The sequence below is a fragment of the Mesoplodon mirus genome, assembly GCF_964341445.2.
Source record: "Mesoplodon mirus genome assembly, chromosome: 8".
In the NCBI taxonomy this organism is placed as follows: Eukaryota; Metazoa; Chordata; class Mammalia; order Artiodactyla; family Ziphiidae; genus Mesoplodon; species Mesoplodon mirus.
In genome coordinates, this window is record NC_138984.1 from 105905138 (window position 1) to 105977226 (window position 72089).

Consider the following 72089-nt stretch of genomic DNA (forward strand, 5'->3'; position numbering starts at 1 on the left):
ACAGGGAGACAGGAGTCCTGGGTTCTAGTTGGATTCTGCTGCCAACTATTGTCTGAACTTTGCTGAGGCACTTCATGTGACTGGTTTTTAGCTTCTTTATCAGTAAAAAAAAGACATTTTTATGCTGTTAAGTTTTTCCTTTGCTCTGCAGAAGAGTTTTCATTTTCTGTAGTTCCAAGTGTTTTTGCCTTGGTTACCTGGGCTTTTGCTGTCACAGCCAAAAAAATCATTGTCAAGACCAATGTAAAGACGCTTTTCCCCTATGTTTTCTTCTAGAGGTTTTACAGTTTCAGGTCTTATGTTTATGTCTTTAACCCATTTTTGAGTTGATTTTTGTGTATGGTGCAAGACAGGGGTCCAATTTCATTGTTTTGGATGTGCATACCCAGTTTTCCCAAAACCATTTGTTGAAGAGACTATTCTTTCCCCATTGTGTATTCTTGGTACCCTTGTTGAGAATCAGTTGACGGTATATATGTGGGTTTATTTCTGGGGGTTTTATTCTGTTCCATTGGTCTATGTGTCTATCTTACAACCTATGGAATGTGAGAAAATATTTGCAAACCATTTATCTGACAAGGGGTTAATATCCAAAATATATTTAAAAAAACGTCTACAACTCAATAACAAAATAACAAATAACCTGATTAAAAACTGGGCAAAGGACTCAAATAGACATTTTTCCAGTGAAGAGATCCATTCCACCAGGTATATGAAGAGGGGCTCAACATCACTAACTATCAATCAGGGAAATGCACATCAACCACAATAAGCTATCACCTCATATCTGTTCGAATGGCTATTACATAAAAAAAGAACAACAACAAAAGATAACAAGTATTGGTGAGGATGTGAAGAAAATGGAACCCTTGGACAGTGAGATTCCATTTCCAGTTGATGAGAATGTAAAATGGTGCAGCCACTGTGGAAAACAGTATGGAGTTTCCTCAAAAAATTAAAAATAGAACTACCATATAATGTAGAAATCGCATTTCTGGGTATACAGGCATACCTCATTTTATTGCACTTTATTGTGTTTTACAGTACTGGTTTTTTTTTTGGGGGGGGGTTTACTTTTTTTTTTTTTTGTGGTACGCGGGCCTCTCACTGCTGTGGCCTCTCCCGTTGCGGAGCACAGGCTCCAGATGCGCAGTCTCAGCGGCCATGGCTCACGGGCCCAGCTGCTCCGCAGCATGTGGGATCTTCCCGGACCGGGGTGCGAACCCGTGTCCCCTGCATCGGCAGGCAGACTCTCAACCACTGCGCCACCAGGGAAGCCCTGTTTTTTTTTTTTTTTTTTTTTTTTTTAATAAATTGAAGGTTTGTGGCAACCCTGTGTGGAACAAGTTTATGGGTTCCATTTTCTCAACAGCACTTGCTCACTTCATGTCTCTGTGCCACATTTTGGTAATTCTAGCAATATTTCAAACTTTTTCATTATTCTTATATTTGTCATGTGATCTGTGATCAGTGATTTTGATGTTGCTACTACAACTCAGATGATGATTAGCCTTTTTAAGCAAAAAGCACTTTCTAATTAAGGTATGTACTTTTTTTTAGATATAATGTTATGGCACACTTAATGGACTACAGTCTACCATAAACGTAACTTTTATATCCACATAACTTTTATATCCACTGGGAAGCCAAAAAATTCGTGTGACTCACTTTATTGTGATATTCACTTTAATGCAGTGGTCTGGAGCCAAACCAGCAATATCTCTGAGGTATGCCTGAATATCCAAGAAAATTGAAATCAGGATCTTGAAGAGATCTCTGCACTCCCGTGTTCATTGCAGTATTATTCACAATAGCCAAGACTTGGGAACAACACATGTGTTCATTGTCAGATGAATGGATAAAGATATTGTGGTCTACAGATACAATGGAATATTATTCAGCCTTAAAAAAGAGGGAAATTCTACCATTTGCAAAAAACAGATGAACCTGGAAGTGATTATGCTAATTGAAACAAGTCAGTCACAGAAGGACAAATACTGCATAATTCCACTTATGTATGGAATCTAAAATAGTCAAACTCATAGAGGCAGAGAATAGAATAGTGGTTGCCAGGGGCTGGAGGGAGGGGAAAATGGGAAGTTGCTATTCAATGGGTATAAAATTTTAATTATACACAATGAATAAGTTCTAAAGATCTGCTGTATAATGTAGTGCCTATTGTTAACAATATGGTGTTATACATTTAATTAAAAACTTAATAAGGCAGATCTCATAATGATTCTTACCACAAAAATTTAAAAAACGTGACACAAGAAAACTTTTGGAGGTGATGGATTCATTTATTACCATGATTGTGGTGATGGTATCACAAGTATATGCATACATCTAAGTTCATCAATGTGTACATTGAACAGGTACTTTTGGGTTTTTTTGGTGTAGGAATTATGCTTCAATAAAGCTGTTAAAAACAAACAAAAAAGACCTTGAAGCTTTCTGCTAGATACTAGGCATTATTGGTTACCTATCTAACAGCCATTAGCTTTTTTCCTCTTTGCCTGCCTTCTGCACAGAGGCTGAAAAAGTCAGGTCCTCTCTTTCCCAGCCTTCCTTGTATTGAGGGGTGGTCTTCTGACCCAGTCCTGGCCAGTGAGATATAAGAGAGAAGTCTGGAACACCTTGAAAAAGCTGTTTCTTCTCATTAAAAGGACAGAAGTTCGAGAAGAGAAGACACTTTTCCACCCACTCCCTTCCTTTCTGCTTGGATATGACTGAGTGAGGATGTGATTCCTGGAGCTATAGCAGCCATCTTGTGGTCATGAGGTGAGACAAGATGACATGAGAGAAGATAAGACATTGAGGTTGCATGACAAAGAGGTAGGATGAGCTGGGTCCTTAACGACACTATTGATCCAGCCCCAGCACCAAAATCTCAGTACCTCTTGTCACAGAGATTATTAAATGCCTTTATTGTTTGAGCTATTCTTAGGCAGGTACAACACTTGCAGTCAAACATATCCTGATACATTAACATCCTAGAATTCTGTAACATGTATTATCCATTTACAGATGGTAACTAAAGTCCCTGGGAACGATGGGTGTTCCTTCTGTTAGTGTCATTCTTTGCCTTGCCGCCTCTTCACCTGGCTGCCTCCTATACATCCTTCAGCACAGATACTCCTTCCTCCAAGAAGCCCCTGCCCCCACCCTGTACACTGGGAAGGCTGTCTTTGCGCTAGCCTTTTGTCCTTACCTATGTCGTGCATTGCAGTTACCTGGGGCATCTGAGCTTCTTTCTCATTGAGCTGTGAGTTCCTGCAGGGCAGAGGCCATCTCTTCTTCACACACACACATCTCTAACATCATCGAAAGCTAATGAGGTCTCCTAAGGCTGTGAGAGGCAAAACCTCATATCAAACTAGCTTAGAGAAAGGGGAGAATTGAACAAGGAGGGTTATTGTGCAAACTCAAATGAACCGTTGAATAGTCAAATGAGGCAGGTGGGGCAGAGATACCAAAAGGCCCCAGGAACACCTGGAATCAGGAGTTCAGCTAGCTCCAATATTCACTCCTTGTCTGTCTCTGTTTCTCCCTCTTTCTCTGTCATTTTTGCCTTCTCTCTGTGTGTTTACTTCATTACCTTTTGTTGCTCCCTCCACGGGGTAAGTGGAGGAGACACTGCCACTCAGTTTTTGGAAGGGGGTCGATGGGGGGCTTCCACAGGCCTGCCCAGTGCCCCTCTGGCCATCTCCCCTCCAGATGTTGTCCCCTCGGGGGTGGTGAAGGAACTCGTGTCTCCCAGGCTGAGCTCTGTTGGTCTCCCTTCCCGTGGCCACTGCAGGGACACGTCTAGGTAACTGCCTGTTGGGCTGAGCAGGTGGGCTCTGGAGGGCGTTCTGGAGGAGGCATGTGTTGGCAAGGGGCTGTCAGCAGTCTCTGAGCAACACCCCCGGGCCTGGGGGCGCATGCTCAGTTGGAGGCTGGCTGACTTTTTTCCCTTGGTCACAGAACATCTACCTGAGTGACAGCTGGTATCTGAGTGACAGCTCAGAGAGGATTCTGGTGTTTCCCTTCCCAACTACTCTTGGAGAATGAAGACCTCACTCTGTTAATCCCACCATTCAATTAGTGCAAAAAATAAATCAGATAGAAATCCCTGTGTCCCCACTGACAACTCAAGTCCTGCATTCAGGGCCCCCCCGTGGGTGGTAGGCGGCATGCCCTTTCAGTGACAGGGAAGAAAAGCTGGCTATATATCGGGATGGGAAGACCCTGGGAAACCCTCTCCAGTGGTTTTTAGAGAAAGCCCCTCAGGTAATCCAGCCTGGCACCAGTCCATGGACCTGGGGAACCCCTCTAGTCACCTACTCTCTGGAAGAGTGGGTCCTAAACAGGGTGCCACATGGGAATCACCCAGGGTTCTCAAAACCTAGCACTGGTCTCCAAGAGGAAGCTCTTGTTCTTCTATGGTTAGCCTCAAGGTATATGGCTGGCCTTTAAGTCAACCTCCTTTCCTGTTTCTTTCTCCTGGTCCTGGGGAGAATTAGTCCATAAATCTCATCGTAGATTAGGTTTTTCACATAAGTGGGATTATCATTTTGAACCTGGAGTTGCCATACAAACCAGAAGTGCTCATTGCCTTGGTGGAGGGGGTCACCAGCAAATCAGCTGGGAAGTGGGAAAGAGCGGGGATCTGTGGACAGGCTGAGATGGGCAGCGTGAGCTGGGCTGCTGTGGAGGGCTGTCCCATTCAGAAACTGCGGGAGTGGCCTTCTGCCACATTGCTCCGTCCCTCTCCCCAAGTGCAGAAGTGGCTGCCACCTTTCTCAGCAAACAAGCTGGGTCCCCTGCCCTGTATCAGGGACATGGCAGCATCTGCTGTGGGTGGTTTCCTTCGTGCTCTCTCCAGTGTTAGAATTCTGGGTGGGAGGAGGACTGAGGGGTAGGCTGCTCATGTCAAGATGAGGGTCAAGGCTGGAGGGGGAGAGATGCAAGAAAAGTCTAGTAGAAAGCCCATCTGGAGGGACTAAGAAGGATTTTAGAGGTAGGATGGACTCAGACAACATGAGGACATTCTATGTGGGGGTCATCCAGCATTCCCCCACCAACTCCGTTGTCTTGGACTTTGGAGGGAAGATAATCCATGCATCACCAGTCCTCTGTCAATTCTCTGCTATGGGAAAAGCTTTCTCTACCTTAGGCTCTGATGGACAGGCAGTAAATGAGACCTGACCACTACCCATTCATCCATCCATTCAGGCCATTTCACCTATTGACACTGGTCTTACCAGGCCACTCCAGGTGCTGGGGTCTCCACGATGAACAGGATTCCAGTCCTCAACTCTACATGTAGAGACAGACGAATCAACAGATGCTTACAATGCAGTGTGGGAGAGCAACAGTGGAGCATATACTGGGTACCAGGCTGAACTAAAGGATGAAGGATAGGGTGGGTATGAGGGAGGGTAAGCAGGACACATCTCCTTAAAAGAGGTGCCATTTGAGTTGAGCCTTGAAGATAAAGGTAAGAATAAGCAAGGAATGTTTTGGGCAGGGTAAAAAGCATGAGCTGGACTCTTGAGCCACTGCTGTTGAGTTTGAATCCTGGCTCCAGCACATTTTACTTGTGACTTTGGGTGAGTGACTCTTTCATGCTTCAGTTTCCCCATCTGCAAATGGGCATAATATTGATACCCAGCTTTTAGGGTTATGTAAGCATTACATGAGTCTGTAATGTGTTTGGTCACGTGGTTTGCTATGATGCTTACTAGTATTGGTCATGGAAAGGTGTGGCCAGTTTGGGGAACTGAAATAGTTCCAAAAGGCAACAGTGTGGGTTGGGACAGGGTCGCAGTGGGAGATGGGACTGGAGAATAAGCAATCTGCTGGAGCTGCTCTTTCTCCTATAGGGATGGGGAACCAGCAGAGTTTTCTTTGAAGAGCCTGATAGTCAGATTTATAAGCAAGACAACGACTTTCTCCTTAAGGAAATTGTGAACATGGGAGACAAAGACCAGCGACAATATAAGTGGGAAGTGATTGAGGTCCAAGGCAAGATCAGAGCTCATGTAGAGAATGAGACTTCACAGCAAGGGCATTGGAGCTGGGAGTCGAGACCACACTGAATTATTCAATTTAAGAATCTACTTGTTGGGCTGGCACATTCTGCTTTATGAATTGTTTTCACTTACCTGGTCTCAATAACTGCAGAGGAAGGCTACCCAGGGTAGGGTTGGTATCACTGTGGTACAGCTGTGAGAACAGGCATCCTAGTCCAAGGTCACTGGCTGGGCACTGAGAGAACTAGCACTAAAGGCAGGTGTCACCCTGGCCTCTGGCTCTATGCCTCTCACTGAAAAAGGGGACTGAGCCGGAGGGTGGGCAAGCCCTGTTGGGGAGAGCAGGCAGACAGCCACTGGAGAGAGTGCAGGGTGACCCTGGGACTGAAGCCATTCCTGGGTCACAGGGAATTTAAACTTGGAGGATTCTGGATTACAGTGTTTGTGCACAGGGAGTCGGTGGGGCCTGGGAGGGAAGCAGGAATCAACAGAGAGGGGTGAATTACAGAGATGGATTGGTCTAGTGATTGGGAAGAGAGAAATTGAGGAGGAGAAATCGAGTAACAGCTGTAAGAGAGACTCTAGTTCACCACAGCATTTTCTGCCCTGCTTCTGCTCTTCCTCTGTGGGAGAAATGAAGAGAGAGTGGAAGGGAAACTCCAGAGGGAGGTGTGGGCCATGTGTGCTCAGTGTGGCCTGCAGCCTGGGGCCAGGCACCAGTAGGTAACTGCAGAAATAGGGAGCAAATGCCTGGAACTGTAAAGTGATTTCACATAGTCATGGCATCCACACTTGTGGTCAGTGGACTCATCTCATTGAATGGAGTATTGGCCAGTTTGGGTACTGTTGGATTCTGTGCTAAGCCACTGTCTTAATCTGTTAGGACTGCTGTAAGAGAATATCATAGACTGAATGGCTTATAAGCAACAGAAATTTATTTCTTACAGTTCTGGGTGCTGGAAAATCAAGATCAAGGCACCAGCAGATTTGGTGTCTGGTGAGGGTCTGCTTCCTAGTTCATAGATGGCCATCTTTTCACTGTTTCCTTACATTGTGGAAGGGACAGGGGGTTCTCTGGAGTCTTTTTTATAAAGGCACTAATCCCATTCATGAGGGCTCCATCCTCATGACCTAATTACTTTCCAAAGGTCCCTTCTCCAAATACAATCATATTGAGCATTAGAATTTAACATGTGAATTTGGGGGCAGATGGAACACAAACATTCAGTCTCTAGCAGTTACCGAGTTGCACATGGCATGTGCTGCATGCTTGTCACACACCCAGTAGGGGCACAGTGGCCTTCATCATAGGTAGTTGGGAAGTTTTAGGGTCTGCAGTATGACCAGGGGCTGGGCTGAGACTGGTTGCTCTAATATGCTACTGGGAGAATTAGAACTGAGTGTGATGGGAAACCTTTGTGTGTGTTTTTATTTGGTATAATGAGGGATGACTGACTCTAAATTGGTAAGTCACAGATTGTAAACTGGCTGCCCACCAGCCAAATACGGCCCTTGGACATTTTTGCTTGTCCTGCACATGCTGGTTCCCACAGTGTTTGGTAAAATTTGAATCACATGTCAACTAAGCCATGGATGCTGGCTCTCTTGAAAAATCAGTTTACCTGGCAAACCTGGGCCACACTTCTGTTTGTCCCCAGTTGGCTGATGCTAAGCAGTGGCTGCTCCTCTAGTTGGGGCATGTGCCCCTCAACTCTCATCTCACCCTGCTCTGCTCAGACCTGGCCAGTTTCACTAATTTACACGGCCAGCCTGGCCTCTGTAGGCTTTTTGACGTGCCTGATTAAGTCAATTCAGTTTAATTCATCAAAAATTTAATCAGGTATCTATTATGTGACTGGTACAGGGTAATTATTACTTTTTAAAAATCAGGCACCTATCATGTTTTGTGGAGGGTAAAAAAAAGGTTTTTAAAACATGATCTCTCATGCAAAGAGAATGGCGACTTGGCAGGAGGCAGATTGTAGACATGAGATGCAGCAAGAGTCCCAAGCAAAGAGGCATATGGTTGGTGAGCAACAGATACTTCTAAGAAAGGAACAATTAATAGTACGAGTTCCTTACAGACATATAACACTGTACCTTTTCAAAGCCTTTCATGCACAATAGTTGCTTTGAAGAACGCTGGTGAGATAGGTGGGATAGGTAGGGCAAGAATTAGCTCTTCTTCTTTACTAAGGAAGGTACTGAGGCCAAGCGATAACTTGGCCAGGTCTGCCATTGAGGATGGAGTCTAAGCCAGGCCTCTGCATTCCAATCCAGTCCTCTTTCAAACCAAGCCAGGTGTCTGGGGGTAGATTCTACTGCCAAAAAGGAAAGCTCATGTGGTCTGAAGACTCTGGTTGAATGATTATTTCAATATGGAAGAATCATCCCGCCAAGAATAATTCATCAAAGAGTGAATCAGTTCAGAAATGGACGCACCCAGACCGTGTCATCACCTGGGGAATGAGTTCTTATCTTTCAATGCAGGTCATGCCTTGTGAAGTTTGAGAGAAGCCATTTGGCCTGGCCCATTTCCTGCAATGTGAGGTCGTAGGTGTATCTGATGATTTGGGCTGGAGTCTTTGCTGGAGACATCCCAGGTTCCTAAACCACAGAGAAATCCATGGACTGGATGCAGTGTCGGCTGAGTACCTAGGGCGATGCACAAGGACTCGGTGAGTCAAGTCTCCAAGGCAGCCATCTTCTCTCTTTTAGTCCCAGTTTTCCTACCCAGCTTCTGAGTAGCTCACTTTGCCTCTTGAGTCCAGCCTGAGAGATACCCACCAGACTGCTGCTTCCCTGTGGGGAGACAGGAGGGGATGTGAGAAGCACACTCCAGAGACATTTCTCCAGCTTAGAGGCAGAAAAGTCTAATAGTTATGCGGTCAAAATGCCAGAACTTGAAAGGAAAAGTGTAGAGGATGATCGACATAACAAAAGAGGTAATTTCTTAAGTGCTCACTACAAATGACTACAGCCAGTTACTTTGCTTGTGTGTGTGTGTGTGTGTGTGTGTGTGTGTGACCTCAATTCAATATCAAATAAATCCAAAGTTATCTGACTCCAAAACCCGTATTTCTCACTCACTACTCTCCAAACCCTGCTGTGTCCCCTGATTGACAATGGAGGGAATTTTGTCCCTTAATCTCTGCTCTTTTTCATCCAGGTGACATTTCATTGAAGAGGTGGGCATAAGTCATTGTCCAATAAACAGATACACATTGCATGCAGCAAATTACAATAATCAGATTGTAATATCGATCCATTTTACATCTGTAGTCCTTATGTTTGTGTTTGAAACGGCCTGTAGGATTGAAGATGAGCAGGAAAGGAAATAATTACATGTTATCTGAATAAAATCTGCAGCAAATTACCTATAAAACTATAACTATCCAAACAGGATGACATTTACTTTATAAGTTCATGACTCCCTTTCTTTAAAGTTTGCTAAAAAGAGAGCAAAGTAATTACAGTTCTTTCTGTGATTGATTAAACATGACATATATGCTAATATGAAAGTAACGCTTGTCCTTTGTTACTCCATCGTCTGGCTTACAGTAATTTGCAAGGTAGCAGATAGAATTATTTCAGAGCTGCTAGTCTGAACTTTTCTATTCTAAAAATAGATCTTGGGTCTCCTTTGCTTCAACCAAGAATTTATATTCCCTCTCTACGTTTCAACTTTCATATAGATGTGAAATGATGTTGCAGCTATTAGAGCCTCATTTTTTTCCCCTCTTGTACGTCAGAAAACACATGTTGCCACAACTGGTTCAGTAAAAACAAAAAACAAAACAGAACAAAACAAAAACCAATAACAAAAAACCCCCACCTGCTAAGATTTGCTTTAAAGCAATTATGTAGTTACTGGTCTGACAGATGGAGTGTTTTTTACCTTCTGAATAAAATAATATTAGACACGACTGAGAAAAAAACCCACAAAATTTAGAACATCAATGAAATATGCCACTTGTCAAGCTATAAGGAGGACTGTTCAATTTAAAGCAGCAATTACTTAAAAAATAGGTCAAGACCACATCCATCAAAATTAGCCTGTATTTTGAGATTATAATTACTAATGCAGCAATCAATTATTTTAAAATCCATATGAATGAAAGAATTAGAAACAAAATATAATAATGGCAGCACACATATATTGTGCTTACTGTGTGGTAAGGTGTATGAACTCGATTAATTCCTGCAACAGCCCTGTGAGCTAGATCCCATTATGAGCCCATTTTCCCAGATGAGGGCAAAGAAGCACCGAGAGGTAAAGAAACTTCCCCAAGCTCAAACAGTTATGAAGTTCTAGATATCCAGTTATTTTCAGGTCATTCTACTGGAATAGTCTATGGAAGGAAATAATCGAATTCTTTGGTTAAAGAAGATAAAGAATAGACTCTCGACAGGAAAGTGGTGAAGAAAGCCTTCCCCTGGAGCCCCGCCTCATCCTAGAACAGAATGGTCTGTGGGCCTCTGACCCCCTCTGGCTTTGGTAACCCCCATGGGCCCAGAGACCCCTGTGCCTGAGAAGAAGGTAGACATGGAGCAGCGGGCCAAAAGCTCTGGTGGTCCACTCAGTCTCCTGGCTCAGCCTTGGTCCCTGGGGCTTCTCTGGCTAAGCTGAAGTTTGGCTCCAATCCCCTCTCACCTTACTTTTCCGATTCTGTGCTGCCTTGGTCTCCCTGGCTCTGGAGAACTAGCTTATATGTTGTCTTCTTTAGAGAGACAGCATGCTCCATGCTTCAGACGTACTCAGAAGACACACCAGGGTCTGAGTCCTAGCTCTGACACTTAGTAGCCTCTGGGTGACTTTGAAACATTATTTCAGGGCTTCGTGTCTCAGTTTGCTCACCTGCAAAATGGGGCTTTTCAGGGTATGTGTGAAGATCACATGATGAATGTCAAGCGATGGATTCATGGCATGTGCTGGAGTGCTAGTCCTCCCTCCCTCGCTTCCTTTCTTCCTTCTTCTTTTTGAAAAGGTCACCTATCTCCAGATCTCAGATTCTCATTGAGCTAGGCTGTTGACCCCTAAAAATTCCTTCATTTTTATATTCTGTGGTTCAAAACTGTGATTATTGAATAGTCAAGATACCTACAGGTCAGTTTCTATTTTAAAGACCCACAGACCCAATTGTGGTCAGAGTGATGCTTCTTGCTAGATAGTTGAATAATTAGTAAGTAATTTAATGCACACACACTGTGTCCAAAGAGGAAACAGACAAACTCATTTTGCCCTTGTGGGACTCACAATCCAGTCAGGGAGAGAGATAGACAGAAAGACAGGGGGCAGGTTTAGATGTAACCCCTTGCATGCTAGAACAGAATAGAGGCCTGCCCGTGTGTCACTGGCTCACGGGAGGAGCCATCCGAGGAGGCATTTGGTTCCCTTCAATGCTGCGCCTGCTCTGTGCCCTCCTGGGGCCACTTACCCGGAGGCTGATGGTCAGTGTGGGGCCTTCATCTCTTGCCCCAAACGGCAGCATCTTTGCCCCTAGTACCCTTACTACTTGGAACAACAGACCACTGCATCCTTCACAAGGCCAGAAAGCTGAGGGAGTTTGGAAGGATTGTCTCAAGCAATTAGTGGAGGTTAATTAAGTCCCCAAAGTTGATAGTGTGAAATGATAACCACGTCTGAAGATGCCAGCCAGCGTACAGCCTGACCACAGTTTCTAGCTAGAAGGGTGAGGCCAGGGCCTTCCCCCAGCAAGTCAGGCCAACTTGCTTCCTGATATTAACTCCATGTGGGTGGTGCCCCTGGTCCTCCGGGAGGGATGCCCTCCACTCTCTCTTTCTTTGCCTCCCTTTTCCTCTCCTTCCTGCCTGAGTTTAGGAACGCATGCAATACTCAAGACCCTCAGAGAACTAAGGGCTCCCCGACCCTTGCTTTCAGCCTTCTAAGCTACAGAATCACGGACATACACCATTGCTGGTAAGTAGGTAATAATGAGAGGTACTACCACTTACGCTTTACTTGCTCTATGTTAGCTCTGCCTAGTTGAGATCAGGGAGATTAAGAAGTTAGCCTAAAGTTTGCACAGTTGAGAGGATGGAGTTTGAAATTCCATATTCATTTATTGAGCAAGTATGAAGTAAGAGTGTCTATGCTCCAGGTGCTGGATGGGAGATTGACAAAGATGCTGTGGTGGTCACAGGCTCATAGAGAAGGTGGATGGAAAGTATCATAACAGGGACAAGCTCAGGTTTCAGCAGCAGCAGCAGAGAGGCAGAGAGTTCCAAGAAGGCTGCCTGGAGGAGGTGCCATGGGAGTTTAATTGTGGAAAATGAACAGGAGTTTTTCAGGTGGATGCAGGGGATGGGGAAAGGCATTCTGGGTGGAAGGAAAGGAAACAGGCAAGGATCAAACTGGCAAGTGTTAAGGACAGTGCAGGTGGCAAATATTGATGCAATGTGGGGTGGACTGGGGTTGGAGAGGTGGCTGAGGCCAGATCCCAAACAGGATGTATGAGGACATATAAGGAGCTTGAACAGGAAAAAATAACTATCAGAGGATTTTAAGCACCTCCTTCATCTTTTCTTTCATTAATGCTTCCACTTCTTTTTCAGGGCTTCAGTGATCTATTTCTATGTAACCAACATGCCAAAACTTAGTAGAGGAAAACAATCATCATTTTGTGCGCTGTGTATGGATGCTGTGGGTCAGGAATTCAGAAGGGGCACAATGGGAACAGCTTAGCTTTTGCCAGCGACTGGGGCTGGGTTGGCTGGGGCTGGAGGAGGCACATCCAAGAAGACTTCTTCACTCTCAGGCCTAGCACCTGGCCAGGATGGCTGAGGCATGGGGACTGGCTGGGACCACGGATCAGGATGCCTCCTTGAAGCTCTCCAACATGGTGGCCTCTGAGTCATCAGACGCCTTACACAGGGGCTCCCATCTTTAAGAAGGAGCGTTCCAGTGAACAAAGAAGATGATGTAAGGCCTTTTCTGACTCAGCCTTGAAAATCACAATGTCACTGCCACCATTCACCAGAGATCAAGCCCGTCACAGGCCCACAGGGCTCAAGGGGAGGGGATAGAGACCGCCTGTCTATGGGAGGGGTGTCCAAGAATTTGTGGCCATGTTTTAAAACTGCCATACCTAGTAAAGCCCACAGGTCCTGAGACCTAGTCTCTTAACTCTGCTGTAGACTCTTATTAACTTATTAATCCAAGATCGTAATGGTCTTTAAATCAGCGATTTCCAAAATCCTTTACCTCTAGTGAAACGCTTGAAGGAAGAGCTGATGTCAGGGTGGGAGAGGGACCCTTGCCCACCAGAAAACCCTCTCCTAGCTTCTTCACCCCCAAACACATTTTAAGGTCCCTTTCTCAGAATTCTGGATGATCCGAGGAGGAAGGTTCCCAATTCACTCTCTTAAAGTGTTGTTTGCCTTTTAATAAAGATTCTGGAGGAGGGGGGAGGGAAATGTCCATTGATGTAAATCCAGACTCGAGACGCTCGCGGGGGTCTTTCGGGTGTGTCCCCTCAGTTCATGCCACTCAGCAAGGCACATTCTGCCCACCCTTCTGTTTATATTATCAACCAAACCTAAACCCATTGCTTTCTGTACTAGCTGCGCGCCAACCACGTTTTACATTTCCGATCTCAGGTTTTGTTTTATTTCTGTCTCATGTTGCAGCCCTTCTCACCCTTATTCCCGTCTCCTTGTCTCCCCCTCTTCTGTCAATGTGGCCATGAGACTCATGGAAAGAAATTTTGGCGCCACTCAGGGCTGCAGAGCGCGGAGCTGTGGAGAATGGAGACTGGTCGCCTGGGCCACGGGCAGGAGGCCGATGGGTCAGACAGTGGGACATAGGAGGTGTGTCCCTAGAGTCCCCTTCTCCCCTTCCAAGCCCTCTTCTCCCCCGTGAGCTACCTCAGGCCTGCCAGTTCCCTTTCAGTCCCCAGACCTAGGGGTGGCGGATGAGCCATGGCCTTGGCTGACCTCTTGTCCATGATGTGACTGGAGGTCACAGCTCTCTGTGCCCAGCTCTCTTCCACCAGCCTGCCAGGCAAGAGGAAAACTTTGGATGTTAGGCAGGGAGCCAATGGCGCCCTCAGATTGGACTTATCTGGGGAGAGTTTAATTAAGGGATTATTTTACTCACTCCCCTGCCTCTCCTCACCCTACTGGTGTTTGCCTTGGTCCGCTCAACAGGGAGACTTGCGCAGGGGAAGCGGGTTGCAGGTCAGGAGCCTAGAGCAGTGTCAGGACTGGGAGAGTGTGGATCTGGGCCAAACGGAAGATACCCAGAGGTACCATTACATGTATTGGGTGCCTACGATGCCCCAGGGCCTTCACATTTCCCATGTCACCCACGATATGTCTGCCGCTTAAGGATGTGCTCCATTTTATGGATGGGATCCTCGGGGCTGCGGATCGGGCCCTCTCCACGGAAGTGAATGGCAGCGCGGTGCTCCCCGCCACTGTGCCTGGCTCCCGGCCCAGGGGATGCCCCACAATTGCCTCATAGCTGCCTCTCCAAAACATTTCCGACACTCATCAGTCATAACAAGCTTCCTGCATCAACTTGCTTTCCCAAACGCAAGAATTCGTATTGCCAAGTGTAATTAACATGATACATTGACTTAGGGCACAGCTAACAAGCACATATTAATTTTGAAAAGTCAGGTTCTTTCACTGGAAATGAGCTGCTGATGAACACCTACCGCAGGAGTTTAAAAGTGCAGGAAAGGGAGTGGGTAATTATGGGCTGGCACAGCCCGCAGGTCTGCGTTTCTGCCCCCCGGAAATGCCCTGACAGTGAGTGATTGCCCTCCGCGTCTGGCAGGGGGGTGCTCAGGGCTGCCCCAGTTTTGCCTCCCTGGTGCCCCGTCTCCCCCCTCCCCCAGGGAGCATCTTGGTTCATCTTTTCTCTCAATGTAGTTCTCTCTGATCAGAACTTGTACCTGAGCTGTTCTTGGCCTAATTGCTTCCCCTGACTTGGAAATGTACACCCTCCCTCCCTCCCCTGACTTGCCGAAAAAACCCATCCTTCTGGGGACATAGGTCACTGGGCAGCCTTGGACAAACGAAGGGAAACAAAACAGAGATACTCAGATCCTGTCTGCCTTTCATTCAGGGCCTCCCTGACAGTTGGAATTTCCTCTAGAACTCTGGTTTCATGAGCCAGATGTTTCAGCAAATTCCCCTCTCTATCTCCTCTCCAGATGGGGAGAGTAAACTTCTCTGCACACCTTCATGTACTAGAGTTGGGACTTGTTTTCCCATCCTTCTCGGTGTAGGGGTGGCTGTTGAGTTGTAGGGTCTCCGTTCTGGTCTATGAACCCCCTTCCCACACAAGTTGCCTTCTCTCTGTGCTGGAAAGCCCTCAGGAGACTGAGCGCTAGGTTAGGAATGCTTTTACCTCGGCTAACAGGGAGGAGGTCTGGGTTCAAGGGCTACTCTGGTTCTTTTCAGCTATGGGAAGCCGGACAAGTCACTGCACCTTGTTCGAGGCCAGTTTCCCCAGTGGCAACTTGGGGGTGAGGATCCCCTCGCCCAGGTGGCTGTGAGTCAGTGCCTTAGCACCCACAGAGAACTTTACAGGGCACCCACTGTGTGCAAGGTTCCAGGGAAATGCTGTTCCCCCTGACTCTTCCCTGCTGCCGGTACTGCCACGCACACCAGGATCTACTGGGCTGGTTGAAGAGTTTGTATTTCTTGGGGGATGCGAGGAAACCACCACATACCTCTGTTTAAAAGCTTATTTTGTGGTTTCCTTGGTTATTTATAGAACCCTGACTTTCTCTTCCCCATCTCTTTCCTCTTCACTTCATTCTCCCATATTTTCCCATCTCTCCTTACAGACCAGTCTCGCTAAAGAATCCAGGATGTGGGGCTTCCCTAGTGGCGCAGTGGTTGAGAGTCCGCCTGCTGATGCAGGGGACACGGGTTCATGCCCCGGTCTGGGAGGATCCCACATGCCGCAGAGCGGCTGGGCCCGTGAGCCATGGCCGCTGAGCCTGCACGTCCGGAGCCTGTGCTCCACAACGGGAGAGGCCACAACAGTGAGAGGCCCGCGTACCACACACGCACACACACACAAAAAGAATCCAGGATGCGTGTGAGGGGCCTTGTTTCAATACCTGCGGTTTCAGATGACCCTCTTTATATTGACAGGGGTCCCCTGGCTGAGTCTCTGTGGGGCTTTTTCTCCAGTAAGGAATCCATTCCCCGTCCAGCAGTAAGGAAGTCTCTCTCTAGTAAACCTCTCCTTCACACCCCCAAAGCTGCTGTGCGTCTTTTGCCTGATGAGACCAAATCCGATGGCTCAGCCTAGCGTCTTCCCAGCGGGATTTCCAGTGCTGGGTTTCTGGCTGCGGTCTTTTCTTGGTGCCTAAGTTGACTCCCTCCTCACCTTCTTCGGCTTCCCGCCACGTCACCTGGCTGCACTCCGTTCCACTCTGCTGTACGGACCACCCCTCTCTCTTTAGTGCCTCTTAATGGAATTAGTTAACTGCTTAACTGCATCTTCCAAGGACTTTAAGGACGCGTTCCTCTACCTGGCCCTCTGCTCAGGCCTCCTTCTCTAGGAGGAATCGCCACTAATGCTGGGTTCCAGTTCAAAACACAGTTCTCAAGCCTCTCAAGCTGGAGCTTGGACAGCTTTTCTCCAAATGAATGTCCTTGGATTATTGACAACCTCACCCCAGCCGAAGCCTGAGAGTAACCTCCCTCAGAGCAGCCCCCTGGGCAGGAAAAAAGGAGCACGGAGCCTTCTCAGGCCCCGGGGGCTGGACTCCATCACTGCGATTACGGGGCACGGATGCTAACGTTCATTCCACTTTCCATTCTTGCACTGGTCCCGAGGACACGTGGAATCTGAATACGACCAATAATTCTTTTAACTCCCTTGCTTTAATAGCTATCAGATGGAAACTTTGGTTCCTTTATTAAACTAGGCTGGATGTCACCCAGAGAACTACTGTGAGGTGGAATTTCTATCCTGGATTCACTTTCTTTCGGTGGACTCTTTCTTCCCAGCCCTGACCCAGTTTTCATGGGGGCATTCTCAGGAAAGGCAGACTCTCCAGGCTTGCTCCCAAAGCCTCCAGGTACTGTTTTGTTACAGAAAAAGTAACTTTAATCTTAAGTCAAATTCAGAGAGACGTTCCCATCAAGCCTCTGTGAGACTGTCACTTAGTTGAACCAAATCTAATCAATTATTTTTGAAAATGAGTAGCCATCGGTCTAAACTCAGCGGACTGAGTTTCAGTCAGATTTCTCTGCAGCTTTTGTGGCAGAGGCTCCTGTGTTCCTGTGTTTTAAGCACATGGGTCTTTCTCTCTTTCAACGACCCATCTTCTCGTCTCCTGGTGGAGGTGATGGCAGCCTGGTGGTTACTCCATAGGGGTGCTATCTGCCTTTTTGCTGGTGTTCAGGAAGCATCAGTGGTCTGGGGATAGCCTGAGGGTGGAGGTGTCTCTACCCCACAGCACCAGGGGCTTTCAGAAGCAAAAGGAAGGGGAACGAACTTACTAAAGTTCCTGTGTGCCAGCCCCAGGGTGGAAGCTCTGTGCAGGTATCGCACTTTCTCTCCTAACAGACCTGCAGAAAAACCACCACTCCTGTGACTTCACAAATGATCCAACGAGGCTGTGTGAGATTGGTGTCGGTGGTTCTCCAGAAGCAGATGCTGGAGTTCAGATGTTTATTAGACATCAACAACTGTAAAAGAAGGGAGGTGGGAACAGGACTGGGGAGAGGGACAAATTGAATTGGGAGGTAGATCCAGCAGAGCCCCAGCCAAACTAGGGAGGGTTTGCCCATCGGGAGTGTTTCATGTTGGCTAGGTCCTTATACTCCTTATACCCATCCTTGGACCAGACCCCAGGTGTGGTTGCCTCAGGAAGGCATGACCCCAAAAGTCCCTCTGTAAAGTGGGCTGTGGATGGTGTACTTCTACATCTACCATGAAGGTAGCTCAGCCAAATCTTTAAATGCTGGGCCTGGTATTTGTATGAAGGTGTGATTGCCTGCAAAACCACTGTCTCCACTACACCATCACACTGAGTGTTCTCTGCAGATAGGGAGTGAGTCTTCCCACCGGAAGTTATTTGGGATGGGAGTTATTTGTTTGACAGCATGAATTGTGGCTTTTCCTTCCTCTGTTCCCCTGATGGGGGAGACCCTCCAACTCATTCTGGGACCTCCTGACAGCGTACTTCAAGGCACCCAGAGCCATCTGCTAACTGAGGCACCACGGCGGAGGGTCAGCCAACCATTTGCAGCTTGTAAATCTGGTGCCTGGCTCATCCGACTGAACTTCCAGCCATCAGCCTAGCGTCTCCAGCCACAGGGACATGCCAGGAAATGCCCTTTGTCATCTTTGTTTTCTTCCATTCCCAATCCACATCTTCGCTGTGTTCCCCTTATTTGGCTTTCCCATCAAATCCATCTTTTCATTTCTAAAGGTCAGCCATTTCTTCAGTGGGTGGGGGGAAGGGGCATAAGCTATCAGAGCAAGTCACTTCTCACCCCTGGGTTTCCCCCATTTACTTCCACACTAAAATGGGAAAGGGGTAGTGTATTAGTTTCCTAGGGCTGCTATAGCAAAGTACCAAAACCTGGGTGACTTTGAAGAATAGAAATGTATTGCCTCACCATTCCGCAGGCTGGAAGTCTGAGATTCAGGGTCGGCAGGGTTGGTTTCTTCTGAGGACTGTGACGGAGAGTCTGTTCCATGCCTCTCTCTTAGCATCTGGTGGTTTGTGGGCAGTCTGTGGCATCACCTTGATCTCTGTCATCATCTTCTCCCTATGTACGTGTCTTGGTGTCAAAATTTCTTCTCTTTATAAGGACACCAGTCATATGGGATTAGGACTCATTCTAATGACCTCATTTTAACCTATTACCTCCGTAACGACCCTGTCTCCAAATAAGGTCACATTCTGAGATACTGGCGGCTTAGGATTCCAATATATCTTTTTTGGGGGGTGGTACAATTAAATTCATATCAAGTACTTAAACCACATGGTGTATTTAAAAGGCCTTCACAGCTCGCACACTCTGGCTTCCTATCTGATTGAGGCCCCCAAAGGAGGTGTAGGGGAGGCATCCTGGCCCTCCCTGGCTATGGCCCTGGGAGTTAGGGATCTGTTCCAATCAGCCGTAAGACCCAGCTACCCCAGACCCACAGAAATCTTCTGGAAGGGTTCATGCCCTCATCCAGCCGTTGTTTGGGCACTACGCATTTGCCTTGGTTTCCCATTCCTGTTAACCGTTTCATGGACTCCCTAGGTTCCTAGAGGGGCTGGAACAATAGCCATCAGTGAGCCTTATGGTTTTGGGGTATTTTGGGGCTTTTCTCTCATACATAATTGCTTACAGAACCAAAGCTATAAAGCAAATCAAGCCCAAGCTTCTCTTATTAAGATCAAGGTGAAGGTATTTTAGAGACTGAGGCATATGCTGGAGAGAGACTCCTGGGAAAGTTCCTAGGAATTAAACTTATGACCTTGATTAGGGTAAAAATTGTTCGATGGTTTACTTTTCTTTGGGAGACGTAGGTTACATTCGTTATGCAATCATTTTGAACGTTAGCACCTGCCAACTGATCAGGGGATTTATGTGGTGTCCAAGCCTTAGTTATGAGAGCTGTTATTAAAAAAAAAAAATACTTGTAAGCGTAAAGAATAGGGCAAGACAGAAACATATCCATAGCATATTGTGTTTGTGACTTGGTGTGCCTTGCCTTACCCTCTATAGATGCTATATCTATATCTTTATCTGTATTTTTATATCCCTATATACTGGAAGATGAGGTTAAAGGAGAGAATTTATTTCTCAAGGCATGCCAAGCTCCTTTATGTACTACTTCAGGGGCTCTTGCTCACCTGCCTCTTGTTCCATCTCTGTGAGGACTCAACCCAGCAGTGCTTCACCTCCAACAGGTAGCATTTCTGACAGGTGGTCCCACCTCTTGACTCCAGTCCCAGAGCTTCCCTGTTTTTTTTTTTTTTGGTGGTACGTGGACCTCTCACTGTTGTGGCCTCTCCCGTTGCGGAGCACAGGCTCTGGACGCGCAGGCTCAGAGGTCATGGCTCACGGGCCCAGCCGCTCCGCAGCATGTGGGATCCTCCCGGACCGGGGCACGAACTCGTGTCCCCTGCACCGGCAGGCGAACTCTCAACCACTGCACCACCAGGGAAGCCCGAGCTTCCCTGTTGATGCCATCTTGGGACTGTGCTCAGGCCACAAGTGCACAACCAGGAAGTGCAGAGGACTTGAGGTCTGTGAGGCAAACCTCTGAAGGGAGACGGGATCCATGGATACAGTTGTCCTCCCATCCCTCACCAGACATGGTCTGGAGAGGAGTTTACATGGCTTCCGGGGCTGCGGTCTGATGGATGTTCTCAACTGGCCCCATCATCTTTGTAACACATCCTCACCTGGGCTGCCTTGATTTCCTGGTTTAATCTCTGCACCCCTCCACACCTGATCTCTTGGGTTGCATTCTTAGTAGAAGAAGAACCCATAAGCCTTTTCCCCAGGCTCATCTTTCTGGGGGACTCAGGCTAGGAATATAGGGAGAGAGAGGGAGTGGGGGCTCTGCCCTGTGATGGATCTAGATGTGGGAGTCCCTCACCCTCATCTGGTGCTCTGGCCAGGTGGTGGGGCTTTGTTTGAGCGTCTCTGGCTTGGGAGGTGGTAAGAAAGAGGGTTTATAGGCCAAATCACTTGTAAAGCTACATTAGTAATCTGTGGGCTTTCTTTTGAGAGGTAGCTTAAAGACAACTATCCCTTCTTCTTGTGGTGGATTTGGGGGAAATGGGATTCCTGCAGAAGTAGGGGAAGGCTGAGTCACGTGGTGGGATGAGGACCAGGCAGAACGGCAGGAGCCCTGGCTTCTGGGCTTGGCTCTTCCACTGACGAGCTCTGTGACCTTGGCCAAGTCACACTGCCTCCCTGGGAGCCAGCTTTCTTATCTGAACAATGAGGGCTTAGACTAGATTATCCCCTTGATCACTTGCAACTCTAAAACCTTATGATAAAATGTGATTCCTGCCACTTTGACTGTATTTGTATGGAAGATGTTTCCATTTCTATCCAAAAGGTCAAATTGATGCCCCTGTGAGATTTTTCAATATGGGAGCAAAGGCGAAGAAACAAAAGTGTTTAATGGTATTTTCTTTTCTAAAAAAAAAAAAGGATTTGGTCGGAGGCACTCTTATCTTGTCTATCACAAGGGAAAAGTAGACTCTAACAACCCACAACTTTCAACTCCAACTGCGGCTCTTTCTCTCTGCAGTTTAGTACATCACTGCTGAGGGCTGGTTTGGCGAAGGGAGCTCCGAATCAGCTGCAGATGGAGAAGTCTGATAGATCTCCTCCCCTACACACACTCACTGGACACTTTTTTCTGCATATCTCACCCCCCCCACCCACCGCAGGAAAGGAAGGTTCTCTGTAGCTGAGGTCAAGTCCATGACCACACCCAGCACACTGACCACAGCAGGGGGTTAGAATCGGAGTAGGGAGGGGGACCTCACATCCTCCTTGGGAAGTCACAGAGGCCAATGCAAATCACTTTTGGTCATTGCCCAAATGGGAAAGAACATTTTTTCCCCAGATCATTATTAAGAATTTTATACAATCACACGCTCTTCTCTCTCACGTGCAGACATACACTCTCAAAGAGAAAAACTCATCCCTGAGTATTGGGTCATAAATTATATGAGGTACATTTCATTATAAAGTACATTTCTTTAGTCCTTTATGAATGCTCTCTACTTACCCCAGGGGGGTTGTAATGTACACTGACATCTTACTTTCTTCCAAGAAGCATTCCCCCGTATTGTTTAGTATGTGGGGCCTGGCTGGGCAAACAAACCCTGTGCTGGAAAATGAAGGCAGTCGACTCCTAAGATGGGAATACAATCACGCATCTATTCCCGGGCTCCAGGGAGCTCACGTATAAGCTTTAGAAAAACTGGGTAAGTAAACATCAGAGAAAGAAAGGTCTGATGGCGAAAGGGGGCTGCATAAACAGTGAAATGCATAATTGCTATGGCTCAGAAAAATTGGAAGCCAAGTGATTCTAAAGCCAGAAAGCCAGGAATGGGTACTGGACAAAAAGTCAGTCCTCGTTATATCTGATTTTTAATTTTGATAGTTTACCATACGGGTCTATCCCCCTCCCAGCCCCCATCTCATCCTTCCTAAGGCACATTCTCTTAAAGTGGAGAACCATGAAAAGGTAAAAAGTTGAGCAAATTAGAGACAACCTCAGGGCCTTGCCATTTTCTTCAGTTAACAAAGCCAGCAGCGCCAGAGGGAGCGGCAGGGTCTTTCAGCCCTTGGGTTTTACTGAAACTGAAATAGTTCAGTTTTACCTTGCAGAAGATCAGAAACCAAAGCTCATAAAATTGAACTCAGATGAAGAACGCTCCCGTCTTTGGAGTGCTACTAAACAATCTGCAAATTATTTAAATTAAACCAACCCAGCCTTCAACATCTGCACACAAAATGCTTAAATTCCAAGTGCAACTTTACTGGCATAAGAAAATAATAAGGGGAGTTCAATTTGTGTCAGCATGGCTCAGGAAAATAAGATATCATGTCTTGCTGTCTGCTTGATGTCAACTTCTCAGATGCGAGCCCTAATGCCTCATCCTAGACTGTCCGCACCAGAGCCTGCCAAACAGAGAAGTTCAGCCAAAGTTCACCAAGCTACTACCAAATAGCTTTTTTCCCCCTCCTTTTTCAATCATTAGAAACCTTCTGTTTTATATTGTGCACACGTGATCGTATCTACCTCTTAAAACATGTATAACTCTATTAGCTTCTCCTATTCTTTGGGAATACTGTCAATTCTTTTCTGTGATGAGTTTGTTCCATGGCTTAGACTTATTCAGCTTTTAAACTTTCACTACATATACTAGATTCTATCTGAAATGCTTGGTCAGGAGACAGATAAAATCTGTAATATTCAAGATGATTTGAAAATAATTCTTTTTATAATAAACAAATAAGTGAAAAAAAAGCAGACCAATCAATTACTGTCTGAGAGGGTTTCAGAAATGCTTTTTTTAGCCCTCTCTCATCCAAATCAGAGGCTTACTCAGGACTTGTCAGAGAACCTGCCCTAAGACTAGCAACCTCCAAAAAATCCCAAGCGCAGACCTTGGTTCTAATCTCCCCTTCAGCTGGGCTCCTGAGACGACCAACAGGGCAATTACACAGACCATTTTTCTCATTTTCGTTGTTTAGTCTTGATTTACTTCAAATGACTACAACTTTCATTCCTCTCAGTGAAATTGTGCACCCACACTTTTAATCATACAAAACCAACATTTTAATGCTGCTGGGTGATGTATCAATTTAGGGTCCTGGGATGACCAAAGAGCTAGAATTTCACTCATCAGCAGAAATGCAGCTTTAGTAGGTGTGTGAAGACAAAAATAAGTGCAGTGAAGTCTTTGATCTACTGCGTACATGTTCTATAAAAATACCTTTCCTATAGTGTAACATGTCACATTTAATCTATGTTCCATCTTTCCCATCTATCTTCCAGCCATCACTTGGTCCTTTTAAAAGACCCAAACACCAATGCTCCAAGCAGCCTTGTGGGAGCAAAGTCTTCTTTGTTTCCATTTGGTGGTGGGGCTTAGGGTGGGGTGGGAAAACCCCACGGGGCAACAGGAAGAATAGCTCTATGGCCTATAAACTTCAATCTCAATACTGGGCTACTCCCTTCTTCCTGTTTCAAACACGATTAAAATAGTGTTGAAATTCACATTTTAGGTAAGTTACAGCTGATTATAAAACTGTTATAAAAAAGCTTCCTTTACAATTAGTATTGATTCAGACAACTTTCAAACTCATGGTAAATATCTGGCCACCCATAGCTGACAATGGTTTATTTAAGCAATTTGATAAACTATGACACATCAATCTGGTCTGAATACAAACATTAAAATAAAACGAATCCTAAGATATAACAATATTAAAAGTATAATCTTGTCCCACACTTCTCGTTATTTATCTTGATTTCTTTTCATCTTTTATATCATAAAATAATTCAGCTAAAACACTGCATGTAAAGGAACTTGTCTGATTCATATTTCATTTAATCTGGTATCAATTACTGACCAAGATTTGGAAAATTCAATGTCTGTGTAGATGAAATGCTTTAATACCTTAGATAGTAGCTAGTTTCTGGGTTCAGCCTGAAATGGCATGGTCAGAAAAGTTTAAAATATTTTTGCTAGATTCAAAGATGAGCAAGATTAAAAATTCCCAAATGTGTATTCTGGAACCCCTCCAAAAACATTCCATCTTTATTCATTATTGGATATTGTCTTGATTAAAATTCCTGTTGGTTTGTTCTATGGTTAAGTAGTAATCTTGTATCTTAGCATTTGGAATGTATTGGTATCATGTGACGAGCACAGAGCCCGAATGAATATAGAGAGATCTCTTTCACAAGTCAACAAGGAGGACTTATAGCGTTCAGATTTCAGCAGAGCTGTTTGCGGGGGGAGGTGGGCAGTTATCTGCTCAGTACATTCTTTCCAAAAAGTGAGTCAGAAAGAGAGCTGTTCAAAGCAAAATGATTTTTCCTAAAACACCAGTGTCCCGAATCAAGGCAGATTTCTCTAGAGGAAATAAGATATTTTTCCTCTTCTTTTTCTTTATCTCTTTTGTTCTATTTCTAGCATTTGGTGCCCTTTATTGCTAGTTTCACCCAGTAACATGTGAAAAATGTACTCGACAATGCAAAGCAGATGACTCGGTCACCATCTTCTGAGTCACCATTCTGTTCTCTGCATTCCTGCAGATGCCTTTCAAAACCAGAAAATGATTCTGTTAGGAGTCAGTAAGAAGGAAAATAAAAATGAAAAAAAAAATTGGGCCTACTTATACAGCCACACTGATACTTTTGTGGCTTGTCCCCCACTGGCAACCTGCTCGGCACTGGGTGTTCCCAGGGACCCTAGGCCCGGACCCCAAGCCCGGAGAAGATCTGGGAGAGCATGGAAGGCCACTTTGGTAGACTTGGCTGGCCTTTTGTTTTATTTTACATTGTAATGGTCACTTGGAAGTGAGCTCTGTGGCAGAGAGGAAAGGGGAGGACATTGGTGAAGATCTGGGTCCCTCGAGGTGAGGTAAGCTGTCTCCATTTCTCGTGTGCTGCACATGCATCTATTAGTTGGAGAAAGTCAGAGCCAAGGTTTTAGGCATAAACCCAATTTTTAAGAAAGTTGTCAGATACACCAAGTCACCTCTAAGTCTTCCCTAGCCTGGTGGGCAGGGGTATCTCATGAGATTAGATGAAGATAGGATCCCAGTGACCATGATTCTGGAGAAATGAGTCAACTGACTGCTTTAGTGGGTGCAAAGGAGCACGTAGTAGATGCTCTATACCTCTCTGTGCATCAGGGAGCATGCCTCCTAGGGATCTGGTCTTTGCCTTGGGGAAGTAGATGGATTAGACCACATTTTATGAGAGTTTTACCAAAGAACTTGCTCACTAAGCCTCCCATCCTCCATACGCAGAAATAATGACCAAAGTCAAGAAGCTGTCCAGTTTGTTGAACACAAACTCTAAGAAGAAGAAGGCTGTTTCATTCATCTCCCTGAGGCAAGTGCTTAGAACAGTGGCTGCACATAAATATGTGTCAGTGAATGAATGGTATTATATGAAGATTCTGAATCAAAAACCAACCAGTGCAATGGTCAAGTGGCTTTTGAGCCTAGAAGCACACTCTGTTTTAACAAGCTAAATTTTAAGAAGATAAAGTAAGGAAAGGGAGAGTACTAGTAATCATTGGTACTTGTATGTATCAGGAAATTTCTCATGTTCTTTGATGGGTAGGTATTGTCCCATTTTCCAGATTAGGAAACTGAGGCTTGGAGAGGTTAAATCACTTGCCTAAGGTCACACAGCTAATGAGTAGTCGATCTGTGGTTCAGACCCAGGACTCCCATGTTGGAATGGTTTCAAAGATGTAATTACTGTAGCACTTCCTTATTAGAGGCTCACTGCCTCAGCATTTAGGGATGTATCAGACTGCTTACACTTGATGTTAGAAAAAAGTTTTAACTTCTTTTCATGGGAAGGTTTTAGAATTTTGTGATTCAAACCAGATTAAGGCATTTAGGGATGTATCAGACTGCTTACACTTGATGTTAGAAAAAAGTTTTAACTTCTTTTCATGGGAAGGTTTTAGAATTTTGTGATTCAAACCAGATTAAGCAGGTGAAAGTGCTTTTTTAGACTGTTTGTCTTCACACTAAAAAGTTTGTTCTGAATCCAAATCCAGTATAAATGTATTAGCCCTTTCTAGCCAAGAGTTTACAGAAGTAAGAAGTAAATCAACATGCCTTCAACCCTAGGAGGAAATGTGAAAGAGAGAGATGGATGTTTGATCAGGTCTCAGAGGGCTCCTTTAGTTCCAACTCTGCTGGTAAACAGCTGTGTGATCTTGGATAAGTCCCTTCACCTCTCAGGACTTCAGTCTTATCTATGGTCAACTAAGGGACTAATAAACCTTGCTTTTCTTACTGATCAGATATTGGAATCAAGAGAAATATGGAATTAAAATACTTTCAAAATTTATAGCATCCAGTTCAGAAAACATTTATGTTTGTGATGAAAATGTCCTACTTTCTGTAATAATGGAGTTTGAGCTTTTTCCCATCTAATTTACCTAATTTTACTAATTTAATTTAATTTTCATCTTCCAAGATAATGTATACTTTTCCCGTTTAGAATTTCACTCAGCTTTTTTCACTTAGCTAAATGGAACTTTTCTCCCTTAGTTTGGCAATTGTGAACATTTTTCTGATTTTTCTTTTCCTGTTAATATTAGCTCAATCAGAATTTACTGTTCTTCTCTAAGGCAACAAGTCCAAGTACCTGAATTCATCTCAGAGAGCACAGAGAGTTGAGACGACGTTTCTCTCTGTACATACATTTCTAGGGTTGGCCCCAGATATGAAATATAATTATGGTGCTTTCTTGCCTGATATTAGGCAAGTCTGAGGAGGCCTGGCGTACATTCCTTGGGCTCATGAGTAATTATGGTGCTGGTGATGATCAACTACTTTATAAGGTCTTGGGCTGCTGGTATTCTGCTTTTTACGTAATGCACAAACCCCATGAATTTAATTACCACCATCTTGGTGCTTAACAAATATGCTTCACTTGTAAGCCTTGTATGTATTTATGTTCATATGGGACTAAAGGGTGTGTGTTCGTGAGTATTGCGACCACTACACCCCAGACATTCACAAAAATTGTCCCCCCAGATTCAGATTGGCTTTTGGTTTAATGGCCCATGCATTTGATATTCCTTGCTTGGTTGGAAAACTATTTTTCAAGTTCTCTTTTTCTCCACCTCCTTTCTTCTCCCTTCTTTGTCTAAACTGTATAATGCTGTGTTTCCTTTTGAAAGATTAGGTAAGAGGGAACACGTGTGTGAAAGTCGTGGCCAACTCCCATGTGTTGGGGGCTGGTGAGATGAAGGCCAAAGGCCAAATGACTTCAACACCTGACAAGTGTGTGGATCTCATTATGGCCATGGGGTCTGGAGGCCTTAAAAAAATCAATGGATTTGCAGGATGCATGGTCAACATTTGGAGAGAAAGCAAGTCTTCAATGATTTTGTTTCTAATCCATGGCAGAGGTATGGCCCTTCAAGAAAAAAAAAATCCTTTCATCTCCTAGCAGCAAAGTTTCCATTTACCCCATATATTTAAGGGATTCACAGAGCTTGAAGCAGTATTTGAGATTATCTTGTCCAATGCCTTTATTTTATAAATGAGTAGCATGAGCTCAGGAAGGAGAGTTTCCCAAGTCCTCATAACCGACCAGATTCCCTGAGTCGCAGCTCAGCCTTCCCTATGTCACACCTGCTGCCATGGCACTGATTCACATCCACTTATCCAGCGAGGGACTTTTGAGCACCTACTCTGTGCTTGGGAGTAAGTAGCTTGGTTTGGGGCTCACAAGGAAGTCATTCAGGCATAGTTTTGGCCTTCAAGGAATTTGTTAGCAATTTGGAGAGTCAAGACTAATATGACACACAGTCTCATGTGCAAATGGCAGCTTATAGGTCAGGGTTGATGTAAGTGGAGCAGTCCCATTCCTCAGGATGTCAGAGTGCAGAAGTTGGGGAAGCCTAGGCTTCTGGGAGGAGACTTGGAGGCAGAACTTGAAGCAGGTTTTGGAAGTTTGAAGTTTTGGAATTCCAGAAAGGAGCAGGGCTTGCGAAAGGCTCAGAAGTCTTAAGGAAAAGCATGTGAGTAAAGTGTTGGGAGTGAAGACAGGCCAACTTCTCAGTCCGTGTGTGGAGGATGTGGAATGATGTTGGCTCCACAGCATAGGAGCACAATGCAGACAGCCTTTCATCCAGACTAAGGGGTCTACTTCCTTGTGCAGAGAATGGACATCAATTACAGTTTTAAGTAGGGCAGTGAGGAGAAAAAATGAAGATATCTGGTTAGAGGAAAGATTGGAGGGAGGTAAGATCAGAAACAGGGAACCAGTTGGGTTAGTTTGGAAAAAGTCCCAGCATGAGGTGATGAACCCCCTGAGCAGGGAAGTGGGAAATACAAAGCAGCAGGTGCCGAGGGACCCCCTTAACTCTGAGGGGCTGCCTGGGTGAGGGTAAAATTTGCAATGCCAACTCCTAGAATGACTAGAATCTTTGCCTTCCAGGATCTTGAGAGGTTTGCTCTGGTTGTCCATATGGCTTTTCCAGGAGTGCTGGCACAAGGTATGATTCTTCACCATTTAGAGGCAAAACTGAAGGCAGGGAAAGAGGGACAGTTACCCCACAAGACCGGGACATCTCAGGCTGACACTAAAGTGCCCAGTGTCTGGATAGAGTGATGGGCCTGCATCCTGACTTGGCCTCTCACTAATTCCAAGCTGCAGCCAAGCCACTAACGCATTCCAAACCTCAGTGTTCTTATCTGTACTTTTGAGATGTAGTAACGCCTGCCGTAGTTACCTCACCCAGTGTTGTAAGAATCCAGTCAGAGAGTATATATGAACTGTACATAGACTGTAATCAGCGTCCTGTCACAGCTCTTGCTGCTGAGATGGTGGAGCATTGGATGTAGGGAGAAACTACACAAGAGCAAGGATGTATTCCCTACCTAGAAAGTAACCATCTTTGCCTTGCCAACTTTGACACTGCTTTCTCACATTTAAGAAGGAATAGAAGAGGAAATAGCTTGAGGATGCTGTTCAAACTCATTACGGTGATCTGCCCTAAACCAGAACTGACGAGGCTCTGCTGGGAGAACTTTCAGAACTTGGGTGGCCCCATCCAAAGCTGAAAAATCATTGAAAGGATGGGAGGGGGGGTGAGATGCTCATCCCTGAAAAAAGGGGAGATGGTTTTCAAACTATATTTTTAATATATTTTCTAAATTTTAATGACACTCTGCCTGAAACTATTAGCAGCTTCTCAAGTTCTCTGAGCAGGGTTTTCCTTGGAGATTGGCTGGATCATAGGTTTAATTCCTGACACCTTTCTAAAAACGTAAAGAACCAGTTCATCTAGAACTCCATCAACACCCCCTCCCAAAGGAGGAGGCTGTGTTGGCGTCTGGAGACAGAGCGGGGACCCTGTGGAAAGGTTTCTGGGTAATGGGAGGAAGAAGAACATTCAAAACAGAATCACTGAGCACCACCTGGTCTAGAGAGTGAGGGGCATAAAAATATATGTTTCGAGTGCTTGCTGAGTGCCAGAACTTGTTTTTGATTCTGATCGTATAGTGTCAGAGTTTAAGATACTCTAGACGTTTTTCTGGAGACCAATGTGAATTCAGTGATAGGTTTTTCCCTGCAGAATGGCACAGATACAGCGTTGGAGAGCTCATCCAGGCTCCATCCAGAGGGTAGATTTGGGGCAGGGGAGGCTATAGGAGCAGGAGACCAGTGCAGGGTAAACAGCAGGAACCCCCTGAACTAGGTCAGTGGTGGTAGAGAAGGAGCAGATTTGGAAAATAGTTTGGTAGCAAACATGAAAAGGGCTGCCCACTGAGAAAACAGTGCCCGTAGTTTTGGTTCCCTGTATTCCCCCTCACCCAGCACTTATGAGATGCTTAACCCCCTGGCCTTGAATGTTTGTTGATTAATTGCTTGGTTCATCACATACCTTAAGGTAAAATTTCACTGTCTATCCTATCCAGTGATGAGGACCAAAATTTACCCATAATATATTTATCACAGTATCATTTTTTCTAGTTTCACTGAGATATAATTGACATACAGCACTGCCTAAGTTTAAGGTGCACAGCGTAATGATTTGACTTCCATACATAATGAAATGATTATCACAAGAGTGAACATCCATTATCTCATATAGATACAACATTAAAGAAATAGAAAAAAATTGTTTTCCTTATAACTCTTAGGATTTACTCTGTTAAGAGCTTTCATTTATAATGTACAGCAGTGTTAATTACCTTTATCATGCTGTATATTACATCCCTAGTACTTATTTATCTTATAACTGAAAGTTTGCACCTTTTGACTGCTTTCATTTAATTTCCTCTCCTCCCACCCCTACCTCTGGTAATCATAAATCTGATCTCTTTTCTGTGGGTTTGTTTGTTTTTGAAGTATAATTGACCTATAATACTATGTTAGTTCCTGGTATACAACATAATGATTCAATATCTCTGTACATTTCAAAATATTCACCAAGATAAGTCTAGTTGTCATCTGTCACCATACAAAGATATTACATAATTATTGACTATATTCCCCACATTGTACATTTCAGACTTGTGACATTTATTTTGTAACTGGAAGTCTGTACCTCTTAGTCTCCCTCACCTATTTCTCTCCTCCCCTCAATTCTTTCCCCTCTGGCGACCACCTGTTTGTTCTCTGTATCTATGACTCTGTTTCTGTTTAGTTATATTTGTTCATTTGTTTTGTTTTTTAGATTACACATATAAGAGAAATCATACATTATTTATCTTTCTCTGACTGACTTATTTTACTTAGCATAATACCTTCTAGGTCCATCCATGTTATCACAAATGGCAAGATTTCTTTCTTAATGGCTGAGTAATATTCCACTGTATGCATATATACCACATCTTCTTTACCCATTCATCTATTGATGGGCACTTGCTGCTTCTATATCTTGGCTATTGTAAATAAAGCTGTAATGAGCATAGGACTGCACATATCTTTTTGATTTAGTGTCACATTTAATTGCAAAATTATGTTCAAATAGGGGGAAAGTTCTTATGTTGGATTGAATATTTACAATTAAATGTATTAAATGTAATAATTTACAATTATTAAAAATCACATTTTCAATAAATGTGACATAGGAATGACATAGGACATTAATGACATAGGAACTTCTAACATAATGTTAAGTATAAACATAATACAAACTATGTATAGATAGTATGCTCCTAATCAATTAAAAATACACACAGAGGGGCTTCCCTGGTGGCACAGTGGTTGAGAAACTGCCTGCCAATGCAGGGGACATGGGTTCAAGCCCTGGTCTGGGAGGATCCCACATGCCGCGGAGCAACTGGGCCCGTGAACCACAACTACTGAGCCTGCGCGTCTGGAGCCTGTGCTCCGCAACAAGAGAGGCTGCGATAGTGAGAGGCCTGAGCACCGCGATGAAGAGTGGCCCCCGCTCTCCGCAACTAGAGAAAGCCCTCACACAGAAACAAAGACCCAACATAGCCAAAAAAAAAAAAACAAAAAAACCACACACAGAGAAAAAAGAAAGGAAGAAAATATATCAACATGTTAATCATAGTTACCTTGAGTGGCAAGGCTGTTTATTTTCTTCTTTCCACATTTTAATATTTTTCTAATTTTGCACTGTGGAGAGGAAGAAGTTTTCAAATCAGAAGAATAAAAATTACTGTGGAAGAAAAAAAAACCCAAGAGGATACCATTTAGAGATTCAGAAGATTGTGTTCAAATGTCAGCACTGCCTTATGACTTAGGCAAGTCACTTAACCTCTATAGTCTACAGTTTTCTTATCTGTAAAGCGAGCATAATAACATCTGCCTGCTAATTATGGGGCTATTGTAAATGTCAAACAAAATAAGGGGTGTGGAAGTGCTTTATCAGTTACTAGTTAAGTTGCTTCAGGAATATATGAGATTCTGGTTATTGCTATGTTCCCTCCCCTCACGGGGGACCCATAAGTGTCTGCTAGAGGGCCCTCCGGGTGGGTGTGGGTAGCTGGCAACCTACTCTGGAGAAGAGGGGAGGAGCTCATCCCAGCTGGAAGCTATTTTGCTTGAATGGAGACTATCAGGTCTAGCCAAAAATAATTTCATTGTGTTGAAGAAAGAGAGCTCAGAGACAAGCTGAGAGTGTTGGGGAAAGAGGAAGACGCTGGGCAAAGGAGAACTCAGTCCCGGCAAGCCTGTTGGGATTCTAATTCTCACTCCCAGTCTGTCTGCGAGGCTGAATTCTCCTTCCAGCGCTGTGACTCCAGTCTTGAGTAACACTGGACCAGCCCTTACTCCCTCTGGGCCTCGGGATCGTGTGTGACAAATGAAGGCTTGTAAGGGCTGGTCCCTCCCTCCCACCCTCCCAAATATGGGAACGTATTCTGTGCGTCTCATGTGAAATCATTCCTTTCATCAGTGCTGTAACAGAGTCACCATGAATGATCCAGGTGAAGAGGTAAAAGATATGAATGGAACATACACAAAGAGGGGTGGGGCAAGTGGGCAAGCCAAGAGATGATATGGTATCACAACCAACAAACATATATTAAGTCTATGGTAAGTGTAGGTCCTTATGTTTCATACCGAGGGGTCAGAAACATGGGTCTCAATCCCTGCCTACGTGGGAAGAGATGATGAAGACAGGGTCCCTTCCTAATTGCCAAGAGTGAATCCCAGGGAGTGAGCACCCAGGAGGTCAGAGGAGGCACATGATGAGCAGGGTGATGAGGAGATGACTTGGAGAGCAGGTAGCCTGATGAGGTCTCCCAAGCTGGGAGTGAGCAGAAAGCACCAGTATGAAGATAGGTTTCGGGAACAATACACAACTTCCCCCAGCTTGGAAGCTTCTAGTTGACTTATCTTGGAAAAATCGTTTAACTCAAATGAACCTCTGTTTCTTCAGTTGTGAAAATGAGGCTATTAATACTTCACAGGCTATTGGGATGATTAAATGAGGGAAAGAAGATGAAGTTCCAGTCATACAGTATGTGTTCAAAAATATTCATTTCCTTTTCTCTCTTTTTTCCTACATTATCTAATGGCTAGCCCCAGACCAATGATTGGAAACTGGTGGTCTATGAGCCAAATCTAATTTGTAGGCACTGTTTTACCCAGATCACAGAATTCTAGTTTACACTGTGTTTTAAAAATATTTGCATTAGCTGGTGACACTTGAAAACTAGGAAATTTTATATAACCATCCAGATTTCCAACATCTCTTGAAAAATCAGAAGGCCCACATGAACACTTGACACCTACTGGCTGGAGCTGAGCCAGGGCTGCTCCTGTGGGCAGGGCCTCATTCCCACTTCTCCACAGTCCGCACGACTCCCTGCTGAGCCCCAACACTGAGGCCAGTGTCAGCTATAGTCTGTCACTGTGTTTGCACCGTTTTTTATTCTTGAATTGAGTTTTTAGTGAAATTTCTTTTTAAAGCAGAAAAATGAAACATTGGCCAAGAGCATCACATGTTCAAAAACAAAAACAAACAAAAAAAATAGAACAGGAAGAGAGCATATTTCATTGGGGAGGTGAAGAAAATTCCTATGTGTTTAATATGCAGATGAAGAGTGACTCTATTGAAAGAATACACTTGGCTTGCTTCACTTTTTACCTGCTTGGCCCCTGTAGACATTTGAGTTTATTGCCCTTAGCCTGGGCCAGTTGCTCTTATCAGTATGTGTCTGTGGAAACTAGAAATCTCTCTTCATAATTTCCTCCTGCTGTGAAGGGGAAAATTTGGGCAGAACTGAAGAAGACATGCGGGCACCAATGGTGGTCAACACGAAGTCCAGGGAGTTGGCTACTGAACAAGGCCTCTTGCCTCCATGAAGGTATGTCAGTTCACCATGAGGGCAGACATTTCTAGGTCTTGAAAATACATGATCCTTTCAGAGCTTCCCAGTTAACACTTCCAAGATCAAAGATAACTCTAAGCTGATGAAATGATGGCTGGAACTAAAGGAAAAGCAATGGTTTAGAAAGGCATTGTCCAATAAAAATATGAGGTGAGCCACATATATAGTTTAAAATTTTCTAGTAGCCACATTGTCAAAAGAAAAAGAAATGAGTGAATTGAATTTAAATATATATATCGAAAATATTGTCATTTCTACATTTTAACATGTAGTTGATATAAAAAATAATTAAATGAGATATTTTAACATTGTTTTTCTTCTGATTAATTCAGTCTTCCAAATTTGGTGTGTATTTTCCATTTATAGCACATCCTGGCCGCATTTCAAGTGCTCACTAGCCTCCCATGGCCAGTGGCCACTGTACTGAACGGTGCAGGGTTAGAAGATAGATGGGGGCATTAGCAGCTGTAAGAGCTTTACTGCTTCCTTGGCTTTGCTGCTGGCTGGCCCTGATCAGTCAGATCTTGGTCTCTCCCTTCTTGTGTATCCCATATCCTCTGTATCATGTGCCTTTATCTTCTTCTCAATATTAAGCAAGCAATTTGAGGACACCCTTCCCACACTGGCACCATGTTTTCCTTTCCTTGCCGACTCTTCTGGATAAAGGATGATGTGGGACATGGTAGCAGGTGCTCACTATGTTTTCTTGACCTAGTATACTCTATTTTTTTTTTTGCAGTACGCGGGCCTCTCACTGTTGTGGCCTCTCCCACTGCGGAGTTCAGGCTCCGGACACGCAGGCTCAGCGGCCATGGCTCACGGGCCCAGCCGCTCTGCGGCATGTGGGATCTTCCCAGACTGGGGCACGAACCCATGTCCCCTGCATCGGCAGGCGGACTCCCAACCACTGCGCCACCAGGAAAGCCCTAAAGCATTTTTTTTAATATAGTCTATTTTTGACTTGAGTTCTTCCATGATGGAAAATTCACAAATTCTCTGTTCTGAAACAGGATATTGACTTTGGCTACCCCTGTTAAACTTCTAAGATTAAAGATCCTACTGAATCTTAGACTTTCACTGTCAACATCATTCATTCATTCATTCATTCATTCATAGATTCATTAACAAACATGCCAGGCATACTGCTAGGTACTAGAATTCCAAAGATCACAAAAGCACATTTATTACTCAATAATTACTCAATATGAAAACAAATAAATGCTGTTTAGCATGACAAGTACAATAACAGATGTAGAGTGAGAGTGAGAGAAAGGGTAAGGGACATAAATGGAGGAGTAGCCCTTTTGTTTGGAGAGATTAGGGAAGTCTTCACAGAGGAGGTGACGTTTGAGTGGGATCCCAAGGAATGAGTAGAAATTCAGCAGGCAGAAAGAAGGGCATGAATTTACACTTGTGTGGCCAGCACATGTAAAATTCTGGAGGGCCCCAAATTGGGGCTGATGGCCAAAGCAGATGGTCCAGCTGTGTCTTTCCATTGTGAGCTTATAGGTGGGACTGCAGTCTCCTGATATGAGACAACTAGTTTGATATTCATTCAACCTTCTATTTTACTGTGACTTTATCAAGATGCTGCAAGGTGTGAGATGCCTAGTTCTATGATCAACTTCAGAAGACTTCTATGTCTATGGGTAACCCACAGAAATTTAGACAACTTTACTTGTTGTCTAAAGTACACAAGAACTTCTTGGGCCTTATCTAAAAGTCAGTTTTATAGGAGTACCTTAAACAGATTTCTGAGTAACCCTCAAAATTAAGTACCATTAAACCCTAACCAAAATGTACATGTGGATTTGAGATGTGTCAACATGTGTTTTGCATCTTTCCCTTGTGAAATTTATGTATCTTGCATGGCCTTTGGGCAGAGCCCATGTGTTTCACATATGGTTGGTACATTTCTTATTAGGAATGGTATAAAGAGGGTCAGGAGAATCAGACTACTGTATTGATAAACATAAGGTTAGAATCCACTGATAAAAAATGGCTTCTGAGACACCCACATTAATGAGAAGAACATTTATCTTGAAGACATATACATTTTTGGCTGGAAGGAATCTTGGAGAGAATTTGGTCCAACCCATTTATTTCACACTTAGGAAACTGAGACCTTGAAGGATTAAGTGATTCACCCAAGGTCCTCGGATACCAGTGGCAAAGCAAGGATGAGAACTTAAGCTATCTGATTTCCAGCCCAATGCTCTTTTTCTATTTTCCACATTGCTTGGCTCATGATTTTCATTAAAAGCACATTATCATTTTCCAGTTTAAAATGATTTCTTGATAGCAGTTCTAGAGAGTTTTCCAGATTCCAACTATGAAAACATAGGAAAAGATGGAAATTTATGGGAGCAGAGTTATGCATTTATGACTTTGACTTGTAGCCCCCAGGCCGAGCAGAATCCTTGGCACTTAGTAGTTTCTTATTAGTACCTGGGGAATGAACGAACCACATCAACAACCCAAGTGATGAGCAATGTGCTACCAGAATCTATGGGAATGCCCACAAAGGTTACAAGACCTATAAAAACTAAAGTGAGGACTGCAACTAGGGTGGGGGCAACATATGCTTTGCCAAAGAAACAGGGCAGGCTTGATCTCCTGTAGAATGTGTCTTTACTCAGAGATGATATTCAAAATATTCAATGACCATGGCCACACAGGCATTAGCCATCAGAGTGGAGGCTGCTGTGAACAATTGGAATTGGAGCCAACCAGTTAAATACTAGCACTGTCTCTTCTCCCATTTTACTGTTCTTTGGGATGCTCAGAATGTGGTTCCTCTTCCCACCCACCCAGTAATTCTCCTTTCTATGTCCCCTCCTGAGAGAATAAAACTCTAATAAAACTACAGAGAAGGAAGGAATATAGATGAGGATGTGGATATTATTACATGGAAGATGTAGTCTCAGTGAGTAAAGTTCTCAGTGAGTAAAGTGAGGTAGGAAGAACCCCAGTAGCATTGCATGCTGGAGTTTCATTTGACTCTTCTTCACTTTAGAGTCAATGAGCTGGGGAATTGAAGACGGACATTTTTGCAGTTGGGCTGCACTAGAGATCTGCTGTCCACTGGGACTCTGAATCCTTGGGCACATCCTTCTGCCCTCTGGCTACATACTTGGGAAGGGGCTTTACCAAAACCAAAGTGGTCAGCAAAGGAGGTGAACAGAACTACCCAAAGCACACCTGCAGGTGCATGCCAAGTCTGGATGCATCTCTGCTAATTTTAAGATTGGAAAAATGGAAAAATCTAACATGGAACATATTAAAAAGTTGCACAACAAGCGATAAGGAGATAAAACATTGAGAAACTTCTTGAAATACTCTGAAGGATGCATGAAGCCTTGTTCCATGAAAGGAACAAAATCCTATGAGGAAGAAATAGCCTGAAATGTTGATAATGAGGACTGTAAAGAAAATAAATGTACAACGGCAGAATTTAAATGCTCACTGAAGACAGAAAATAGCAAAATTGATGATGCAGAAGACTGAAGCAACTATATTACAGACAAACTGGATAGTTCCCCCAACTCTCACTGCAGAAAGGAGAGAAAAATGGACACAGTGATGAATGGAGAGGCAACATAAAATAGAATCAAGAGTAAGGACTCTGAAGGTGTACGCTCTGGGTGCAAATCCTGACCCCAACCGTACTAACAGTGTGTCATTGGGCTAGTTGTATAATCTCTCTGTGCCTCAGTATTCTTGATTTTAAAATAGGGCTAATAATAATTACCTACCTCAAATGGATTTGTGACCTTTAATTAAATTAATTACTATTGATAAGATGTTTAAACGAGGATTTGGTATATAGTAAACAGTATAATATATTCTTTAAATAAAAAACAAGCAATAAGGTTACAGACATGGAGGACAGAGGGTAAAAATTAAACTTAAGAACATAACCATCAAAATGGGTGAGAGTTAAATAATCAGAGCAGCAATAATTACAAACACAATTACTATTTTTGAATTCTTGGTTTCCAGCAGCCCACCTGACCACCATCAGTATCGCTGGCCTCGTACTCGTGCCCCAACAGTTTTCAGCAACACTGAGAGAGTGTCACTACCTTCATTACTATCTTTTCCTCTGCCCTCTGCATTTCTCTTCACTGTTTATATCACTACTTGAAATTATATTATACTTTTGTTACTTTCACTTCCACTTGAATTTATGTTCCACGAGTGCTAGTCTCTCTTGTTCACCATTGTCATAGAGTAGATACTAAAAAAGTTATTGAATAAGTGAATGAAGAAAGACCTGGGTGTCTTGACATATCAGGTCACATAAATTAAGAGAGCCATTCTTAGATACGCAATGGCAAGATTTTAGAAGAGAAAGAGAATTGGAGGCATCAATGGAAGAAAAAAAATTAGTTTCCCTGCCTACAAGTGAACAATTTCTTTCTGACATCGTCCTTATCCTCTGCTGTAGTATATGAAGGAAAACAATAGAGCAATGTCTGCAAAACTTTTGAAAGAATTTTATACTCATGTACTAGAGGATTAGATACTATAATTACCATGTGCTTTTCTTTTAAAAAGGGATGAATAGGCTTCCCTGATGGCGCAGTGGTTGAGAGTCTGCCTGCCGATGCAGGGGACATGGGTTCGTGCCCCGGTCCGGGAAGACCCCACATGCTGTGGAGCAGCTGGGCCCGTGAGCCACGGCCACTGGGCCTGCGCGTCCGGAGCCTGTGCTCTGCAACGGGAGAGGCCACAGCAGTGAGAGGCCCGCATACTGCAAAAATAAATAAATAAATAAATAAAAATAAAAAGGGATGAATAAAAAATAAGACCTTGATAATGGGGAAGAGATGATATAAAGGGAGGGTGGGGGTACTCATACTCTGCTCCTGTAGTTTTAAAGGCCATTCATAGACAAAATACTCCCACATTTAGATCTTTAGTCCTTTAGTCCTTATAGTAGTATGAATAATGGTCCCCTATAGATGTCCACCTCCTCATCCCTGGAACCTGTGAATATGTTACCTCAGATGGTAAAAAAAAAAAAAAAAAGTATATATATATACACACACACACACACACACACACACACACACACACACACAGAAGGAGGGAGGGAGGGAGGGAGAGAGAGAGAGAAAGAAATATATATATGTAAAGAAATTTTCAGACGTGATTAAGTTACAAATATTGAGATGGGAGGTTTCCTGCATTATCCAGATGGGCTCATTTGCAATCAAAAGTGTTCTTATATCAATAAAAAGGAGGCAGGAGAATCAAAATTGAGAGAGTAATAGGAAATGTGACAATGGAAGCAAGAAATTGGAGTGGTGTGAGGAATGGATCATAAACCTAGAAATGTAAACAGTGTCTGAAAATGACAAGGAGACAGATTACCCCTCAAAGCCTCCAGAAGGGACCAGACCTGCTAACACTTTGACTTTAATCCAATGAGACTGATTTTGAAATTCTGACGTCCAGATTGGAAGATAATAAAATAGTGTGTGTGTTTTTTTAAGTTGAGGTGAAATATACATAGTAGTTAATCATTTTAAGGGATACAATTCAGTGGCATTTGGTGCATTCACAGTGATGTGCAACCACTACGGCTCTCTATTTTAAAAAAGTTTTCACTACTCCAGAAGAAACTCATACCCATTAGGCAGTTACTTTTTGTGTCTGGCTTCTTTTACTTAGTATAATGTTTTCAAGGTTTATCCAAGTGGTAACATGTATCAATACTTCATTCCCAGGGATCTTCAAGATGGCGGAGGAGTAAGATGTGAAGATCACCTTCCTCCCTACAAATACATCAAAAATACATCTACATGTGGAACAACCCCTACAGAATACCTACTGAACGCTGGCAGAAGACCTCAGACTTCCCAGAAGGCAAGAAACTCCCCACGTACCTGCGTAGGGCAAAAGAAAAAAGAATAAACAGAGACAAAACAATAGGGAAGGGACCTGCACCCCTGGGAGGGAGCTGTGAAGGAGGAAAGGTTTCCACACAGTAGGAAGATCCTTCATTGGTGGAGATGGGGAGGTGGGTGCGGGGGAAGCTTCAGAGCCATGGAGGAGAGCACAGCAACAGGGGTGCAGGGGGCAAAGTGGAGAGATTCCTGCACAGAGGATCGGTGCCGACCAGCACTCACCAGCCTGAGACGCTAGTCTGCTTACCCGCTGGGGTGGGCAGGTGCTGGGAGCTGAGGCTCGGGCTTCAGACGTCAGATCCCAGGGAGAGGACTGGGGTTGGCTGCGTGAACACAGCCTGAAGGGGGCTAGTGCACCACAGCTAGCTGGGAGGGAGTCCAGGAAAAAGTCTGGACCTGCCTAAGAGGAAACAGACCATTGTTTCACAGTGCATGAGGAGAGGGGATTCAGAGCACTGCCTAAACGAGCTCCAGAGACTGGTGCAAGCCACGGCCACCAGTGTGGACACCAGAGGTGGGCGTGAAACACTAAGGCTGCTACTGCAGCCACCAAGAAGCCTGTGTGCAAGCACAGGTCACTATCCACACCTCCCCTCTCAGGAGCCTGTGCAGCCTGCCACTGCCAGGGTCCTGTGATCCAGGGACAACTTCCCCAGGACAACACATGGCGTGCCTCAGGCTGTTGCAATGTCACACCAACTTCTGCCGCTGCAGGCTCACACCACATTCCGTACCCCTCCTCTCACCTGGCTTGAGTGAGCCAGAGCCCCTTAATCAGCTGCTACTTTAACCCTGTCCTGTCTGGGCGGGAACAGACGCCCTCAGGTGACCTACATGCAAAAGAGGGGCCAAATCCAAAGCCGAACCCCAGGAGCTGTGTGAACAAAGAAGAGAAAGGGAAATTTCTACAAGCAGCCTCTGGAGCAGCGGATTAAATCTCCACAGTCAACTTGATGTACCCTGCATCTGTGGAATACCTGAAGAGACAGCACATCATCCCAAATTTGAGGTGGTGGACTTTGGGAGCAACTATAGACTTGGGGTTTGCTTTCTGCATCTAATTTCTTTCTGGTTTTATGTTTATCTTAGTTTAGTATTTAGAGCTTATTATCATTGGTATATTTGTTTATTGATTTGGTTACTCTCTTCCTTTTATATATATATATATATATTTTTCCTTTAATTGAGTGTGTATGTGTATGCTTCTTTGTGTGATTTTCTTTGTATAGCTTTGTTTTTATCATTTGTCCTAGGGTTCTGTCTGTCTGTTTTATTTTTTATTTATTTTTTTGTATAGTTTTAGCGCTTGTTATCATTGGTGGATTTGTTTTTTTGTTTGGCTGCTCTCTTCATTCTTTCTTTTTTATTTTGTTTGAATTAATTTTATATTTTAAAAAATATTCTTTATTTTAATAACTTCCTTCCTTCCTTTCTTCCTTTCTTTCTTTCTTTCTTCCTTCCTTCCTTTCTTCCTTCCTTTCTTTCTTTCTTTCTTTCTTTCTTTCTCTCTTTTGCTCCTTTTTCTTCTGAGCAGTGTGGCTGACGGGGTCTTGGTGCTCCAGCTGGGTGTTGGGCCTGAGCCTCTGAGGTGGGAGAGCTGAGTTCAGGACTTTGGACCACCAGAGACCTCCCACCTCCACATAATATCAAACAGCAAAAGCTCTCACAGAGATCTCCATCTCAATGCTAAGACCCAGCTCCACTCAACAACCAACAAGCTACAGTGCTGGACACCCTATGCCAAACAACTAGCAAGACAGGAACACAACACCACCCATTAGCAGAGAGGCTGCCTAAAATCACAATAAGGTCACAGATACCCCAAAACACACCACTGGATGCGGTCCTGCTGAGCAGAAAGACAAGATCAAGCCTCATCCACAGAACACAGGCACCAGTCCCCTCCACCAGGAAGTCAGTACAACCCACTGAACCAACCTTAGCTACTGGGGGCAGACACCTAAAACAATGGGAACTACGAACCTGCAGCCTGTGAAAAGCAGACCCCAAACACAGTAAGTTAAGCAAAATGATAAGACAGAGAAATAAACAGCAGATGAAGGAGCAAGGTAAAAACCCACCAAACCAAACAAATGAAGAGGAAATAGGCAGTGTACTTGAAAAAGAATTCAGTGTAATGATAGTAAAGATGATACAAAATCTTGGAAATAGAATGCAGAAAATAAAAGAAACATTTAACAAGGTCCTAGAAGAACTAAAGAGCACACACACAATGATGAACAACACAATAAATGAAATTAAAAATTCTCTAGAAGGAATCAATAGCAGAATAATAGAGGCAGAGAACAGATAAGTGACCTGGAAGATAAAATAGTGGAAATAACTACCACAGAGCAGAATAAAGAAAGAAGAATGAAAAGAATTGAGGACAGTCTCAGAGACCACTGGGACAACATTAAACCCACCAACATTCTAATTATAGGGGTCCCAGAAGAGGAAGAAGGGATAAAGCAAGGAACTGAGAAAATATTTGAAGAGATTATAGTTGAAAACTTCCTTAATATAGGAAAGGAAATAGTCAATCAAGTCCAGGAAATGCAGAGTCCCATACAGGATAAATCCAAGGAGAAACACGCTAAGACACATATTACTCAAACTATCAACAATTAAATACAAAGAAAAAAAATTAAAAGCAGCAAGAGAAAAGCAACAAATAACATACAAGGGAATCCCCAAGAGGTTAACAGCAGATCTTTCAGCAGAAACTCTGAAAGTCAGAAAGGAGTGGCAGGACATATTTAAAGTGATAAAAGGGAAAAACCTACAACCAAGATAACTCTACCCAGCAGGGATCTCATTCAGATTAGACAGAGAACTTAAAATTTTCACAGACAAGCAAAAGCTAAGAGAATTCAGCACCACCAAACCAGCTTTACAACAAATGCTAAAGGAACTTCTCTAGGCAGGAAACACAAGAGAAGGAAAAGACCTACAATAACAAACACAAAACAATTAAGAAAATAGTAATAAGAAGATACATATTGATAACTATGTTAAATGTAAATTGATTAAATGCTCCAACCAAAAGACATAGACTGGCTGAATGGATACAAAAGCAAAACCTGTGTATATGCTGTCTACAAGAGACTCACTTTAGACCTATGGACACATACAGACTGAAAATGAGGAGATGGAAAAAGATATTCCATGCAAATGGAAATCAAAGAAAGCTGGAGTAGCAATTCTCTTATCAGACAAAATAGACTTTAACATAAAGACTATTACAAGAGACAAAGAAGGCCACTACCTAATGATCAAGGGATCAATCCAAGAAGAAGATATAACAATTGTAAATATTTATACATCCAACATAAGAGCACCTCAATACATAAGGCAAATGTTAACAGCCATAAATGGGGAAATCAACAGAAACACAATCATAATAGGGGACTTTAGCAGCCCACTTTCACCAATGGACAGATCACCCAAACAGAAAATAAATAAGGAAACACAAGCTTTAAAAGATACATTAAACAAGATGAACTTAATTGATATTTATAGGACATTCCATCCAAAATCAACAGAATACACTTTCTTCTCAAGTAGTCATGGAACATTCTCTAGGGTATATCATACCTTGGGTCACAAATCAAGCCTTGGTAAATTTAAGAAAATTGAATCATATCAAGTATCTTTTCTGACCTCAGTGTCATGAGACTAGATATGAATTACAGGAAAATATCTGTAAAAAATACAAATACATGGAGGCTCAACAATACACTATGAAATAACCAAGAGATCACTGAAGAAATCAAACAGGAAATCAAAAAATACCTAGAAACAAATGACAATGAAAACACGGCAAGCCAAAACCAATGGGAAGCAGCAAAAGCAGTTCTAAGAGGTAAGTTTATAGCAATACAATCCTACCTCAAGAAACAAAAAACACCTCAAATAAACTACCTATGCTTACATCTAAAGCAACTAGAGAAAGAAGAACAAAAACCTCCCAAAGTTAGCAGAAGGAAAGAAATCATAATGATAAGATCAGAAATAAATGAAAAAGAAATGAAGGAAATGATAGCAAAGATCTATAAAACTAAAACCTGGTTCTCCGAGAAGAAAACAAAATTGATAAACCATTGGCCAGACTCATCAAGCAAAAAAGGGAGAAGACTCAAATCAGTAGAGATAGAAATGAAAAAGGAGAAGTAACAACTGACACTGCAGAAATACAAAGGATCATGAGAGATTACTACAAGAAACTATATGCCAATAAAATGGACAACCCGGAAGAAATGAACAAATTCTGAGAAAGGCACACCTTCCAAGAATGAGCCAGGAAAAAATAGAAAATATAACCAGACAAATCAGAAGCACTGAAATTGAGACTGTAATTAAAAATCTTCCAACAAACAAAAGTCCAGGACCATATGGCTTCACAGGAGAATTCTATCAAACATTTAGAGAATAGCTAACACCTATCCCTCTCAAACTCTTCCAAAATATAGCATAGGGAGGAACACTCCCAAACTCATTCCATGAGGCCACCATCACCCTGATACCGAAACCAGACAATGATGTCACAAAAAACAAAAACTACAGGCCAATAACACTGGTGAACATAGATGAAAAAATCCTCAACAAAACACTAGCAAACAGAATCCAATAGCACATTAAAAGGATCATACACCATGATCAAGTGGGGTTTATCCCAGGAATGCATGGATTCATCAATATATGCATATAAATCAATGATACACCATATTAACAAACTGAAGGATAAAAACCATATGATATTCTCAATAGATGCAGAAAAAGCCTTTGACAACACTTGACACCAAATTATGATAGAAACCCTCCAGAAAGTAGGCATAGAGGGAACTTACTTCAACATAATACAGGCCATATATGACAAACCCACTGCCAACATCATTCTCAATGGTGAAAAACTGACATCATTTCCACCAAGAGCAGGAACAAGACAAGGATGCCCACTCTTACCACTATTATTCAACATAGTTTTGCAAGTTTTAGCTACAGCAATCAGAGAAGAAAAAGAAATAAAAGAATGCAAATCAGAAAAGAAGTAAAGATGTTACTGTTTGCAGATGACATGATACTGTACATAGAGAATCCTAAAGATGTTACCAGAAAACTACTAGACCTAATCAATGAATTTGGTAGAGTAACAGGATACAAAATTAATGCACAGAAATCACTTGCATTCCCATACAGTAATGATGATAAATTTGAAAGAGAAATTAAGGAAACACTCCCATTTACCATTGCAACAAAAAGAATAAAGTACCTAGGAATAAACCTACCTAAGGAGACAAAAGACCTATATGCAGAAAACTATAGGACACTGATGATAGAAATTAAAGACAATACGAACAGATAGAGAGATATACCATGTTCCTGGATTGGAAAAATGAACATTGTGAAAATGACTATACTACCGAAAGCAATCTATAGATTCAGTGTAATCCCTGTCAAACTACAAATGGTATTTTTCACAGAACTAGAACAAAAACTTTCACAATTTGTATGGAAACACAATAGACACCGATTAGCCAAAGCAACCTTGAGAAAGAAAAACGGAGCTGGAGGAATCAGGCTCCCACACTTCAGACTATACTACAAAGCTACAGTAATCAAGACAGTATTGTACTGGCACAAAAACAGAAATATAGATCAATGGAACAGTATAAAAAGCCCAGAGATAAACCCACGCACATGTGGTCACCTTATTTTTGGTAAAAGAGGCAAGAATATACAATGGAGATAAGACAGCCTCTTCAATAAGTGGTGCTGGGAAAATTGGACAGCTACATGTAAAAGAATGAAATTAGAATACTCCCTAACACCATATACAAAAATAAATTCAAAATGGATCAAATACCTAAATGTTAGGCCAGACACAATAAAGCTCTTGGAAGAAAACTTAGGCAGAACACTCGATAACATAAATCACAGCAAGATCCGTTTTGACCCACCTCCTAGAGAAAGGGAAATAAAAACAAAAATAAACAAATGGACCTAATGAAGTAAGCCTTTGAACAGCAAAGAAAACCATAAAGAAGACGAAAAGACAACCCTCAGAATGGGAGAAAATATTTGCAAATGAAGCAACTGACAAAAGATTAATCTTCAATATATACAAGCAGCTCATGCAACTCAATATCAAAAAAACCCCCAAATAACCCCATCCAAACATGGGCAGAAGACCTAAGTATACATTTCTCCAAAGAGGATATACAAATTGCCAACAAACACATGACAGGATGCTTAGCATCACTAATCATTAGAGAAATGCAAATCAAAACCACAATGAGGTATCACCTCACACCGGTCAGAATGGCCATCATCAAAAAATCTACAAACAATAAATGCTGGAGAGGGTGAGGAGAAAAGGGAACCCTCTTGCACTGTTGGTGGGAATGTAAATTGATACAGCCACTATGGAGAACTGTATGGAGGTTCCTGAAAAAATAAAAATAGAGCTACCATATAACCCAGCAATCCCACTACTGGGCGTATACCTTGAAAAAACCATAGTTCAAAATGAGTCATGTACCACAATGTTCATTGCAGCTCTATTTACAATAACCAGGACATGGAAGCAACCTAACTGTCCATCCACAGATGAATGGATAAAGAAGATGTAGCTCATATATGCAATGGAATATTACTAAGCCATGAAAAGCAATGAAATTGAGTTATTTGTAGTGAGGTGGATGGACCTAGATTCTGTCATACAGAGTGAAGTAAGTCAGAAAGAGAGAAACAAATACTGTATGCTAACACATATCTATGGAATCTAAAAAAAAATGGTTCTGAAGAACCTAGGGGCAGGACAGGAATAAAGACACAGACACAGATGTAGAGAATGGACTTGAGGACAAGGCGATGGGGAAGGGTAAGCTGGGACGAAGTGAGAGAGTAGCATTGTCATATATACACAACCAAATGCAAAATAGCTAGTAAGAAGCAGCCGCATAGCACAGGGAGATCAGCTCAGTGCTTTGTGTCCACCTAGAGGTGTGGTATAGGTAGGGTGGGAGGGAGACGCAAGAAGGAGGAGATATGGGGATATATGTATATATATAGCCGATTCACTGTTATAAAGCAGAGACTAACACACCATTGTAAAACAGTTATACTCCAATAAAGATGTCTAAATAAATAAATAAGTAAGTAAGTAAATAAAATGCCTAAGTAATAAAACAAACAAACAAAAACCTTCATTCCTTTTTATGGTTGAGTAATATTCCATTGTACATACATACTTCAATTTGTTTTTCCATTCATCTACTGATAGACATTTGAGTCATTTCCATGTTTGGGGTATTTTGAATAATGCTTCTATGAACATTCAAGGGCTAGGTTCCATGTGAAGAGTACTTCATTTTTCTTGGCTATAAACCTAGGAGAATTGCTTGGTAATATAGTAATTCTATGCTTAGCTTTCTGAGTAACTTCCAAACTGTGTCCTACAGCGGCTGCATTATTTTACATTTGACCAGGAATGTACAAGGTGTACAATTTCTTCACATTGTTACCAATACTTGTTATTTTTCTTTCCATTAAAAAAATTTATGGCCATCCTAGTGGGTGTGAAGCGATCTCTCATTCAGGAAGATCTTTCTCATTCAAGAAAGGTCGTCTTTCTTGACGATCAATAATGTTGAGTATCTTTTCCTGTGCTTGTTGGTCCATTTGGAGAAATGACTAAGTATTTTGTCTACCTTTAAATTAGATTTTTTTTTGCTGTTGTTGAGTTGTAAGAGTTCTTTATATGAAAGATGCCTTTTCACTTTCTTGATAATCACCTTCGATGCACAAAAGTTTAATTTTTATGAAGTCCAATTTATCTATTTTTCTCCTCCTGTTGCTTGGGTTTCATGCCAAATCTATGAATACATTGCCAAATCTGAGGTCATATAGATTTACTCCTCCATTTTATTCCAATAGTTTTATAGTTTTAGCTGTTATATTTAGATCATTGTTCCATTTTGAGTTAATTTTTGTATAGGGAGTGAATTGAAGATCCAACTTCATTCTTTGACATGTGGTTATCCAGTTATCCAAGCACCACTTTTTGAAGAGACTGTTCTTACCTCTTTTAATGGTCTTGGCATCCCTGTCAAAAATCAATTGGCCATAGATGTTTGGGTTTGTTTCTGAACTCTCAATTCTATTCCATTGGTCTATATGTCTTATGGCAGTATCACACGGTTTTGATTTTTTGTAGCTTAGTAGTAAGTTTGAAATAGGGAAGTATGAATCCTCCAAATTTGGTTTTCTTTTTCAATATTGTTTTGACTATTTGGGGTACCTTGCAATTGTGTGTAAATTTGAGGATCAACCTTTTCTTTCCTACAGAAAAGGTCATTGGAATTTTGATAGGGGTTGCATTGAATCTGTTGATAACTTCAGGAGGTAACAATAAGTCTTTCAATCCATGAAATCAGATGTATTTCCATTTATTTGTGTCTTCTTTAATTTCTTTCAGCAACGTTTTACAGTTTTCAGTGTACAAGTCTTTTACTTCCTTGATTAAATTTATTCCTAGGTATTTTATTCCTTTGGATGCTATTATAAATGGAATTGTCCTCTTAATTTTCTTTCTGGATTGTTCATTGTTGTTATATAGAAACACAACTAATTTTTTTTACTGTAATGTATATTTTATTTATTGAAATATATTTGTATATATTATATAAATTACAGGTGTACAACATAGTGATTCATAATTTTTAAAGTCTATTCTCCATTTATAATTATTATAAAATATTGACTGTATTCCCCTTGTTGTACAATATATCCTTGAAGCTTATTTTATTATTAGGTTTTTTTCAGCTGTGCTGCATGGCATGCGGGATCTTAGTTCCCCAGCCAGAGATCAAACCCTTGCCCCTGCAGTTGAAGCATGGAGTCTTAACCACTGGACCACCAGGGAAGTGCCAAAAGCTTATTTTATACCTAATAGTTTGTACCTCTTAATCCCCTACCCCTATATTGCGCCTCCCCACTTCCCTCTCCCCATTGGTAACCACTAGTTTGTTCTTGACATCTGTGAGTCTGTTTATTTTTTGTTATATTCACCAGTTTGTTGTATTATTTAGATTCCACATGTAAGTGATACCATGCAGTACTTGTCTTTCTCTGTCTGGTTTATTTCACTTAGCATAATGCCCTCCAAGTAATCCTTGTTGCTGCAAATGACAAACTTTCATTCTTCTTTATGTCTGAGTAATATTTCATTGTGTGTATATATCTCACATTGTCTTTATCCATTCATCCATTGATGGACACTTACATTGCTTCCATATCTTGGCAATTATAAATAATGCTGCTATGAACATTGGGGTGCATGTATCTTTTAAAATTCATTGTTTTTGTTTGTTTGTTTGTTTCAGTTATATACCCAGGAGTGGAATTGCTGGGTCATATGGTAGTTCTATTTTTAGTTTTCTGAGAAATCTCCATACTGTTTTCCATAGTGGCTGCACGAATTTACATTCCCACCAACAGTGTATGAGTGCTCCGTTTTCTCCAAATCCTTACCAACATTTGTTATTTGTGTTCTTTTTGATGATAGCCATTCTGACAGGTGTGAGGTTATATCTCATTGTGGTTTTGATTTGCATTTTCCTGATGATTAGTGAGAAACACAACTGATTTTTATGACTTTGCAGATTTTGTTTGTTAGCTCTGATATATTTGTGTGTGTTTGTTTGTGCATTCTTTGGGATTGCTTACACATAGAATAATGCCATTTGCAAATATTGATAGTTTTACCTTTTCCTTTCCAATTTGGATGGCTTATCTTGCCTCATTGCTCTATGTAGGACTTCCAGTGCAATGTCCAATGCAATAGCAGTGGCAAAAGTGGGCATCCTTGTTTTGTTCCTAGTCTTAGGAGAAAGGTTTCAGTTTTTCACCATTTTGTTAGCTGTGGGTTTTTGGTGTATGTCTTTTATCATATTGAGAAAGATCCCTCCTATTCCTAGTTTGTTAAGTGTTACTTTTTTTTTCTTTTAATCATGAAAAGGCCTTGAATTTAGTCAAATGATTTTTCTATGTCTATTGAAATGATTATGTGTTTTTTTTCCCTACATTCTATTAATATGATGTACTGCATTAATTTTCTCCTGGTGAATCTCCCTTGCATTCCTTGGAAAAATCCCACTTGGTCATGGTGCATAATCCTTTTAATGTGCTGTTGGATTCAGTTTGCTAGTATTTTGTTCAGGATTTTTTGCATCTACATTTATAAGAAATATTGGTCTGCAGTTTTCTTTTCCTGTTGTATCTTTGTTTGGCTTTAGTATCAGGGTAAGGCTGGCCTCAGAATGTGTTAGAAAGTGCTTGCTATTCTTCTATGTTTTGGAAGAGTTTGAGTAGTACTGGTGTTAATTTTTCTTTATATATTTGGTAGAATTCACCAATGAAGCCCACTGGTCCTGAACTTTCATTTATTGGGAGATTTTTGATTGCCATTTTTTTCTCATTACTTGTTATAAGTTTTTTGAGATTTTCTATTTCTTGTTGGATCTTTATTGGTAATTTGTGTGTTTCTAGGAATCTGTCCATTTCATCTAATTTACCAAATTTTTTCACATACAATTGTATATATTCTCTTAGAATGCTGTTAATTTCTGTAAGGTTAGTAGTAATGTCCTTACTTTCATTTCTTATTTTAGTTATTTGTATCTTCTCTCTTTTTTTTTCTTTGTCAATCTAGCTAAATGTTGTCAATACTTTAGTCTTTTCAAATAACCAAAAATTTTTAAAATTTTCTCTCTTGTTTTTCTATTCTCTCTTCTATTTATCTCTGCTCTAATATTTATCTCCTTTCTTCTACTGTGTTTAGTTTGTTCTTTTTTTCTAATTCTTTGTTGGTTTTTTTTTTTTTGTCGTACATGGGCCTCTCACTGTTGTGGTCTCTCCTATTGCAGAGCACAGGCTCCGGACGCACAGGCTCAGTGGCCATGGCTCACGGGCCCAGCCACTCCACAGCATGTGGGGTCTTCCCGGACCGGGGCATGAACCCGTGTCCCCTGCATCGGCAGGCAGATTCTCAACCACTGCACCACCAGGGAAGCCCCTGAATATATATTTTTATGAGGAATAGATACAGATTGACAACAAGTACATGAAAAGCTGCTCTTCATTATTAATCATCAGGGAAATGCAAATCAAAACCACAGTAAGACTCACCTCACACCTTTGAGAATAGATATAATAAAAAAGACAGTGTTGACAAGGATGTGGAGAAAAGGGAAGCTTCATCCACTATTAGTGGGAATGCACATTGGTGCAGAAACTATAGAAAACAATATGGAAGTTCCACAAAGGGTTAAAAATAGAACTACCATGTGATTCAGGAATTTTACTCTGGTTATTTATCTGAAGAAAACAAAAATACTAATTCGATAAGATATATGCACCCCCATGTTTATTTCAAAATTACTTACAATAGCCAAGATAAGCAAACTATTTAAGTGACCATTGATGGATGAAAGGACAAAAAAAATGTGCCACATATATATAATGAGATACTATTCAGCTGTAGAAAAGAATGAAATCTTGCCATTTGCAACAACATGGATAGACCTTGAGGACATTATGATAAGTGAAATAATTCAGACAGAGGTAGACATATTCTGAGTGATTTTTTAAATATGTGGACCCTAAATATATATATTTATCTATAAAACCAAATTTGTAGATATAGAGAACAGATTGGTGGTTGCCAGAGGTGGGGGTTAGTGGGTGTGTTGCATGGGTGACAGGTTTCCTTCATTTCTTTTTTTTTTTTAGTTTAAATAAACTGAATATAAAATAAAGAAAATATCCTACTGCCTTTTGGCTTCCATGGTTTCTTATGAGAGATTAGCTGTTAACCTTACTAAGGATATTTTCTACTGAGGAGCTGCTTCTCTCTTGCTTCTTTCAAGATTTTCTCTTTGTAGTTTGATAAAGAGAAATTATGATGTGATTTTGATATGATTTTGGTGTGGATCTTTTTAAGTTTAACTTACTTGGAGTTCATTGAGCTTCTTAGATTTTTAGATTCATGTGTTTCATCAAATTTCAGGAGTTAACAGCCTTAATTTCTTCAAACTTTCTTTCTATTCCTTTTTCTGTCTTTCCTCCTTTTTAGATCTACCAGAATGAATATGTTAGTATACTTGATGGTGTCCCATAAATCTCTTAGACTTTGTTCATTTTTATAAAATAGATCTTTATTGGAGTATAATTGCCTCACAATACTGTGTTAGTTTCTGTTGTACACCAAAGTGAATCAGCCATATGCATACATATGTCCCCATATCTCCTCCATCTTGAGCCTCCCTCCCACCCTCCCTATCTCACCCATCTAGGTCATCGCAAAGCACTGAGCTGATCTCCCTGCGCTATGCTGCTTCTTCCCACTAGCTAACTATTTTACATTCGATAGTGTATGTATATCAATGCTACTCTCACTTCGCCCCAGCTTCTCCCTCCCACTCTGTGTCCTCAAGTCCATTCTCCATGTCTACATCTTTATTCTGCCCTGCCACTAAGTTCATCAGTACCATTTCTTTTTAGACTCCATATATATGTGTTAGCATATAGTATTTGTTTTTCTCTTTCTGACTTCACTCTGGATGACAGACTCTAGGTCCATCCACCTCACTACAAATAATTCAGTTTTGTTTCTTTTTATGGCTGAGTAATATTCCATTATATATATGTGCCACATCTTCTTTATCCATTCATCTGTTGGTGGACATTTAAGTTGCTTCCATGTCCTGGCTATTGTAAATAGAGCTGCTATTCTTTTTGAATTATGGTTTTCTCAGGGTATATGCCTAGTAGTGGGATTGCTGGGTCATATGGTAGTTCCATTTTTAGTTTTTCAAGGAACCTCCATACTGTTCCCCATAACAGTTGTATCAATTTACATTCCCACCAACAGTGCAAGAGGGTTCTCTTTTCACCACACCCTACCCAACATTTATTGTTTCTAGATTTTTTTTTTTTTTTTTTTTTTTTTTGCGTTATGCGGACCTCTCACTGTTGTGGCCTCTCCCATTGTGGAGCACAGATTCTGGACATGCAGGCTCAGTGGTCATGGCTCATGGGCCTAGCCGCTCTGTGGCATGTGGGATCTTCCCAGACCAGGGCACAAACCCGTGTTGCCTGCATTGGCAGGCGGACTCTCAACCACTGTGCCACCAGGGAAGCCCCTGTTTCTAGATTTTTTGATAATGGCCATTCTGACTGGCGTGAGATGATACCTCATTGCAGTTTTGATTTACATTTCTCTAATAATTAGTGATGTTGAGCACCTTTTCATGTGCCTCTTTGGCCATCTGTATGCCTTCCTTGGTGAAATGTCTATTTATGTCTTCTTCCCATTTTTTAACTAGATTGTTTTTTTTTTTTTTGATATTGAGCATCATGAGGTGTTTGTATATTTTGGAGATTAATCCTTTGTCTGTTGTTTCATTTGAAAATATTTTATCCCATTCTGAGGGTTGTCTATTTGTCTTGTTTATGGTTTCCTTTGCTGTGCAAAAGCTTTTAAGTATAAAAGTCCCATTTGTTTATTTTTGTTTTTATTTCCATTACCCTAGAAGGTGGGTCCAAAATTACCTTGCTGTGGTTTACATCAGAGTGTTTTTCCTGTGTTTTCCTCTAATAGTTTTACAGTGTCTGGCCTTACATTTAGGTCTTTAATCCATTTTGAGTTTTTTTTGTTTTTGTATAGTGTTAGAGAGTGTTCTAATTTCATTCTTTACATGTAGCTGTCCAGTTTTCCCAGTACCACTTATTGAAGAGGCTGTCTTTTCTCCATTGTATGTTCTTACCTCCTTTGTCATAAATTAGGTGACCATATGTGCATGGGTTTATCTCTGGGCGTTCTATCCTGTACCATTGATCTATATTTCTGTTTTTGTGCCAGTTCCATACTGTCTTGATTACTGTAGTTTTGTGTTATAGTTTGAACTTAAGGATCATGATTCCACCAACTCCATTTTTCTTGCTCAAGATTGTTTTGGCTATTTGGGGTCAATTGTGTTTACATACGAATTGTAAAATTTTTTGTTCTGATTCTGTGAAAAGTGCCATTGGTAGTTTGACAGGGATTGCATTGATTGTATATTTGTGACTGCTTTGGGTAGTATAGTCATTTTCACAATATTGATTCTTCCAGTCCAAGAACATGGTATATTTCTCCAACTGTTTATGTCATCTTTGATTTCTTTCATCAGTGTTTTGTAGTTTTCTGAGTACAAGTCTTAGGCAGATTTACTCCTAGGTATTTTATTCTTTTTCTTGTGATGGTAAATGGGATTGTTTCCTTAATTTCTCTTTCTGATTTTTCGTTGTTGGTGTATAGGAATGCCAGAGATTTCTGTGCATTAATTTTGTATCCTACAGCCTTACCAAATTGATTGATTAGTTCTTGTAGTATTTTGGTGGCATCTTTAGGATTTTCTATGTATAGTATCATGTCATCTGCAAACAGTGACAGTTTTACTTCTTTTCCAATTTGGATTCCTTTTATTTCACTTTCTTCTGATTGCCATGGCTAGGACTTCCAAAACTATGTTGAATGAGTGTCAAGAAAGGACATCCTTGGCTTGTTCCTGATCTTAGTGGAAATGCTCTCAGTTTTTCACCATTGAGTATGATGCTTTCTGTGGGTTTGTCATATATGGCCTTAATTATGTTGAGGTAGGTTCCCTCTATGTCCGTTTTCTGTAGAGTTTTTATCATAAATGGGTGTTGAATTTTGTCAAAACCTTTTTCTGCCTCTATTGAGATGACCATATGGCTTTTATTCCTTAATTTGTTAATGTGGTTTATCACATTGATTGATTTGCATATACTGAAGAATCCTTGCATCCCTGGGATAAATCCCACTTGATCATGGTGTATGATCCTTTTAGTGTGTTGTTGGACTCTGTTTGCTAGTATTTTGTTCAGGAGTTTTGCATCTGTGTTCATCAGTCATGTTGGTCTATAATTTTCTTTTTTTGTGATATCTTTGTCTGGTTTTGGTATCAGGGTGATGGTGGCTTCGTAGAATGAATTTAGGAGTGTTTCTCCCTCTGCAATATTTTGGCAGAGTTTGAGAAGGATCAGTGTTAGCTCTTCTCTAAATGTTTGATGAAATTTGCTTGTGACGCTCTCTGGTCCTGGACTTTTGTTTGTTGGAAGATTTTTAATTACAGTTTCAATTTCATTACTTGTGATAAGTCTGTTTATATTTTCTAATTCTTCCTGGTTCAGTCTTGGAAAATTGTACTTTTCCAAGAATTTGTCCATTTCTTCATGGTTGTCCATTTTATTGGGATATAGTTGTTTGTAGTAGTCTCTTTTAGTCCTTTGTATTTCTGCAGTGTCAATTGTGATTTCTCCTTTTTCATTTCTAATTTTATTGATTTGAGTCCTCTCCTTTTTTTTTTCTTGAAGAGTCTGGCTAAGGGTTTATCAATTTTGTTTATCTTCTCAAAGAAGCAACTTTTAGTTTTATTGATCTTTGCTACTCTTTTCTTCATTTCTATTTCATTTATTTCTGCTCTGATATTTATGATTCCTTTCCTTTTACTGACTTTGGGTTTTCTTTGTTCTTTTTCTAGTTATTTTAAGTGTAGGGTTAAATTGTTTATTTGAGATTTTTCTTGTTTCTTGAGGTTTCTTGAGATTGATTTGCTATAAACTTCCCTCTTAGAACTGCTTTTGCTGCGTCCCATAGGTTTTGGGTCATTGTGTTTTCATTGTCATTTGTTTCTAGGTATTTTTAAATTTCTTCTTTGAGTTCTTTAGTGATCTCTTGGTTATTTAGTAGCACAGTGTTTAGCCTCCACATATTTGTGTTTTTTTACAAATTTTTTTTCCTGTAACTGATTTCCAGTCTCATAGCATTGTGGTCAGAAAAGATGCTTGATAAGATTTAGATTTTCTTAAATATTCTGAGGCTTGATTTGTGACCCAAGATGTGATGTATCCTGGAGAATGAATGTTCCATGTGCACTTAAGAAGAAAGTGTATTCTGCCACTTTTTGGTGGAATGTTCTATAAATATCAATTAAATCTATCTGGTCTATTGTGTCATTTAAAGCTTGTGTTTCCTTATTTATTTTCTGTTTGGATGATACGTCCATTGGTGTAAGTGGGGTGTGAAAGTCCCCTACCATTATTGTGTTACTGTTGATTTTTCCTTTCATGGTTGTTAGCATTTGCCTTATGTACTGAGGTGCTCCTATGTTGGGTGCATAAACATTTATCATTGTTATATCTTCTTCTTGGATTGATCCTTTGATCATTATGTAGTGTCCCTGCTTAACTCTTGTAACGATCTTTATTTTAAAGTCTATTTTATCTGATACAAGTATTGCTACTCCAGCTTTCTTATGATTTCCATTTGCATGGAATATCTTTTTCCCTTCCTTCACTTTCAGCCTGTATGTGTCCCTAGGTCTGAAGTGCGTCTTTTGTAGACAGCATATATATGGGTCTTGTTTTTGCATCCATTCAGCCAGTCTATGTCTTTTGGTTGGGGCATTTAATCCATTTGCATTCAAGGTTATTATCGATATGTATGTTCCTATTACCATTTTCTTAATTGTTTTGGGTTTATTTTTGTGGATCTTTTTCTCCCCTTGTGTTTCCCACCTAGAGAAGTTTCCTTAGCATTTGTTGTAAAGCTGGTTTGGTGGTGCTGAATTCTCTTAGTTTTTGTTTGTCTGAGAAGCTTTTGATTCCTCTGTCAAATCTGAATGAGATCCTTGTTGGGTAGAATAATCTTGCTTGTAGGTTTTTCTGTTTCATCACTTTAAGTATATCCTGCCACTCCCTTCTGGCCTGTAGAGTTTCTGCTGAAAAATCAGCTGATAAACTTATGGGGATTCCTTTGTATATTATTTTTTGTTTTTCCCTTGCTGCTTTTAATACTTTTGTTTTTTAATTAGTTTCTGCTTTATAACAAAGTGAATCTGTCATACATATACATCTGTTCCCACATCCCTTCCCTCATGCATCTCCCTCCCTCACACCCTCCCCATCCCACCCCTCCAGGCGGTCACAAAGCACCGAGCTGATCTCCCTGTGCTCTGCGGCTGCTTCCCACTATCTATCTACCTTACGTTTGGTAGTGTATATATGTCCATGCCTCTCTTTCGCTTTGTCACAGCTTACCCTTCCCCCTCCCCATATCCTCAAGTCCATTCTCAAGTAGGTCTGTGTCTTTATTCCCGTTTTACCCCTAGGTTCTTCATGACATTTTTTTTTTAAATTCCATATATATGTGTTAGCATATGGTATTTGTCTTTCTCTTTCTGACTTACTTCACTCTGTATGACAGACTCTAGGTCTATGCACCTCATTACAAATAGCTCAGTTTCATTTCTTTTTATGGCTGAGTAATATTCCATTGTATATATGTGCCACATCTTCTTTATCCATTCATCCGATGATGGACATTTAGGTTGTTTCCATCTCCGGGCTATTGTGAATAGAGCTTCAATGAACATTTTGGTACATGTCTCTTTTTGAATTATGGTTTTCTCAGGGTATATGCCTAGTAGTGGGATTGCTGGGTCATATGGTAGTTCTATTTGTAGTTTTTTAAAGAACCTCCATACTGTTCTCCATAGTGGCTGTACCAATTCACATTCCCACCAGCAGTGCAAGAGTGTTCCCTTTTTTCCACACCCTCTCCAGCATTTATTGTTTCTAGATTTCTTGATGATGGCCATTCTGACTGGTGTGAGATGATATCTCATGGTAGTTTTGATTTGCATTTCTCTAATGATTAATGATGTTGAGCATTCTTTCATGTGTTGGTTGGCAGTCTGTATATCTTCTTTGGAGAAATGCCTATTTAAGTCTTCTGCCCATTTTTGGATTGGGTTGTTTGTTTTTTTGCTATTGAGCTGCATGAGCTGCTTATAAATTTTGGAGATTAATCATTTGTCAGTTGCTTCATTTGCAAATATTTTCTCCCATTCTGAGGGTTGTCTTTTGGTCTTGTTTATGGTTTCCTTTGCTGTGCAAAACCTTTGAAGTTTCATTAGATCCCATTTGTTTATCTTTGTTTTTATTTCCATTTCTCTAGGAGGTGGGTCCAAAAGGATCTTGCTGTGATTTATGTCATAGAGTGTTCTACCTATGTTTTCCTCTAAGAGTTTGATAGTTTCTGGCCTTACATTTAGGTCTTTAATCCATTTTGAGCGTATTTTTGTGTATGGTGTTAGGGAATGATCTAATCTCAAACTTTTACATGTCCCTGTCCAGTTTTCCCAGCACCACTTATTGAAGAGGCTGTCCTTTCTCCACTGTACATTCCTGCCTCCTTTATCAAAGATAAGTTGGCCATATGTGCATGGGTTTATCTCTGGGCTTTCTATCCTGATCCACTGATCTATCTTTCTGTTTTTATGCCAGTACCACACTGTCTTAATTACTGTAGCTTTGTAGTATGGTCTGAAGTCAGGGAGCCTGATTCCTCCAGCTCCGTTTTTTGTTCTCAAGATTGCTTTGGCTATTCGGGGTCTTTTGTTTTTCCATACAAATTGTGAAATTTTTTGTTCTACTTCTGTGAAGAATGCCAGTGGTAGTTTGATAGGGATTGCATTGAATCTGTAGATTGCTTTGGGTAGTAGAGTCATTTTCACAATATTGATTCTTCCAATCCAGGAGCATGGTATATCTCTCCATCTATTTGTATCATCTTTAATTTCTTTCATCAGTGTCTTATAATTTTCTGCATACAGGTCTTTTGTCTCCTTAGGTAGGTTTATTCCTAGATATTTTATTCTTTTTGTTGCAATGGTAAATGGGAGTGTTTTCTTGATTTCATTTTCAGATTTTTCATCTTTAGTGTACAGGAATGCCAGAGATTTCTGTGCATTAATTTTGTATCCTGCTACTTTACCAAATTCATTGATTAGCTCTAGTAGTTTTTCGGTAGCCTCTTTAGGATTCTCTATGTATAGTATCATGTCATCTGCAAAAAGTGACAGCTTTACTTCTTCTTTTCCCATTTGGATTCCTTTTATTTCCTTTTCTTCTCTGATTGCTGTGGCTAAAACTTCCAAAACTAGGTTGAATAAGAGTGGTGAGAGTGGGCAGCCTTGTCTTGATCCTGATCTTAGTGGAAATGGTTTCAGTTTTTCACCATTGAGGACAATGTTGGCTGTGGGTGTGTCATATATGGCCTTTATTATGTTGAGGAAAGTTCCCTCTATGCCTACTTTCTGCAGGGTTTTTATCATAAATGGGTGTTGAATTTTGTCGAAAGCTTTCTCTGCATCTATTGAGATGATCATATGGTTTTTCTCCTTCAACTTGTTAATATGGTGTATCACATTGATTGATTTGCATATATTGAAGAATCCTTGCATTCCTGGAATAAACCCCACTTGATCATGGTGTATGATCCTTTTAATGTGCTGTTGGATTCTGTTTGCTAGTATTTTGTTGAGGATTTTTGCATCTATGTTCATCAGTGATATTGGCCTGTAGTTTTCTTTCTTTGTGACATCCTTGCCTGGTTTTGGTATCAAGGTGATGGTGGCCTCGTAGAATGAGTTTGGGAGTGTTCCTTCCTCTGATATTCTTTGGAAGAGTTTGAGAAGGATGGGTGTTAGCTCTTCTCTAAATGTTTGATAGAATTCGCCTGTGAAGCCATCTGGTCCTGGGCTTTTGTTTGATGGAAGATTTTTAATCACAGTTTCAATTTCAGTGCTTGTGATTGGTCTATTCATATTTTCTATTTCTTCCTGAGTCAGTCTTGGCAGGTTGTGCATTTCTAAGAATTTGTCCATTTCTTCCAGGTTGTCCATTTTATTGGCATAGAGTTGCTTATAGTAATCTCTCATGATCTTTTGTATTTCTGCAGTGTCAGTCGTTACTTCTCCTTTTTCATTTCTAATTCTATTGATTTGAGTCTTCTCCCTTCTTTTCTTGATGAGTCTGGCTAATGGTTTGTCAATTTTGTTTATCTTCTCAAAGAACCAGCTTTTAGTTTGGTTGATCTTTGCTATCGTTTCCTTCATTTCTTTTTCATTTATTTCTGATCTGATCTTTATGATTTCTTTCCTTCTGCTAACTTTGGGGGATTTTTGTTCTTCTTTCTCTAATTGCTTTAGGTGCAGGGTCAGGTTGTTTACTCGAAATGTTTCCTGTTTCTTAAGGTGGGATTGTATTGTATAAACTTCCCCCTTAGAACTGCTTTTGCTGCGTCCCATAGGTTTTGGGTCGTCGTGTCTCCATTGTCACTTGTTTCTAGGTATTTTTTAATTTCCTCTTTGATTTCTTCAGTGATCACTTCGTTATTGAGTAGTGTATTGTTTAGCCTCCATGTGTTTGTATTTTTTACAGCTCTTTTCCTGTAATTGATGTCTAGTCTCATAGCATTGTGGTCGGAAAAGATACTTGATACAATTTCAATTTTCTTAAATTTACCAAGGCTTGATTTGTGACCCAAGATATGATCTATCCTGGAGAATGTTCCATAAGCACTTGAGAAAAATGTGTATTCTGTTGTTTTTGGATGGAATGTCCTATAAATATCAACTAAGTCCATCTTGTTTAATGTATCATTTAAAGCTTGTGTTTCCTTATTTATTTTCATTTTGGATGATCTGTCCATTGGTGAAAGTGGGGTGTTAAAGTCCCCTACTCTGATTGTGTTACTGTCGATTTCTCCTTTTATGGCTGTTAGTATTTGCCTTATGTATTGAGGTGCTCCTACGTTGGGTGCATAAATATTTACAATTGTTATATCTTCTTCTTGGACCGATCCCTTTATCGTTAAGTAGTGTCCTTCTTTGTCTCTTCTAATAGTCTTTATTTTAAAGTCTATTTTGTCTGATATAAGAATTGCTACTCCAGCTTTCTTTTGATTTCCATTTGCATGGAGTATCTTTTTCTATCCCTTTACTTTCAATCTGTATGTGTCTCTAGGTCTGAAGTGGGTCTCTTGTAGACAGCATATATATGGGTCTTGTTTTTGTATCCATTCAGCCACTCTGTGTCTTTTGGTGGGAGCATTTAGTCCATTTACATTTAAGGTAATTATCGATATGTATGTTCCTATTCCCATTTCCTTAATTGCTTTGGGTTCGTTATTGTAGGTATATTCCTTCTGTTGTGTTTCTTGCCTAGAGAAGTTCCTTTAGCATTTGTTGTAAAGCTGGTTTGGTGGTGCTGAACTCTCTCAGCTTTTGCTTGTCTGTAAAGGTTTTAATTTCTCCATCAAATCTGAATGAGATCCTTGCTGGGTAGAGTAATCTTGGCTGCAGGTTTCTCTCCTTCATCACTTTAATTATGTCCTGCCACTCCCTTCTGGCTTGTAGAGTTTCTGCTGAGAGATCAGCTGTTAACCTGATGGGGATTCCCTTGTGTGTTATTTGTTGTTTTTGCCTTGCTGCTTTTAATATGATTTCTTTGTGTTTAATTTTTGACAGTTTGATTAATATGTGTCTTGGCGTATTTCTCCTTGGATTTATTCTGTATGGGACTCTCTGTGCCTCCTGGACTTGATTAACTATTTCCTTTCCCATATTGGGGAAGTTTTCAACTATAATCTCTTCAAATATTTTCTCAGTCCCTTTCTTTTTCTCTTCTTCTTCTGGAACCCCTATAATTCGAATATTGGTGCGTTTAATGTTGTCCCAGAGGTCTCTGAGACTGTCCTCTGTTCTTTTCATTCTTTTTTCTTTATTTTGCTCTGCAGCAGTTATTTCCACTATTTTATCTTCCACCTCACTTATCCGTTCTTCTGCCTCAGTTATTCTATTGATCCCATCTAGCATATTTTTCATTTCATTTATTGTGTTTTTAATCGATGCTTGATTCATCTTTAGTTCTTCTAGGTTCTTGTTAACTGTTTCTTGCATTTTGTCTATTCTATTTCCAAGATTATGGATCTTGGAAATAGAATCTTGGATCATCTTTACTATCATTATTCTGAATTCTTTTTCAGGTAGACTGCCTATTACCTCTTCATTTGTTAGGTCTGGTGGGTTTTTATCTTGCTCCTTCACCTGCTGTGTGTTTTTCTGTCTTCTCATTTTGCTTATGTTACTGTGTTTGGGGTCTCCTTTTTGCAGGCTGCAGATTCGTAGTTCCCGTTGTTTTTGGTGTCTGTCCCCAGTGGCTAAGGTTGTTTCAGTAGGTTGTGTAGGCTTCCTGGTTGGGGGGACTAATGCCTGTGTTCTGGTGGATGAGGCTCGATCTTGTCTTTCTGGTGGACAGGTCTACATCTGGTGGTGTGTTTTGGGGTGCCTATGGCCTTATTATGTTTTTAGGTAGCCTCTCTGCTAATGGGTGGGGTTGTGTTCCTGCCTTGCTAGTTGCTTGGCATAGGGTGACCAGCACTGTAGCTTGCTGGTCGTTGCCTGAAGCTGGGTGCTGCTGTTGAGATGGAGATCTCTGGGAGATTTTTGCTGCTTGATATTACGTGGAGCTGGGAGGTCTCTTGTGGACCCGTGTCCTGAAGTTGGCTCTCCCACTTCAGAGGCACAGCACTGACTCCTGGCTGCAGCACCAAGAGCCTTTCATCCACCCGGCTCAGAATAACAGGGAGAAAAAGCAGAAAGAAAGAATTAGTAGAAGAAAGAAAGAGAGAGGGAAAGAAAGGAAGAAGGGAAGAAAGGAAGGAAGGAAGAAAGAAAGAAAGGAGGGAAGGTGGGAGGAAGGATGGAAAGAGAGAAGGAAAGAAAGGAGGGAGGGCGGAATGAAAGCAAAAGGAAGAGTGAATGGAAGAAGGGAGGGAGGGAGGGAGGAAGGAAAGAAAGAAAGACAGGACGGAGGGAGGGAGGAAGGAAAGGAAAAGAAAGTGGAAAGAAGAAGGGTGGGAGGGGGGGAGGGAGGAAAGAAAAAGAAAGAAGGAAAGGAGGAGCGGAGGGAGGGAGGGAGGAAGGGAAGGTAGGAAAAAAAAGAAAGAGCAGGTAAAGTAAAATAGAATAAAGTATGAAATATAGTAGCGTTATTAAAATTAAAAAGTAATTATTGAAAAAAAAAACGGACCGATAGAACCCTGGGACATATGGTGGAAGCAAAGCTATACAGAGAGAATCTTACACAGAAGATTACACATACACATTCACAAAAAGAGAGCAGGGGGAAAAATCAAAAATCTTGCTCTCCAAGTCCACCTCCTCAATTTGGGATAATTCGTTGTAAAAAGAGGAAAAGGGCGAGAAGTCTGAAATCTTGCTCTCTAAGTCCACCTCCTTAATTTGGGATAATTCGTTGTAAAAAGAGGAAAAGGGGGGAAAGTCTTAAATCTTGTCCTCAAAGTCCACTTCCTCAATTTGGGATGATTCGCTGTCCATTCATGCACTCCACAGACGCAGGGCACATCAATGGACCGTGGAGCTTTAATCTGCTGCCTCCAAGGCTGCACAGAGAGATTTCCCTGTCTCTGGTCTCACAGCTCCCGGGTCTCAGCCTTGGACCTGGCCCCGCCTCTGCGCGTAGGTCGCCGGAGGGCGTCCGTTCTTCGCTCAGACAGGACGGGTTTAAAGGAGCCGCTGATTCGGGGGCTCTGGCTCACTCAGGCAGAGGGGAGGAAGGGGCGCGCAGTGTGGGGCGGGCCTGCGGCGGCAGAGGCCGGCGTGACGTTGCAGCAGCCCTTGGCGCTCCGTGCGCTTTCCCGGGAAAGCCATCCCTGGGTCCCGGGACCCCGGCAGTGGCGGGCTGCACAGGCTCCCCGGAAGGCGGGGCGGACAGTGAGCCGCGCTCACACACAGGCCCCGCGGCAGCGGCGGCGGCGGCGGCGGCCCCAGCGTCCCACGCCCGTCTCCGAGGTCCGCGCCTTACCCGCAGCTCGCGCCTGTCTCCGGCGCTTCCCCAAACAGCCCTCTTAATGCCCTCTCCTCACGCACCAGGAAACAAAAGGGAAAAAAGTCTCTTGCCTCTTCGGCAGCTCCAGACCCTTTCCCCGGACTCCCTCCGGGCTAGCCGTGGTGCACTAACCCCTTCAGGCTCTCTTCCTGCCGCCAGCCCCAGTCCTCTCCCTGCGCTCCGACTGAAAGCCGATACCGAGCCTCAGCTCCCAGCCCCGCCCGCCCCGGCGGCCGAGCAGACAAGCCTCTCGGGCTGGTGTGTGCCTGAGGGCACTGGTCCTCTGTGCCAGAATCTCTCCGCTTTGCCCTCCGCACCCCGGTTGCTGTGCTCTCCTCCGCTACTCCGAAGCTTTCCCCCTCCGCCACCTGAAGTCTCCGCCCGCGAAGGGGCTTGCAGTGTGTGGAAACCTTTCCTCCTTCACGGCTCCCTCCCACTGGTGCAGGTCCCGTCCCTATCCTATTGTCTCTGTTTATTCTTTTTTTCTTTTGCCCTACCCAGGTATGTGGGGAGTTTCTTGCCTTTTGGGGGGTCTGAGGTCTTCTGTCAGCGTTCAGTAGGTGTTCTGTAGGAGTTGTTCCACGTGTAGATGAATTTCTGATGTATCTGTGGGGAGGAAGGTGATCTCCGCGTCTTACTCTTCCGCCATCTTCCTCCGGGCTTAATACTTTTTAATTGAATATAATTTTTGTTAATTTGATTAATATGTGTCTTGGTGTAGTTTTCCTAGGGTTTATCCTGTATGGGATTCTTTGTGCTTCCTGGACTTGGTTAACTATTTCCTTTCCCATATTAGGGAAGTTTTCAACTATAATCTCTTCATATATTTTCTCAGACCCTTTCTTTTTCTCTTCTTCTTCTGGGACCCCTTTAATTCAAATGTTGGTGCATTTAGTGTTGCCCCTGAGGTCTCTGAGATTGTCTTCAATTCTTTTCATGCCTTTTTCTTTATTTGGCTCCTCGGCAGTTATTTCCACCATTTTGTCTTCCAGCTCACTTTTTCATTCTTCTTCCTCAGTTATTCTGCTATTGATTCCTTCTAGTGTATTTTTCATTTCAGTTATTGTGTTGTTCATCTTTGTTTTTTTGTTCTTTAGCTCTTCTGGATCTTTGTAAACATTTCTTGTATTTTCTCAATCCTTGTCTCCATTCTATTTCTGAGATTCTGGATCATCTTTACTATCATTACTCTGAATTCTTTTTCAGGTAGATTGCCTATTTCCTCTTCATTTATTTGGTCTTGTAGGTTTTTACCTTGCTATTTCATCTGTGACTTATTTTTTTGCTGTCTCATTTTTCTTTCTTTTTTTCTTATTTTTATTTCTATGAGTGGGATTGTGTTCCTGTCTTACTGATTGTTTGGCCTGAGGCTTCCAACAGTGGAGTTTGTAGGCTATTGGGTAGAGCTGGGTCTTTGTGCTGAGATGAGGAACTCCATGAGGCCTCACTCTGATGAATATTCCCTGGTGTCTGAGGTTCTCTGTTAGTCCAGTGGTTCAGACTTGGAGCTCCCACTGCAGAAGCTTCGGCCCGATCCTTGGCTGGTGAACCAAGATCCTGCAAGCTGCATGGGGGGGGGGCAAAAAAAAAGAATAACAAAATAAAATTAGACTAGGAAACGAACAGATATGTTAGAAAGAATATAAAAGTAAAAATATAGATGAATCAACAACCGGATGGTAAAACAGTACCACAGTATTAAAAAAGAGGAGGAGGGAAAAGAAAAAAAAAAGAGGTGAAAGGCCATGGCTGTGGAGGGTGGGGTCTAAGCAAGGGCAAGGTTTTGAAGGTGGGTTCGGCCAATGCTTAGGACCCACAGGGCTAGAAAAGGCCCTGGGGACTGTGGGGGGTGGGGCTTAAGCCCAACAGGAACAGGAGGGGCCCATGAGTGTCCCCCACCCCTGGTCTCAGAGGGCAAGGGACCTCCCCTGGGAGCCCAGCAGGCTTCCTAGGCTTGAGTGGTTGGGGCAAATGCTCTCTCCTACTCCTCCCAGAGGGCGCCTCCTGTCTGCCTGTCTTCATCTCCCCAACCTCCCTTTTATGCCCCCAGGAGTCAAGTGGCCTGGAGGGGGCTTTGGAAGGTGGGTACAGGCCTGGGAGCTCAGCAGGATCCCTGGGCCCAAGTGGGCAGGGCAAACGCCCTCTGCTCCTCTCCCATTCCTCCTGGATGGCCCCTCTGACCTGCCTCTCCTTATGTCCCTGGCCTCAGGGACGCCGATCCTGTCCGGCCTCCACTTCTCCTCCCTCCTCAGTCCCCCGATGTCCTACCAGTTCACTTGGGGGTTCCTCCCATCTCCTTGGGCATCAGGGTCCCCTGTTCATTTTTCTTTATTCTTTTCCTTTCTGCTCCACAAACTGGGTAATTTCAATTACCCTGTCTCCACGTTTGCTGATTCTTTCTTCTGCATGCTGAAATCTTCTGTTGAATACTCCCTAGTGAATTTTTAATTTCAGCTATTGTACTGTTCAGCTCAAAAATTACTCCTTTTGTATAATTTCTAAATCTTTATAGCTATTGCCTACTTGCTCATACAGGGTTCTGCTGATTTCCTCTCTTTTTCCCCATGATTTCCTTCAACTCTTTGAGCATATTTATGACAGTTAATTTTTATTTTCTCTAGCATTTCAAATGTCTGGGCATTCTCAATGATGTTTTCTCTTGATTTCTTTTTCTCTTGTTTTTTGAACATTTTGCATTTTCTGTGGAGAACTGGACATTTTAAATATTATAATGTGGTAACTCTGGATGCCAGATTTTCCTTCCCAGGGATTGCTGATGTTGCTTGCTGGGGGGTGAAGTTTTTCATTTGTTTAGTGACTTCTCCATACTATTTTTGCAAGGACAGTATCTTTTGTCATGGATGATCACTGTAGTCTTTTTTTAATTATTTCTGTGGTCAGCCAGTGACATAATCCAATAAGAAATGAAAGAATTTATTTTTTTAAAGTTCTGTCTATTTAAAGTCTTCAACAGACATTGCCCAGGAATCTGCTTCAGCACATGGTGGTTGAAACAATGGCCAGCCACTCTGGTAGTCCTTTGAACAGGCAGGTTGAAACACACAATCTTGCTCCTTGGAGATCAATGCCCTTATTGATCAACCTGGCACCAGCAAGCCTTACCAGGAATATGGACCACCATCCTCACAGCTGCCTGCCATGGAATTGGAACATGGAGGATGGTAGCTGCTATGCAAAACTCTGAAATTAATCAAAATTTACTACTCTCTTTCTTCATCAAGTACTCTCCTAAATGCTGAAAGTGTTTGAATAAAATTCCAGAATTCTAAATAGTTGATTCTGATGGATCTTGCCAGTTCAGTAGTTATTTCACTGGAGGGATTTATTCCTGGAGCTTTGTACTCCCCCATCTTCTGTGATGTCATCACAACTTGTGTTGCTTAAACCCACTAAGTTTGTGGTAATTTGTTACAGCAGCACGAAGAAACTAACAGAAAGCCCTGATCTCTTCCTGAGTGCGAGGCTTATAGGTACAATGTTTACTCTGCATGTCTTCTTGGAGAGCTTTTAGATGTACTTAGCAGAATTCTGATTTCTATGTTCCTTCTTGAGAGTTCTCCTTATTAGTAAATGGAAAGCTTCTACCCACCCCCAGTTACTCAGGGTGAAAGCATAGGCATGATTCTTACCTTGAAACTTTTTTTTTTTCATCCCAACATCCAAACTATGAGTCAGTCCCATATCTTCTACCTTCAAAACATATCTTTAAAAATTTTTTTTTATTAGTTTCTGCTTTATAACAAAGTGAATCAGTTATACATATACATCTGTTCCCATATCCCTTCCCTCTTGCGTCTCCCTCCCTCCCACCCTCCCTATTCCACCCCTCCAGGCGGTCACAAAGCACCAAGCTGATCTCCCTGTGCTATGCGGCTGCTTCCCACTAGCTATCTACCTTATGTTTGGTAGTGTATATATGTCCATGCCACTCTCTCACTTTGTCACAGCTTACCCTTCTCCCTCCCCATATCCTTAAGTCCATTCTCTAGTCTGTGTCTTTATTCCTTTTTTACCCCTAGGTTCTTCATGACATTTTTTTTTCTTAGATTCCATATATATGTGTTAGCATACGGTATTTGTCTTTCTCTTTCTGACTTCACTCTGTATAACAGACTCTAGGTCCATCCACCTCATTACAAATAGCTCAATTTCGTTTCTTTTTGTGGCTCAATAATATTCCATTGTATATATGTGCCACATCTTCTTTATCCATTCATCCGATGATGGACACTTAGGTTGTTTCCATCTCAGGGTTATTGTAAATAGAGCTGCAATGAACATTTTGGTACATGGCTCTTTTTGAATTATGGTTTTCTCAGGGTATATGCCCAGTAGTGGGATTGCTGGGTCATATGGTAGTTCTATTTGTAGTTTTTTAAGGAACCTCCATACTGTTCTCCATAGTGGCCATACCAATTCACATTCCCACCAGCAGTGCAAGAGTGTTCCCTTTTCTCCACACCCTCTCCAGCATTTATTGTTTCTAGATACAAAACGTATCTTAAATCCATCCACTTCCACCCTCATCTAAACGACCATGCTCTTCTGTTGGGGCTACTGTAATGGCTTCTTAATTCTCTTCTTGTTTACATTCTTGCCACCATTGTATCAGTTCTTCACATTGTATCTGATTCATTTCTTTTTTATTAAATGAATTAATCATATTATATCAGTTGCCTGCTTAAAATTCTTCAATGACTTGCTATCACATTTAAAGTAAAATCTGCCTTGTGATAGTTAATTTTATTTGTCAACTTTACTGGGCCATAAGGTTTCCAGACATTTGTTCAAGCATTATTCTGGGTGTGTCTTTGAGGCTTTATGGGGATAAGATTAACATCTGAATCAGTAGACTGAGTTAAGCAGATTGCCCTCCCTAATGTGAGTGGGCCTTATCTGATCAGTTGAGGCCTGAATGGAACAAAAAACTGACCTCCCACAAGTAAGAGGGGATGCCTGCCTGACTGCCTTACTTGGGTCATTGGCTGGTTCTTTCAGGCCTTTGGACTCAAATTAGACTATTTGTTCTCCTGGGTCTCTAGCTTGCCAACTGCAGAGACAATTTAGCCTCCATGATCACCTGAGCCAATTCCTTATAACAAATCTCTTCATGTGTGTATCTTCTACTTATATAATATATATCTTCATTATATAGAGAAGATCTATATCTATATCTATCTACAACCATCTAACTAATACAGTCCTACAGGACTCTTTCTGTCCCTCTGACATCATCTTGAACCCCACTTCCCCTTGCTTTCATGGTTTAGTCTCATTACCCTTTCTTTTCTTTGATTGTGTCAAGCTGGCACTTGTTCCTCTTTCTGCCTAGAAGCTCTTATCCAGGTTTATGTATAGATGGCTCTAGTTCATCATTCAGATGACTGCTCAAATACCATTTCCCCAAAGAGGCTTCCCCAACCACCTAAGCTTATGACACCTTAATTCTTTTATTAAATTATTCTGTTTAATTTTTTCTTAATTGCAGTTTTCATTAGCCGGTATTACTTTATTTCTTTAATGTTTATCTCCTACACCAGAATTTAAGCTTCATGAGTTTAGGAGGTTTGTCTATTTTATACTCTGTTTTATCCCTAGTACCTGATCTATAGTGTATGCTCAGTGTGTATTTATTGAATGAATAGATTAATGCAATCAGTTTTAAATAACTTTTATAAACCTGCCTGAAAAATTGGCAGAAAATATCAAGAATAATTTTGTTTAACCCAAGACTACATTTAAAAAATGAAAAGTTGGAGACAATTCAAGGCATTAAGCCCAATAAATTGTCCTTCACTTAATCAGGGAGTCAAAGGAGTACACATATAAATAATTAGAAAAATATAGAATAAAAAGTTATCTAGAGAAAAAGTAAAAGTAACCTTTGATAAAAATAAAAACAGTGTGTATATCATTTAAGTCAAGGAGAATATTAAAGCAAACAAAGTACATTCTTGGTAACAAAAGACAGGAAAGGATAAAGCAAATTTAACAACAGAAGCCAACATTTACATAAAGGCAGAAAACTGAACATATCATTTAAGAATATAAACATAAATGACTTACTCTTTATTAAAAATAAAATACCTTCAAATAGGTTTAAAATATCCAACTCTATATTGAGTACAACAAAGTGATGCAGCGTCCTAACAATAAAAATTGGGAAAAGACTTACCATGGAAATGTAAACCAAAGGAAATCAGGGTGGCAATATAAATTTCACACAAAATAGATTGCAAGGCAAACTGTGTTACATGGGATGGAAAGAGTCCTTTTATAATGATGAAAGGTGAAATCTACAATCAAAGTATAAAAGTAATATATACCACATGACTGTTTTGAACTATAAAAAGCAAAAATGAAAGACAGAGTGAAGAAACAACAGTTTCTAGCCATGAGAAATGTTCTCTCTAGTATTTAATAGTTATTGGATAGGACAAATAAATACATAGAGAATCTGAATAATATAATCTAAAAGACAGTATTAATTGGTATAATAAATGTTTTGCTCCCTACCAGTGGAGATTGTGTCTTCTTTTCAAACATGCATGAAACATACAGAAAATTGATAATATAATAAGCTCTTCAAAAATAGAAATAAATCAAAATATTCGTAAAGGCAAAAATTTCTCACCTACAACATGGTAAAACTAAAAATAGAGGTAAGGGGACCCACGGAGAAAGAGATATATAAACAAAAAATTCCAAATTAGTTAGCAATTTTTAAAAACATATGAAAATGAGAATATTACATATCAAAATGGATGTGACATGGCCAATCTCCACCATAGGTTTATTTTTTGCCTTCAATAATATAATAGTAGTATAATAATGTGCTAAAATAAAAACTGGAGTAACCAATCAATAGTCAATGTGAGAGGTTATTTAAAAATCTAACAAGTAAAACAAGAAAAAGGAAGAAAGATTAAAGAATTATAATGAATAGGAAAACACAAAAAGTAAACACAACTTTTGAAAAAGAGACAAATCTCTCATAAATGTAAATAAGAGAAAAGAACACAAATAAAATTAAAGATAAGAAAGGGATAAATCAAAGATATTTCTTTAAAGATTAAGCAAATATCATGTGCATTTCTTTGCCAACAGATAAAAATATCTTGAAGGAAATGATACTTTTTAGAAAAAACATAAAAGAAACATTGTGACTCAAGTAGAAATGGAGATCAGAAGAGTTCAATAACTATACAAATAAAGAATTTATTAAAATACTACTTTGTAAAAAAAGTCTCTGAGACAGAAACCTTTTACTGATGTGATACTTTAATCTTTCAAGGACCATAATTCCCGTGCTATGTAAACAATTCCTGAGCAAAATAAAAATGGGAAAGCTAATCAATTTGGAATTGGAATTGATTATGAAACTAAAGATACCCCAATATAAAACCCTATATATATGTACATTTTTAAAACTATGAAATAATATCATATATGAGTATGTTTTGAAATTCACAAAGTTGAGCAAACCAAATTCAACAATAATATATAAGCACATTTCTCTATGAAATAGTGGGGCTCATCCTTATGTTTTAATAGTAGGATATCTATCTTCATGCTAAGATACACCTTTTCTTTTTTATGTCTTAACATCTCTGAAATTACAGTGTTTTTTTATTGAACTATAGTTTATTTACAGTATTGTATTAGTTCAGGTGTACAGCAAAGTGATTCAGTTATATTGTACATATACATATATATTCTTTTTCAGGCTCTTTTCCACGATAGGTTATTATAAGATATTGAATCTCGTTGTGCTACACAGTAAGTCCTTCTTGTTTATCTATTTTATATATCTGTTAATCCCATACTCTTAATTTATCCTTCTCCCACAATGTATTTTATAATCAATGAAATATGTGGTATAACTCATGTTAATGTTATTAGATGCTAAAAGAGCATTAGACATAATTAAACACCACTTTTCCTTTTAAAAAGTTATGAAACCAGGAATAGGAGGATTCTTCTTAATAATAATGAATTCCTAACTGATTTACATCACAGTTAATAGTAAAATATTAATATAGGAAGTACTTCCATTAACATCAGAAAAAAAACAAGAATGCTTACTCTTCCTATGAGAACAGTAGAACACACAACAGAAAGTAGTAGAATTACTCTCGAAAGGAGGAAGCACATTTCTCAGTATTTCAAATGATGTGATTTTATGCCTAGAAATTCCTAGATAATTGACAAAAAATCTTTTAGAATTGATAAGAAATTTCAGCAAAATTGCCTG

At 41.4% G+C, this 72089-nt stretch overlaps 1 long non-coding RNA gene across 2 annotated transcripts; it reads left to right on the forward strand.

Annotated features, from left to right (window-relative positions):
- The first annotated feature begins 24663 nt into the window (after positions 1-24663).
- Positions 24664-41610, forward strand: LOC309809796. Of its 2 annotated transcripts, none has more exons than XR_014294900.1 (3): positions 24664-25141; positions 33950-34052; positions 39812-41610. It is a non-coding gene; the product is annotated as an uncharacterized lncRNA (long non-coding RNA). The 2 variants fall into 2 exon arrangements; XR_014294901.1 differs by lacking the exon at positions 24664-25141 and adding an exon at positions 28695-28756.
- The last annotated feature ends 30479 nt before the right edge of the window (positions 41611-72089 follow it).